Source organism: Pangasianodon hypophthalmus, chromosome 6, assembly GCF_027358585.1.
Source record: "Pangasianodon hypophthalmus isolate fPanHyp1 chromosome 6, fPanHyp1.pri, whole genome shotgun sequence".
Taxonomy (NCBI): domain Eukaryota; kingdom Metazoa; phylum Chordata; class Actinopteri; order Siluriformes; family Pangasiidae; genus Pangasianodon; species Pangasianodon hypophthalmus.
In genome coordinates, this window is record NC_069715.1 from 7,073,930 (window position 1) to 7,136,098 (window position 62,169).

At 40.3% G+C, this 62,169-nt stretch overlaps 1 protein-coding gene across 3 annotated transcripts; it reads right to left on the bottom strand.

The window, feature by feature from the left end:
• Nucleotides 1-3,386: 3,386 nt before the first annotated feature.
• ets1 (v-ets avian erythroblastosis virus E26 oncogene homolog 1) lies at nt 3,387-44,787 on the bottom strand. 3 transcript variants are annotated; one of them, XM_026927116.3, is made up of 10 exons: nt 44,637-44,787; nt 42,194-42,289; nt 38,689-38,839; nt 15,546-15,665; nt 14,402-14,605; nt 13,103-13,180; nt 12,635-12,877; nt 10,612-10,872; nt 7,307-7,425; nt 3,387-6,007 (listed from the first exon to the last, which is right to left on the bottom strand). In XM_026927116.3, the coding sequence occupies exons 2-10, from the start codon at nt 42,260-42,262 to the stop codon at nt 5,792-5,794; spliced, it is 1,461 nt and encodes a 486-aa protein (XP_026782917.1). In that variant the 5' UTR covers nt 42,263-42,289; nt 44,637-44,787; the 3' UTR covers nt 3,387-5,791. The 3 variants fall into 3 exon arrangements, with proteins under 3 accessions (XP_026782917.1, XP_026782919.1, XP_026782921.1); XM_026927118.3 differs by having other exon boundaries at nt 44,632-44,763; XM_026927120.3 differs by lacking the exons at nt 38,689-38,839; nt 42,194-42,289; nt 44,637-44,787 and adding an exon at nt 26,282-26,764.
• Between the last annotated feature and the right edge of the window lie 17,382 nt (nt 44,788-62,169).

The following is a 62,169-nucleotide window of genomic DNA, read 5'->3' on the forward strand; positions in this document are numbered from 1 at the left end:
TATATATATATATATATATATATATATATATATATATATATATATATATATATATATATAATTCTAACAACATCAACATTTTTGTTTTTATTTATTATGCTATTTAATTTATACATAGCATTTCGTTAGACGAAGCCTCATTTGCATTAAAAATGTAACGTTAACTCAACACTGGAGCCCCTGCCCCCCCTAACACCCCAATGCCCCTGAAACCCCCAACCCCAAACCCCACCCACCCCAATTTCTGATCTCATGGTCTCTTGTCTTGAGCAGATTGCGTAGCGTCGCCAGCCAGCTGCAGTGTTTCAAAGAGAGAGGAGCTAGTGGAGAGAGGAGTGAGAACGATAGCCCATGTGTGTTTTTATTTAGACATGAGGAATTTATTGGAGCCTGGGGTTACAAATAAGTGAATGGCTTCAGTGTGCCTGTTTTAGTGCTGACGTCACCAGGGCCCTCCAAAGGGGACGTGGTCATTAATGAGGGACACAAACGAGCAAAGTGTCTCCCTCTGGACTTGCCCCCGATTAAACCACAGGGACAGATGAAGTGCCTGGAATCTTGGACCAGTGTTCTCGATTCCCATTACGGAAAAGTCATAGCACTGCACAGATGCATGAGTTCCCTGCCACAGTATGCTCTTAGAAAAAAGAGAGTTTTAAGAGGTTTTTTTTGTATAGTTAGAGTTCTTGCTGATAGAGAAACACTCGGTTGTCAGGTTCTTTGCAGAACCTTTAAGGGTTTCCTCAGAAGGACAAACTCACTAACTGTTACATGTCCTAGATTTAATCATTTTGTAGAGTGTACATCTGACCAGACCTCACTAATGAAGGTTTTAATGGTTAGCTGGTGAGAAACCACAAGTCCGAGGTGTTAAAAATAAATCTTTGAAAAAATTTTGGAACTGAAATGCAAAGCCCTGTTTCCGAAAGCATCATTAAATAATGTTACAGAGTGTTCTATGTGATGCTCATATTTAATGGTTATATTTGTCCTGTGATGCTTTACAAAATCTCTGCTCTTGTCATAGATTATTGTGATATTATTGTCATTATTTCACTGTTGAATTCTCGAATATGATTAGTCACAAGGTGTTGATTAATTTTCTATAACAACAGCTAACTTTAGTTCTGGGTGTAATTCAAATCACAGGATTATATTAATGAGCTTATTGTAATAAGTTATCTTTTCTCTAGTAAGAACTCATTCACAGGGACTTGTATGGCTCCAGATAAATGGATTTTTTTTCATTGCTATTTAAGAAATCAAAATTATATCATCTTTTAAATACTAGGCTATGTATGATTTGTAATAAGCTTTCAACCATTGGAAAGTCTTTAGGACAGAAGACTTTATGGCATTTTGGTAACATGACCGTTTTTTTTTAAATCTCAAATTAAACTAACACTTCAGGAAGGGCTGTTATTGGAAAATAATCAACTTTGTGGTTGTAACAGTAACTCAGCATAGTATCTGGCCCTATCACACCACCCCGTAATTGATTATTTGTCACTAGCAAGAATCAACTATCATCTATCTGAAACTCACTCTTGCAAATCAGCCCAATTCATATTGAAACTTATGAAGGTTACATTAGCATTTGTGCCATCTCATACCACTTCATTTACATGATTTGTATTAATTGTTCTAGCACATTTTATTCGGTTGTTTTTCAAGTAAAAATGAATATATATATACCAAATAAAAAAAAAAAAAACTTATTAATAAAAACTGCACATTTTATATATATATATATATATATATATATATATATATATATATATATATATATATATATTCATTTTTACTTGAAAAATAACCAAATAATGTGCAGTATGTATATATATATATATATATATATATATATATATATATATATATATATATATATATATATATGTGTGTGTGTATGTATGTATGTAACTGTTAAAATATAACTGAGTATCTTGTTCAAACCACTTGCTTTACTTTTTCCACTCATTCATTCAAAAAGAAAAATTTATGCTTCTAACACTTGAAGTGACTCTAAAACAGCTGTCTCAATTACAGTCCCTTATGCGTATTGCATGTTATTATCCCTAGTGCTTCCAGTCATTAAGCACACACTTATGCTGATTTATATTAATGAAGAGTGATGTACTATTGTTATAATCTGACAAAAGTGCAATGAGCTCTGACTTTCTAGCGCATGCTAAATGATAGTGAGCTCAGAGATTCGGTCTGCTGTATGATTCTGCCAATGTGATGCTTGCTGAAGCTCAGCTCAAGCAGAGTGACAGAAAATTTTCCATAGCCAGAAACACTGTGTTTGCTTCAGTTCATAATTTATATACACAACCTGATATAGCTGTTAGGCTGCGGGTGACGGCTGACACATTTCAAGTACGGTTTATAATAAACTCAACCACAAATCTTCCACAAAATCTGCAGAGCTACTGCATGCGTAAGCAAATCCTACCTGTGTGTGTGTGTGTCTTCAGGGGTGTGAACATATTAAAACACACAAACATGGTTATGTGATTTTTCATGTACATTTTATAACATAAGAATCTGAAGTACAATAAGAAATAGAAGCTACCATTTATAAAACTCTCCGGCAGAACTTAATGATGGGCCAGCATCAGCCTTTTCTCTATATAACTGTATATGCAGACAGGTCTTTAAATTTCATATCAACTTCTTTTTCTGTATAAAAAAAAAAAAAGAGAGAGAAAGAAAAAAAATCGCTACATTTGGTCCTGCTCTACCTCAATTTTTTTTCCATGAAAGCACCAGCTGTCTGCATCTCTTATTTCAAAGTTTATAAAATATAAATTATTGAAAAATATTCAAATGTTTATGAACGAAATACATTAAAAATTTTCATTTAACAAAAAATACAGAAACACTATAAATTGTACAAAAAAGAACAACTGAATTAAAAAAAAACGTTTTCCTCATTAATGGTTTTGTGATTTCCCTCATCACAACCTTTATGCACATGTGAATTAAAATAGTTGCTTTTGATACATGTGTCCAACATTTTTGTTCTTAGAAAGAATATACTCAACATTTAAGACAATATCTAATCTCCATTCATTAAGCAGAAAAAGACAGTAACATAATACCATGTGACATTTTCTGACATTATGAAACATGAGTTAAGGAAACAAGTAAGAATACTACATTGACGTGTAACCTCTTAATCTAAAACCACGTATATGAACCATATCTCCATCTCCTTTCCATTATAGATCCAGGAACACTCACTCATCTCATCTCATCAACTCACTATGCGTCTTTTAATTTAGCTGTGTAACTTAATCAGTTTTTTTTTTCTTTTTTTTGCTGCCCAATTTAATCCATAGTAAAAGAATCAGCATAACAATTAATTTGAGATAGATTTAAAAAAAAAAATGACTGGAATGTGGGTTTGGTCCTTCAGCAGCGTGGATGAGCATCAAATCCTTCGGCTCCGAGACCTCACACGCATTTCTGTGTTATTACTGCTTTAACAGTGGCTTATTTGTTCGTTCGGGGTCTTGTATTAAAGCGTTTTGAAACACAATCTGTACAAACAGACAATTCTAAAATGAAACCCATCAAGGCGGCAAGCATACCACTGTAAACAATAACATTGTGTATATGAGACGTCTTAACTTCGGCGTTTTTTTTCCCAACGAAGCCCGCCTGTTCTGTGGAACACAAACCACGACTGAAAAGGCAACAGGTACCAGAGTCACACTGCTAGCAACAATGCTGATTAGGTGCTCATTCTAATACGGTGTTGTTTCTACACGCGGAGACTTGTATTTCCAACTCTCCATATAAAAAGATGATAAGTAAAACATGATATGGTGACATTTTTCCTAAGGAGAAGTTTATTTAGCATTAATGGAAGGAGTCTCCAGTGTTAGCGCTTTGTAACAGTCAGGTTTTCCACCAGGGGAAGTCTTAAATTCAGAGATCTTTGTGCTTAGTGGGTTCTTTGTACAATAAGAAACTTCTTTTTTGTCTTGTGGAAAATTGAGAGAGAGGCTGGTGAGGGAATGATTCTAGCTGCTATAACATAAATGAAAACAGTAATATATGTAACTAGAAATGGATAAAAAATAAGTGTCGCTCTTTAATTAATAAAAAGATTGTAATTGTTGGTGAATCACTGCATGTTATAAGAGGAATAGAACACTTCAGGACATGAGATTATTGGAAAAATAATGCATTGCATCAGGCTACTTTACAACACCCCAGTATCTATTTTTTTTTTTTTTTTTGTAACAGCATGCTCTGTTGTGTTTTATTAGTTATTTATATTAGTAATAGAAATCAATTCAGTATCTATGTGTAATATATTTTTGTTGTATTTCAGTTGTGTTATTGGTCAGCCCTTGTTCTGTGCTAATGCTATTCAGATCTGAAGCCACTACAACTGCAGTAGCATCATTGACCATTTTCTTTAACATAACGCATACATGTCGATCTTAAAACAGTCTGAAACTGTTACACCCCTACTTTCGTACGCCTATCCAACATTATCCATTACTATCCCATGCTCAAATCACTCACACTACCTTCACTTCAGTGATCAATAACTCCTGCGTCAGGCTTATGGCTAAGATCTCTATTACATTCAGCTTTTTGTCCTCAGGCACACAAACTAAAACAAGTTACACACGGACATAAATTTGGTCCCAGCTCATCAGGAAGCCTGTTTCCTGCTATCAATCAACTCACAAAAGAGGACTAGATCAGTTAAATGACATTTCTATTGTGCTCCACTTACATATCCTTCACTCTGTCTCATTACAGACAGCAAGATTACAGACGTGTTTACATCACATGTGCTCTCAAGAGACGGCGCAGACAAAACAAGACGTGAAGGCGAGTGACAGGAGTGGTAACATAGACATAAAACTAAGGCAAGAGATGCTTGAAGTCCTTTGTCTGAACGTTAGAGATTAGAAAAAGGAGATCTGAGACGGGCCGTGCTTAACAGCTGCCTAAGTTGTGCTCGCTTAGAAGCGAAACACTCCTGCCCATAAGTCGAGGGCGGGTGTGTTCACAGCTTGCCGCCCTCGAGCAGAAAAACGGCTACTTTCGGTCGTGTCTGTCACCCGTTCTCGGTTTGAGTGAGAGGCTTTTCTTTTAACTGAACTGCATGAGTAAAATAGCAGTCTCTGGTCTCGCCTGCTGAGTTTTCAGTTATGCGACTTATGTGAAGAGTCTTTGACTCTAAACACATGGGGAAGAAAAAAAAACATTTTGGCATTATCAATCCTTCATTTACAAATTAAAAAAGTAATACTGGCACAACATATCAGAGAAAAAAATAATAATAAAAAATAAAATACTTTAATCATTTTTGTATGGTCCAGAGGACTCTGAGACAGCAACAGTAACTTAATAGTAAATATTTATGTATTTCTGTAAAGTTCCATTTTTCTGTAACTTTGGCAACATATTTTCGGAACTTTCCATCCATACAATGTCCACTTTAGGAACGAGTCCTTCGTTCTTTCCTAGTCCCACCCTCTACTGCAGTCTGTTTTTTAGGTGCTGCTGGGTCAAAATGGCGGCTCTGCTGGAAACTCACTGTTTTCTCTTCAGAGCTGAATTATGATACACGCTACAGACTATGAACTTTGGTAAGGTTTGGAATGGGTCCTTTTGCGATAGCTGCAGTCATGAGCTCAAAACAAGACTGGAACCATGACTAGGTATGAAGACGGGACTTGGTTGGACCCAAAATAAACACCCACTGTTGTGAGGATAAGGGAGGAAAGTCTCTCGGCCCCAGTACTCCGGGACTGGTGTTTCACTCGTCCGTGTCGGGTTTGACATCCAGCATGGCGTGCAGCTCCTCAGGTGTGTATCCCAGAAGGCTCTTTAAGTCACACACGAAACGGTAGACATAGCGCTTGCCTGATGTCTTGTGGATGATGTTCTTGTCGTAGTAGTAGCGCAGACCACGGCTCAGCTTTTCGTAATTCATCTTGGGCTTGTTCTTCCTCTTGCCCCACCTCCGTGCCACCTTCATGGGAGAAAACCGGTTTCAATAAACACACACTTTATGCATGTTTTATTTCAGAATTATGAATGTTTGTGAATTAGTTACCTGCAATAACAGATAAAGGTTCTTAAAACACAATATATTTGTATCAGGGATGCAAGAAATCATAAGAAGATGAACTGTAGATTGATTTGCCAATTAATTATATCTTTGTGCATATCAGTGAGGTTTCCACCCTCCCACCCCATATTCAGCATTTTCCACCCTCTTTATTTGCCACCCCGCTTGCCACCCCATGGAAAACACAAGTCTGACTTAATGTACATTGCATTTGCTTTGCTGATTGATGGAATAAAGACTGAAATGAAACCAAAAAAAAATTGAGCAATCAATGTATTATTGATAAAATTTCATTTTTTCACAATAACCACTGGACATAATTAATAAAATAGTGACTTGGTTTATTTGTGTATATATACTTAGGGTTCCTTAGATAGTTCTAGCTTTCTAAAGTAATTCTACTTTAAACCTTTTGTAATAAAGGAACCCTCTGTTACAGGATTATGTATCGAACCTATGTAAGGGTTCAACTAAAGAGACAAGCTCAGGAACTTGAAATAGAAGCCTGAATATGTGCGTATATGTATATAAGTGGGGTGGTATGGGAAACCCCTTCACATGATGAAATTTTCTATTATAGATAGATCTGAAAACTACAGGATTTCCTTAACTGAAATATGTTTATTAAAAGCATTTCAAAATCTGGCCACCCCCAAAAGTGAAAAAACATCACAGACATTTTGAGGCATATGTCAATTTTGCTACAGTACGGAGCTATCCAGCAACTTGATCAAAACCTGACATTCTCACTAAAGTGTGAGGAATTCACTTTTAGCTGGCAAAGTTTTAGCCATCTTTAGGCAGACTGACTGTTTTTATTGCTGCATTTGTTACACTCGCTCCTTAGCGACACCCACAGTGACATTTGACAGCTTTTACTAGACCACCAATTGTACTAAATACTAATGTGTCGACTTGGTGCATGTTCACAATTTAAATGTGCAAATTATCTACAAATGAGTAATTTCCATCCTTCCACTGCTGTAAACCCAGTGAGATGTTGCTTATAGATTTTCTGAATTCTTCTAGTCCAATCCTAAACTACACATACAGTCTTGCCCACCACTATGCCTAATCCATGTCTGGATCTCTAAGCAAACAAAAGCTGCATTGTGACTATGGATGGACGTCTTGTTTTGCAGTTTGACCCTGTGTCTATCTCCCAGGAGGACAGTGCTGAGCGCCCTTGTGACCTCTCACCTCGTCGGGGTCGGAGAGTTTGAACTCCCAGCCGTCTCCTGTCCAGCTGATGAACGACTGGCAGGACTTGTCTGTAAGGAGCTCCAGCAAAAACTGCCACAGCTGAATGGGTCCACTACCTACAGACATGCACGGAAACAATGCAAAAATACACATCAGTACTTTAAATTTAAAGAAATATACTTTACGTGTGTGCATCTTTCCTAGCATAGAGCATGCTGTCATTTGAACTTGGTATCCCAAAAACCATAAAAATGTGCCAAGTATCACTTCAAACATCCTCTAGCATTTATCATTATTCACTGATGGTTTTGGGGCAACTTGTGACAAAGCGTCTGTGTTGTGGTGATGCAAACATCTCTAAGTTAATTTTCCAGACTGGTGTGCAGACTGGAAAATTGCTAAACAGGCTCAGAGACACACAAAGCCCCCAGTTCTTGACTCCTAAAAACTGTAAATTCCAGTCGCATGACATCACCGTGGACTCTGCCCTTAAGCTAAAAATATGAGAAATACTGTACACGTATACAAGCGGGCATGTTACTGTGTGACTACAGCGATTGTGTGTTAGAACATGGCTATGTGAGCGTGTGGGTGTGAGAATAAACATCAGCAGGCGACGGCCCACTGCAATCAAGAACTGATGTTTCCGACTTTCTATGTTAAAAAGCAACGTTACTTCGCACAGACCAATAATCAAATTGTGCATGTTAAACCATTACATAAAAGCATCACAGCTAGACGAAGCTAGCACTAATCAGTAAGATGAGACCTTTTCTCTGGTTGTGCTGAGGCTTTTTTTTTTTTTTGGAGCTTTGTAGGCCAACAAGACCTGTAGACCTGTTTGTGTACTCGGCTCACCTTCAGCTCACTTTCAACTTGCAGCTTTTGTGTTAAAGCTGAACCGATACGTTACATCACATCTGCTTCAAAGCCAAGAATCATCAGCGACACAGGAAGAGAGAGGAAAGATTATGAGAGGTAGTGGCTCTTTAAAGAAAGCTGTCTGATGAAATTGTGTTCATATTCGGCTAAAAATACGTCTACTGTTTCTACATTCAAATACAGTATAGACAGTCAGAATTGATCGGCTTTATACAGGCTTTTAAAGGAAGGGACTTTCAGACTTTTTTATAATTTAATCTACTTGTATCCCTATCTATTTTTCTCACCTGCCTGCTTTCTAAAGCGTTCTTCACTACAGATGTACTACTATTCGTGCAGCTCTACCACCAGAAGCCTCTTAACTAAAGTACAAGTCTATAAGCTACAAGGTGCTAAACACGTAAAAGATTCAGACTGTGTGATGGGCATCGGTGTTAAGATTTTAAACTGAACACAGAAAAATAGGTTTGTGGCTTTTGCTCTTCAAAGTCATCATGTACCAATGTTTGTGATTTGGAATGTGAAATGTGAAAACCTCAAAGCTGTTTTTCTTCACCTTATCAGCCCCCTACATCATCTATCTCTCTCGTATACAGTCAAACATTACTATAATTACATAAGGACATGAGCTTCTGAAGGCTAATGACGCAGGGATTAGGTTGCATATGAGTCTGAACCTAAAACTGGCATTAATGCCAAGAGAATTCATTTTTTCTTTGATTTTTTTTTCTCTGCATTTCCAAGTGTTACACAAGCAGCAGAGAAATTATAATGATGTGCTTTTTTATCTGTAAATCCTGAGTAAGATTTACAATGTTTACCTTTGGAAATCAATTCAGTATCTGTGTGTAATGTATTTTAATTTTTTTTACCTTTAGAAAATAAGGTTTTAATAAAAAAAGACTCATATAAAGTGCTTTACTGTGTGTGTGTGTGTGTGTGTGTGTGTTTGTGTGTGCGCGTGTTGTGTCGTAGGTTTAAAAACCGTGTCTTTGTGTGCATTTGTGGCTCAGGTTCAGAAAGCCTCCTAGAGATAAAATGATAAACACACTCTGGTTACACTCAGGTTAAGTGCACGGGGCTGCTAGCGTTTTTGTGCTGCGCCTTCTGTTGCCAAGACGACCCGTGAAAAGGGTTGAGATGCGGGCCGTAGATAAGTATGCGCACATGAAAAAAAAAAAAAAACAGAGGACGGAGAGGTGCAAAAGACGCCTTTCATTGTTTAAGTTGCTTTTGGCTGCAAATTGGTGGAGAAAATGGTGCGCGTGCACACACACACATAAACACACACACACACAGGTTGAGAGAAAAAGGCAGTGGCAGCAGCTCTGAGAAATAGATTCAGAGCTTGCAAGCATTTCAGAGAGATGCTGTTGTGGTTAAGAAACTGGTGCAAGGTGACGTTCTTTGAATCCAAAGCTCATCGTGTCTTACTAAGTGCAGTGTTTTTTTAGGACGCAGTATGTTTACCACCGCATTCCTTGTTTTCTTGCAAATATTGAAAGTACTTGTAAACACGATTAAGGGAGGAATAAACACCTGGGGATGTGCTGTTATAGGAAAATAATTACCACAGAGGATCATTAAAACCCCGAAGTTTATTATTTTCCAATAACACGTCCTGAGATGTTTTATTTCTCTTATACCACAGCAGTTTGCCAACAATTACAATTCGTATTTATTATTTATTAATTTATTAATAACTTTTTACTTTTTAACTGTTTAAAGTTACATTTAATGTTGAATGTCCATAAAACAAGTTAGTTCCTCTGATCACTATCATTACATCATTAGAAAACTTACCTATAGCTTAACCTGTGACACATTGACACATTTCCTCTGATACTGGAGACTCCTTCCGTAAATGTTAAAAAAAAACGTCTCCTTACAGAAAGCTACAGTAATTCTACATTTTTCTTTGTTAAATAAATAACAGTTTTTAGCGTTGGCTGTAGAAGTCGCTGTGAATGAGTTGTTACTATAGAAACAATGACGTGTTACAGTGAGCACATTGATATAAACCTTGTAGCCAGAGCTACTGTCAGAATTACTGTTCTAGAAAATGAATCCACACCTTCTGACCAATCAGATTTGAGAACTCAGCAGCGTTGAGTTTTAACTGATCTGTCACACATTTTCAGTGGCTACTTCAGCAGCACTTCCTAATGCCTTTGGTCATTCATTTCTGACTAATTTGTTGAATTGCTGTGAATCACAAGTATCACTGACCCATTTAAAACCAAACAGTTAAACTTTAACCTACTTGCCAATGACACCTTGAGCCACTTTTCTACTCGTCTTTTATGACTAATGCGTCTGATTCCTGTGATTCACGGAGTGACTAAACCCATCCCTTTGTTTTCGTGACTGACTAACACCTGAATCAGTGAGAGTTTAAGTCTGAGGAGAGAAATACTGACCCGTGTAACCCGCAAGGGCAGCAGCTGGGATGACGGGCTTGTCCTTGCTGAGCTCAGAGCGCTCACGGACGTAGTCTTTAAACGTGCCTTTGGGCTTGTGGCCATGCAGGGCTGTGGGATAGTCCTCTGAGTCAAAGCTGTCATAGGAGGGGACGCGTTGCAGACTGTTGAATGACGACTGACTGCTCCATGACTGCGTCAGACGATCACAGCTCTCGAAGCTCTCAGTGCTCTCGAACGAGTCCTGGCCTCCCAGTTTACCTGAGAAAGTGACACAGAGAAAAAATATTTGAAGGTTACACTTAAATCCAAAGCTACAAACTAAAATCTTGCCCTCAAAGCCAAAAGTTTAACAGTCATGCCAAAACATTTTGGCCTTTTCTCAGCAACTGCAATTCAGCACAGCTTTACAAGGTGCGATGTTTGGGAACTAATCTAGTCCAGAAGGTTTGATGTGGGAAAACAGAAAAGAGACTGGCAGTCACTGGACCATAAGACAAAAAAATACCCAGAACCATTCGTGTGCAGTTTTCCATTTTACAACTACCATTCGCTCTTTTTTTCTAATTACAAGAAAACAAGAACCAAGTTTCTATCTATTTTAAGCCAAGGCACAGATAAAAGATTAGTGCTTATTGAACGGCACTTAATGAATGAAAGCTAATGCAAGTTTTTAAAAAAAGCCAATCCTGAAATCCTCAGCTGCATAATGGAAGCCACATGTGGGTTTTGGTGGTGTCACAAATACTTTCCCACGTCGGGGGGAAAAAAAATGCTCGTCAAATTTGCGATTTACAGTGTGCAAGGCTTGGTCATGACCGAAGGGGAAATAAATGCACAAGTGTCTCATCGTGTTAAGATGTCGCATGAAGATCTCCGGCTAGAAATCTGGGCTTTGGAGAACCAAAGTGACATGGGCTGTTGGTCCTTCTCCAATCAAGGAGTGTTAGAGCGAGAAGAAGTGTGAGGAGCACGTGTGTAAGTGAGAACACACTTCAACAGTTTCGTGAGAAAAGCGCTTTTGACTCTTGACACCTTTGGTACCTTACGAGAAGATGAGGCGCCTTGGAAGAAAAAAAAAAAAACAACGCTGTCCCCGTTACCATAGCTCACTCCGTAAATTATTACAGAAAAAGCGTAACTCTGGAGAACTGTCTGCTCTATCTGCGGCTTTGCACATCACTCTTTGATGCAAGCAACTTTGTTTTTCTTCTTTTTTCCCTCCCTTGCCTTTGTTCGCCACGGTCTTCAGTGTTCAGGCGAGATGTGCATAACCACAAATAAAACCGCAATAATTCCCTTGATTCTCTAGCCACCCAGCCACACGTGGCAGAGCAAGGCATGCACGCAAACGAAAAATCATAGCTGAAACCAATGCTATGCAGACCACATGTAAGCGACCTAATGAAACGAGGACATTACATTGTTACATGTGATAAGATCTGTCTCTTATGAAGGTTCTCATGAAAATTAATGATAAATGATAACGCATGATCTGGGTAAAACTTTTTGAATCCAATACCAAGAACAGTTTGTTTCCTTATTTTTATATATGTATTCGTTCTCTTATGAAACTGAAACATCATTAATTCATCTTCAGGAACTGCCGTAATCTAGCGGATCCGGAGAGTGATCCCGGGAAAACTGGGCACAATGTGGGAATACTCTCTGTATGGAACTCCGGTACATGCACATTCACAACTAGGGGCAATCTGGCATAGCCAATTCACCTACCTGCATGTTTTTGGGAGGAAACCATAGAACCCTGAGGAAACCCACAGAAAAACAGGGAGAACATGCACAGACAGTAAGACGAGCTCAGGATCGAACTCAGGAATATGAAGATGTGAGGCAGAAATGCTACCCACTGCACCACTGTGGCCATAAATGTAACTAAACATTGTAAAATATAGCAACTTCCTTCCTTGACACACATCCAACCACCACCTGACACAGATTCACCACTCATCCACCCACACACCCACACACCCACACACACACACCACCCTCTCTGCCCCCTCACCTCTGCTGATCCGACCCACGCACATGTTGTCAGGTGACACTTCCTGTTTGACGGGGAAGTAGTCGCCCTGAAGTGGGTTGAGTGGCGTGTCACGCAGAATAACGTTGGTGTATTCGCTCTCGAATTTAAGTGACAGCAGGTCTTCCGAGCTGATCGGATGAAGGGTCTGGTAGGACTCTGTGATGAAGCCCGGCTCCGAGTACTCCGAAGGCGGAACACACTGAGCGTGTTCAATGCCGTAACCTGGGAAGACAAGTTAAATGAAGGGTTAAAAATTAGGTGTCGAACGTGGATATGGGCATCTGTGTGGGTGTCTGTGTGTATGCATGTGTGAGGCCTTTTATGAAATTACTGTCTGTCTTCAAGCACTCATGCTACAGACTCAGACAAATCAATGCACGTCTCATGTTACCGGCTTTGCTGTGGCTGTGAAACTGAAGGTCTGAAGTGTGGCTGACAGGTACTCACTGACAAAGTAGTCTGAGGTATAGCGAGATTCCTGGAAACCTGAGCTTATGCCGTTGACAGGGAAATGCTTTGGATCCTCTGTGTGGGAGAAGGCCAAAAAAAAAAAAATCTGCATCAGTGTATGAGATCAAATTAGCATAATAGTGGATACGATAATGAGATTTCTTCAGTTTTAAAATAGACTTCACTCTTCTCTCTGATGGGATCGCTGCTTCCTCCCTGTAACCTGACTAACTAAAGATTTTCCATACACGTCAAGCAATCAATAACTGACTATAAAGAGAAAAACATGTGGCACACGCAGTAAGGCCTCCTGCTGTAATGAGGCAAGAAAGACTCTACGTTGTGTGTGAGAAAGGGCTGCAGAGAATAATTATTCTGAAGGAAAGGGTGGGAAGGATTTAACACAACGTGTACAATGTGTTATTAATATACCGCTGATTTGGAAATCATTTTAAGCATTTCCTTAAAGCTTCAGATCGCACGCATGATCCAAGACACCTACGCAGGCAAGTGCAGGAGGTATTATATCATGTTCATAAATGGCTATATATGTAAGAAGTGGGTTGCACTTTATGAGAAAAATCACATACATTTCACATGTACTCATATGTTTTCATGTGAATATATGAGCAATATGTGATCCCATGTGCAGCTTTATCACAATGTTATGCCCTGAAACTATGACAACTCCAGCAAACACATGATAATAACAATAATAATGTGAAAAAAATTAACGTAAAACTAAATGAATCATTTGAGAAAATTAGACACGAAAAAGAAAACCACAGGCCCTACATTGAAAACTATGAGAATAAATGAATCATGTGCAACAATCACATGTTGTAAAATAAAAATGCATGCACTAGATGTGAAAATTGTATTCTGTAAGTTTGTGTATTTGTATTTCTGTAAGTGTTACAAAGTCTTTAACTTGGTATTAGAAAGTCTTTAACTTGGTATTAGAAAGTCTTTAACTTGGTTAGACTTTGAGGCTTGAATGCTAATATAAAACCGGCTTCATGAATCAAACATGATTGACAGCTTTCTCCTTCTCCTGATCAGTTGGGTGTTCATGGTCCACATCTTTATTTTTGTCCATTTACCGCACCACAGAGACCAGAGATTTTCCCCTGAGCATATGCAGGTATTTTATTAAAGCTGCTACAATATGAGAGGGACTTCAAACATTACAAAAAGTGTTTTGAGTTTTATATATAAACCTTGACCGCACCTTTAGACCGCACATTAGAGGCCACTCAGTGTAACAAATCTACTATCTGAAATCTCCAGGCTTACCTTTTTGCAGCATCATCTCTAAGTGCTCCCACAGGATGTCCCCTACAAAGTCGGGCGCCAGGTCTAGAAAGCGATCCTTGCCCAGTGCGCAAAGACTGGCACCGTTCATGCAGAACTTGAGGAAGTCTACGTTCTTCAGGCTGAACTCGTTCACTGTCCACAGAAGCCATTCTCTCACATGTCCTTCTGTCCACAGCCGGGGGTCTGCAGAGTGAGAGGGAGAGAAAGCGTCACACTCAGCCTCCATTACTGCTCCAAACGAGTGACAAACCTAATTAACTGATTCAATTGTCTATGAACTGAAATTTCATCTCAACTTCTTAGAAGGAATAGGAAGATAAATTTGGGTAATAAAAAAATATTACAGAATGATGAATATGAAGAAAAAAGATGGAATTGGAGATAATAATAATAATAATAATAATAATAATAATAATTTCCTAAATAAATCCCAAATATTTAGGTTTCATCTGTTTTTTACCCAACAGTATGTCATCAGGAAGTATATATACACCATGTTTTAGCCACAGTGGCTGTGCTTGGAACTCAAAACTCGGTAATTACAGCCTACGGGTGAACCATTTCACACACACATGATATGGCACGCATATATAACATGGCTATTTTCAATTCCAGACCCAACGCAGACTGAACCTCCTGCGACACAGCAGACGAAGCCACCCTGCGGTCTGAGTTAGTTTGGAAAATGTAATTCATAACAGCATGGCCGTGCCAACTGCCTATCTTGCAAGATCTCCTTATAGATGATCTGCTTTGGGCAGTGCAAAACAACACAGCACACGTTTGTTTTTTTCCACTCCTTTTTTTTCCTCTGCTTCTTGTTCTTTCTTATAAAATACACATTCAGTAATTTTAGTCTTTATTACAGAGCTAGCGAAGTCACAAATAAATGCTGATATCATGCTCTAGTCTAATACCTAACATATAAAGCAAGAAGAACTAGAACTAGACAACAGGGCACGCCTTGTTGATTAAAGTAGGTTAACGGCCGTCTCTTATCAAGTGGTTCAGACTTAGAAGACAAGATAAAGAATTGCTGAAATGACAGATATGCACACGTGATAGATATCTGTAAGAAAACCAAAGTCACAGAGTCATAGCTCACTGTGGAACGTCCCTTTACCTTTAGGGATGCCGAGTCTCTGCTGCTCCTTGGTGAAACCGCTGAAGGTGGCTTTCACAGCCTGCGACATCATCTCTTTGCTCCCTGGAGTCAGCAGGGGAACATCCCCACATTCCAGATCTGTCCCAGACAAGCAGAGAAGGAAAGACACGTCATCATCAGACAGCGTTCATACTATTTCAAATCACTATACACACACACACACACACACTATGCACATTAGGCTGTACTCTGCTTGTTAGGCTGTTGGCCACATGGATTGTCTTGACACCAAGCCATGGAGAAACATGCAAATAAGGAATGTAACCAAGATATGAATAGAAAGCTTCAGAGGGAATCTAGCTGAGACTAGTCGAAGTGTGAATCTGGCCTCGAAACCTGCAGGACGCAACAAAACGGAACGCACAAGTGAGAGGTTTTAATTTTAATGCGGGTGCAAAAGTGAGCCATCAGATATGACAAAGCAATTACACCATTTACTACCTCTGGGGGTTTTCACAGTGTTTTCCAGTGCTTCTGGGGACATAGTGATAGGGGTCATATTTATTTTAACAAACAAAAACGCCTTCAGTTCAGGCCACGCCCACTTCTGGTGTAAATCTGAGCACGAATACAGATACATACAGCACTACGTAAATACAGATACAGATAGCACTGCTTTATGCCACCAATGCAAATATACATGATCACTGTCTTAATTTTACAGCCTATGATCCCTGCAATATACAGTTCAAAGGGTAAGATGTGTTTCAATCAGATAAAGCATCAAATCAGTTGCATTCATGCAGTAAGCTAGAGTGACATGATGAGCACGAAAATGGTGAACCTGTGATCTAGCCGCAATTTATCAAACCTTCATAGAACATGAATAGTATACAATAAAAGCATGACACCCGCTCACACGTTGCAGATTTCTACATTATCCTGTATTGCGAATGCAACGATTGCGACTAACGTGATTAACAAATGCTACGTACACTGCTTGGCTCTAAAGCCATCGTGTGCCCGCTTCCCTGCTGACCTTTCAAATCCTATGGCCGAAAGAAACACCCTAAAGCCCCAAGGACACAGCAGGTCAGGCTCTGATCCCTATTGATGACCCAGTGTCCTCTTTTTAGCCCTAGTCTCATGCCTTGTGCTCTGCAGTGCAGATAGACTTCTGTCACCAGGACTCAGTGGGCAGGGGTCAGAGGACGCAGTGCTAGGGCAATGATGTCAGGAAAGAACAGTCGTGACAGTGTTAGGTGGACGCCCAGCGGGACACAGAGGGTCTATTTATGAGTTAAACAGTACCCGATGACTCCTACTAATCCAATTAAAACCGGTCACTGTGACGGACGACGGGACATGATGAGGAAAGCCCCTGAAGGGTCAAAAATGCAACTACTTAAACCTAAAACAAGTTGAAAAATGATGTAGGTGATAGCAATCAAAGCTTCATTGATGTCATGTGACTTTATTTGGCAAGAGCTACAATAAATATGGGGATGGGATATAATGATGGTTTTATTAAACAGTGTCCATACATTAAAAGGAGATTAGAACTTATACTTTTGACACATATGTTTTTCTCATTTGAGTAATATTTGATGTGAAGGTGTATTTCCACAAACGAACTAAAGTACATCTGTAACATCATCTTAATCATATCATGTTATCATGTAAAACTAAATGAATCTTTGGGGGAAAAAAAACTTCACTGAAAAAAAATCTGAAACATTGGACACATGAAAAATAATTCACGTAACATAAAGTGAATTGTTTAAAAACCATGTGTGAATAATTTACGTATGATTATTCACACGTGAATTATGTGAATCACTCACATGTGAATCATATGAATCATTCAAGTGACGTTGTGTGACTCGGAAGTGTAGAACTGAACTTTTTTCTACACACAGATATTTTGTTTCTGGGATCAAGAATTCTGAACCTCATGTTCTCTCTCTCTCTCTCTCTCTCTCTCTCTCTTTCTATTTGTCTGTCTATCTCTCTCTCTCTATCTTCCACAATCTTCCAGATCCATAATGCGACATAGTAGAGCCAGGAATGTGCAACAGCTGTCCCTTCTTTCTCTATCTCTCTCTCTCTCTCTCTCTCTCTCTCACACACACACACACACACACACACACTCCTCCTCTCCACTCTGCAGTGACCTTCTCTACGCATTTCTGACAGCGTTACATTAAACACAGCATCTAAATGGAACAGAGCGGTGTGGCGCTCTGGTGTGATTCGATCAGAATGAAGCCCGGCTCTCTCCTCTCTCCATTTTCAGCTCTTAATTGTGCATTAGTGAAAACCATTCTGCCGACCCTGATTCAGAACATTCACAGACACGCTGGAAAAGTAAAAAGAACACATTTTACATTTCACATTAGCTAAAACCTGCCACACAAAGCCTGTTTGTGAAATGCAAATGTTTAATGAGTGTTGTTTTTGTAAAGATAAATGTTTCATTTGGACAGAGGTTCAATGAGGACCAGTGGAGGCCTGTTCATTAGCATAGAACCCTGTAATGCCTTGCAAAATAGAGCAGAGAGCTGGCGCTTTGCACTGTGTATGTGAACAGATAACAAATCCACTTCTTTGTCTCAAGGCTGGAAATAACGCTTGGTGAAGTCTCACTTTGGGCGTTTTTTTGTATTATCTCAAAGTATGAAGCAAGCATGGCAGCATGATTTCCTGTTCTCATGAAAACAGTCAAACAGAGTTTTACTGTTTACGGAGGAATTTCTCCACATTGGAGGGTGTTTTCAAAAAGCAGACAAGACAAGAAGACTTCAGCCATTCCAGTTCTGTTGCACTTTTCTCTCTTTTCTCTCATGTTCACCTTTGTCTTGCTTTCTGTTTTTTCTTACTTTCCTCACCCACGCAGTCTAACGTGCATCTCATGGAGGGGCCCCTTCTCATCTAAACCAGCCTCAAGCAAAGTTATCACTCTCAGACACACTATAAAATGTCTTTTGCTCATCTCTTACTATTAACAATAAAAAATCCGCAAATATTTAAATGGTGGCTCCATACCGCACGCTATATCACAGACCTAATGAGTAATGTTTTCTTTTTAGACTCATAGATCTACAGATCTGCTGAAACTATTAATTATTCACTCAGCTGGCCAGCATATTGAGTCCGTCATACTGATTGGGAAGACAATAGCATGGCCCATATATCATCCTAATTGACACATCAAACAGACAAATCTTCGAGCTTTGATGTCAACTGATGGAGCGCCATATGATTGAAGAACGTCATCATGTGGCATTGCATCAGTTGAAATCTGTGAACAAAGTGATGTATCAGTGCACATATGGAAGCTATATGTGATGCACATCGCCAAAAAGGAACTTGTGACTGCACAGCACATAATCCGCTCACCATCAGTCTTAGCAATGTGTCCTGTATTTAAGAGCTTCATAGTGACAGTGCAGGTGTGCACGAACAATGTGTGTGTCTCTGTGGATCCTGAATTCATGGCCACGTGGACCAAATTAGCAGGCTTTCCCGGCTTCGTGCCAGAGGTGGGGGCTGTGAAATTGAGATTATAGTCACGGTGGTCTCTGGGAGTGGGGTGTGGTGAGGAGGGGTCTGCGTGATTCACTTCTCTGTAACGTGAGTCCATCACAAGACAGTGCATGAATGGGGCTCCTCAGAGGGATGATATCAGCTGTATGGCGCTCCAGGCCCCTCCCTTTGCTCTGAGAGCATTCATTCATAAAGATTGTCATGCTATTGATTCAGGGTTCCACTGACACGCACAAAGTGGGCAATCCTGAAGACTAGAATTGTTACTGTGAAGAAGTCTTATAAATAGGCCCAGGCCTGTGATTTAACTGTGTGTGTGTTTGTTTGTGTGTGTGTGTGTGTGTGTGTGTGTGTGAGAGAGAGAGAGAGAGAGAGAGAGAGAGAGAGTGTGTGTGTGTGTCCATCTGATGGTGCGTGAGAGAACATGAGTGGGCGTGCAATAAAAAGTCACACTGTCTCATGTGGGCTTTTCAAAACTCGGGACGATTAAGTGCCTGAATGCTTGCTGGGTCTGATTTATTTCTGTCTATATGTCAAATTAGCATATTGTGCCTCTTCCTGTCTTTTTTTGCATGATTGCGTAGGTGGATTGTGCTCTGCATATGAAAAGCTCCAGGTCCTATGACCTTGTTTGCACCAGGAGAGGTCAGATGACCAGAGAAGGAACAAAACGTTCATGTGCATAAAGCATCGATGCTAGCATAGACCGTGAAAAATGCTAGCAGGAAATGTGCGCTGCCTTTTAGTCTCTGCAGGGGTCTGAGTGCAGGCTTAAAAGCTGCCCCTCCCTCGGCTGCCGTCCGGACGTGACGGTGCTATCAGACCCGTTTCGTTACAGATCTTTATCTTTCACTTTCTCTGGGAGTGCGTTAGGAGAAGGCTATAAAACCTGGCCTAGGATGAAGAAGGGTCGTTCACCCAGCTGGACTGGTGAAGAAGGGTGGGGGGGTGGAGGCAGAAAGCAGCAGCAGGTCGCTCGCTCAGAGAGCCGCTTGTTCTACCTACTATTTGGATTTCCATCTGAATGGAAGAGAAGCCTGGACCAGGAATAGCAGCAGATCCCAGAGCCAGTGCCAGCGCTGGCCAGGATCTCAAGCAGGGGGCTCTCCCGGCCCGGAACACTGCCGCTATTCTTAGAAGCTAGACACACCAAAAACATGCATTCTTCATGAATCAAGAGCATCGAAGGGTATGAGGGTGAAACGTTCCCTCTCTATTCCTGTTCGCTCTACTTTTGCTTTCACTGCCACTCATTACCATTCTCTGCTAGCTCTGATATTACTGTGTGATAAATGAGTTGTCGGTAATGAAAATCTCAAGATATGCCCTATATGCAGATTTTTCATGGTGTTACAAGCTTCAATGACTTTTATCAGCAAAATTTGCACTGCATGCGTGATAACCGCCAAGCCCCAGTGTTATAGTAAGGTGTGCCCGATAATATGCCTTGCAGAAACAAGGCTGCACTGCATACTTTGCAGTTGCATGAACATACACCACAAAAATCGTCGTCCACACTTCCAGCAGTTGACATGCTCGGCTCAGGAGACCTGCACTGTTTAGACCTTGGAAACAAACACACACAGAGTATTACAAACAGTTTATTGGCAATGTCTTCGCTCCCAGGCTCAAGTACAAACGTCCATTAAGTGCATCTATTGCCGTAAGATGCCACAGAAATGCATAGCTGAGCAGTAAACATATAAAAGCCCGAGCTCTGATTTTGCCCGAGCAGCTTTCGTGGCAGTCGAGCCGTTGAAATGGGAAAAAAAGCTGCGTGTGTAATTAGCAATGGGGTGGCTAATGGTTTCTGCGTGCTATGAGGCCAGCCGAGGTCCAGCAGACGCATATGCACTAAATGAATTCCCTGCAGACCACAGTGTTTTCATGTAGCATGCCAGGCATTCTTGCCTTGTTTTACTATCGCTAATGTGGAGGGCTTTGCATTCGTGTCTCTGTATGCATGTTCTTAATTTGCCACTTTCAAATTGAAATACCATGTTGTGAGTTGGAGCTAAGAACATTTAATTTAGCAAATAATTTTGTTAAGTACCACAGTGTTAGTTATTGAATGTCATGCCTTGCCAAGGGTAAAAAAAACTAGTTTGCATGAAAATGAAATCCTATGTGACACAATTTGCTTCCTGGAGATGACATCTGTTTCGGTGGGTTTCTTTTGGTATCATCAAAGTGTGACTCAACAACAAAGAAATTTAGGCAACAACCTGAACATCATGTGGACGCCCAATAATAAAAAAATGAACAAACAAAGTGTGCATTTATTTAATGAATATTTTTCCCTGGTTCAATGTGTTCTCTGATTTAAGCAAATAATATAACACACTTTAAAAAAATGCAGATTTCAAAACAGACTCTAATTTCTAAAAGAGTAGGCTGCAAATGGGTACCACTACTCTGATGTTTTATGAGAAAAGGCTGAGTTTCTGCCTCGCACAGAGCTAAGTGAATGTGTCAAAGACTAGATCTCATTACGGAGCACGTCTGGGAGCTAATCCAGATGCCTATGCGATTGCTGCTAGCTGTACTCGGTCCTGAAACCCCTTCTTTCTCTGTCAGAGATGCCGTGAAGAGGGTGAGATAAAGGAAGCCCAGCTGCAATGGTGAGAACATGTGTCTCCTGTCACACAGGAAACGTCACACAGTCCGAACAAGCCCAGAGAATCACAAGTGTTCTCACTATAGCCAGGATAGAACACCTGGACCGAAAGTCCAATCACAGACGCTGGTTTTCATCACAGATCTCAGATTTGAGACAGTACCATCATGGTTTGGTCAAGAGGGCTGAAAGTTCACCCTATTTCCCACTGACCCTACACACTTCTGATCTCCAAACCTGACCCAACCTTACATTCCATATCTTTTCTTTATGATTGATCAAGGAAGAGGCAACAGAGCCGAAGCCAGAGGCTGGCGTGTTAAGAAAGGCACCACCCGGGCTGGCTTATTCACCTCCAGAGCCGCCTGCCACCCAGGAGAAAAGTCTGGAACTCACCAGTGGGTCTCTGAAAGTTCCACAAGCTCTAGCGACTATGCGTAGAGGGGGTGGGGGTGAAGGTTGCCCCCTGAGACTCTGACTCAGTAATTAGCCTGTTACAGGCGGCTGGGATGAGACGATGTAGCAGCAGACAGGCACCACATCAGGAGCCGGGGAGACGCGGCAAAAATAAAGGAGCATGTGGGCCACAGAGGGAGAAAAAAAAAAGATGAATGGGGAGGCAAGACAGATCAGGAGTAGAAATGAGATGTTGTAAAAAGTTGAGAAAAAAAAAACTTCTGGCTTGTTTGTTCTTCCCCGCTCGGGGACACGCTGTTTCTTTTGTTTTTGTTTTGGTCTTGTGTGGAGCTGTGTAGCCTGAGTTGGCTGTTTGGAAGACTATAAATGGGTCACGTCTGCTACAACCCAACTGAAGGGCACCTTTCTAACCCATGCCTGATCCAAAATGCAGTGACGCAAGCTAAGACGTCTTAAAACAGTCATTGATGGTAACGTCTTTCGGTCTGGACTGCTCTCACACATGCTTACTATTTAGCACACAGTTGTTCCTGAAGGTAAATGCTCCCCATCCTGCTTTGATGACTACACGTTAAAGGGAACAATAAATATGTGTGGTCACAACACAGGCCCTCTGAAAGGAGAGGCATTTAACCAGTGCACATTCTGCCAAGAGGGAGTCATTTCACCAGCATGCACAGCTACGAAGTTTCATCAAATGCGCTCAGACAGCGGGGAAACAAAACGATCTGACTATTGACAGTGCTCTTGTTCCCTAAATATAAAGTGCACTATAGCAGAAATTCTGCTTTATAACCACAAAAGATGTAAGTGCAATAAATTTGCTTATAGGAATCCTATGTGAGCAAGCTTGGATACCCTGAGCTCTGGCATGCTTCACACCTCTCATTAAAACACACACTTTCATTCTGGCTCGTAAAACATTCAGAGGCCTGCTAAAAATGAGCCAAGGCCTAGTTATTTGTTTTGCTTTACCAGCAACCCACATCATATGAGGACCGATCACCAAGCCTCATGTTTGTACAGCTGCCAGGCTGCTTGGCATGCCCAGTGTCTGACAGAGCAAGCCCGCGGCAGGAGAAACACCTCAGGCTGGATCTTTTACAATACGCGGCTACAAGCTACTAGTCCTGGAATCAAACAGACACCTGTGTTATAATGGATGCAGAGCATAGACTGTTAGCTAGGACTGTGTGGTCCTGTGGCTGCACAATGTAACTGAAGAACACAGATATCACATCTCTATGAAGTTTGTATGTAAGCACGGTTTGAGATGATGAAGCAGAGCCTTAATCAGATAAAAGAGGGCAGCGGGCAGCCCACCCAACCCTTACACATTCCTGTCACTCACTGAACCCTGGTTTCCAGCTAAGCAAAAGAGAGAGAGAGAAGAAAGAGAAAGAGAAAAAGAAAGCAAGCAGCACTCTCATCAAGAGCTACTTCTTTCTGCAGCCTGAAAACGAGTGGGTGGGATGTGACCTCTGGCTTTCTCTCATGTTGTTGCTGACCCACTTGGCTGTGCTAAGTACTCTTTGGTCAGAGATGAAAGCAGCAACCCTGTCGTCAAACGCTTTGACACTACGAGTTATGAGCGCGCATCTCAGCTCTTTCTGTACACTCGGACTTTTGATATTGTTTTGTTTGCCGAGCTGTCATGCTGGTGGGAGCGATAGCTATTTTAAACAAGCCTGGCTTGAAATGGCTCAAGGCACCATTTCCAGATCAGTGCTAGGCAAGCATATGGTTCATGTTTAGGTCTGGTTGACAGTGGCTTCATCTTATATAAGTCGCATTTGTAGCCTTTGTGAGGGCTAGTCTTCCCAAAAAAAGGTCTGTAAGGCCCTGCATTGTTTTTAGCTAACAAGATGTGAATGTGCAAACACAATCATATTAAAGCAAGTCTATTTGAGAAGCTAAATGTGCTTGTAGAGGTCATCACACTTATTTGGAGCCTCCATTGTCTGTTCTTCCTCCATTTGTCTTGAGTAAATCAGATCATCCAAGATGAACTCTATACCACTTCTGTGTTACTCTTTACCTTGACACTTTATCTCAATTTCTATAAAAAGAAATGAATGATTTTGTGAGGTTAAAAACTATTTAAAAACGCACAAAACTGGTGCATTTTTTCATCTAAGACTTGTTTTAGATGAGCGTTGGATGTTATTCTAGTGCAAAGAATGAACACACTCAGGGAAGTTCACCACTAACCCCGCACTTCACCATTGTAACTTTTCTTATAAGCAAATTGTGAAAATTCTTGTAAATGTGATTACTGATTAGTGAATACTGATTCTGTCAGGAATGTCACTGAGCGGCAGAAGAGCCCTTTCACTACATTCTCTTGACCTCTTTTCTGTGTGTATGGACTCCATGTGAGCTTGTCTCCACTACTATACACGCATACTCATTTTCTTTTTCCCCAAAGACTAACAGGTACAAAATGTGAAGGAACACACCAGATTACAGTAAGCGCTATGCTGAATTTTCAATCTTTGGCAAACAGGATTGCTAACACAGGACTCTCCGCAATGACCAAGCAAGAGGGAGCCTGTGTTGTGAAATGGTTTTGCAAGATACCACCACAGCGTTTTGGCAATTAGAGTGCAACTATCAGCATTTTTTAGTAGTGTTTTTCCATGTGCCTGATAAAGTTTCTGTATATTGAAGTATTGCCTGTGCATGTACACGCAAGGCAGTGAGTTCATGCCTGTTTGTGTGTGTTGATGTTGTAGTGATTCATATCACACACATACACGCACACACACATACACACACACACCCCAGACTGCAGTCACTTTTGACACTTATGGTGTGAATAACATTTTTCTGTGATGTACATACAGCTGCTGCGGTGTGTATGATCTACAGAGTAAGCAGCATGCACAGATGTTATAATAACAGTCAGCTTTTTCGCTCAGGAAAACCAGCGGCCACTGAACTCGCTCTGCTCCGCTGACCGAGCACAAACGGGGTCAGGTTAGAAAAGTGCATTGGACGGGTGTACAGCAGGGCTATATTCGGTCAGGCGCTCACTCCCTCTCTCTAAGCATTAACTAGCCTGCACAATCATCACCTCAGTCCAAGTTTCAGGAGTGTCTTGTCAGGAGTGTGAGGGGGAGGATTATAATGCTGACTGCTCAAGCCGCACCTCATGTGCCCTCCCTGACTCCCTCTCCCTCTCTCCATCATGGTCAAGCATGCGGCCCTGCTCCTGCGCCTCGCCCTTTGGCTGGCATGAACGGGTAATGAAACAGCATCATGACATGTAAATCATTCAGCGCTGGCATGAGGAATGACAGACGTTTCCTCTCAGACATGCAGGATGACCGAGTGCAAGAACGTAGCCATAATGTCTGCCTTTATGAAAACTGATCTCATGATGGCAATATAAATGACATATTGCATCTTCTCAAATACAGAATTTGCAGAATATGACTCAATAAAGTTGCATGCACTTTAAATGCAGTAGCATTTTGGATCTAATCATAAACATCAGCTTGCTTTAAAGTTAATAAAAGCAGGCCACCTGATCTGATTTTCTCCGCTGCAACTTTCCATTGTGGTCATGTATGCGGCCATGCGCCTCGCCCTTTGGCTGGCCTGAGACACTGGCATGACACAAACTGGCAGCATCATGACAAGTAGCTTGGTCAGCACTGGTCAATGCATGAGCAAGAAGGAAAGTTTCCTCCCAGACACACTGGATGAGAGTAATATGAAAGATATGCAGCTTTGGGAAAGTGCATCCTTGTACTCAGAATCAGCTTTTGTTAAATATGTCCCTCGAGGGGGGAAAAAATCTGCACTTATTATGTTCTTGCAACATAAGGCATGCAACTTCATTTAAACACTTCCATTTGAGCAGCTATTATATTCGCATTGTTATGGCAATCAGAGGACGCAGAAAGCTTTCTCGAGCTCGCCCACACACTGCACGCAGCTCCTCCGCACTGAAAGCTAATAAATAATTGATAGGCGCATCTGGCGCGCGCTGTGCTGTGCTGTGCTGAGCATCGCCTGCGCTTGAGCGCGAGGGCTTTGCGTGTTAGAAACTGTCGCGAGCTCGAGCACCAGTTTAAGCGCGCGGTACAGCCTGGTTTGATGAGCCAAGGAAAAAAAAGTTTACTCCTAACAGAAAACAACTGAATAACAGAAGAAAACGTTGACTCACCGTCTGCTTTTTCGGATTTTATTATAGTTAACGTTGGCGTCATATCCACGGCAGCCGTCATGGTCTCGCATTCAGCGCGTGCGCTCACAGCTCGCGTGTAAGTCCCGTTATGTTTCTGCTTACTGAGGTAAAAACGCGTTCCCGCTGTTTGTTTGTTTTCTTTTTTTTATTCTATATCTCTTATCCCACCAGTGTCCTATATCTCGAGAGCGAACTTCTCTTTCTCTCTCCCTTCCTCACTCACCCACTCACTCACTCACTCTCTCTTTCTCTCTCTCTCTCTCTCTCTATCCTTTCTCTCCCTCTCCTTTCCTCTCCTTCTCTCTTTCTGCCGTTCTCTGGGCGTCACTGTGTGAATGGGCGGCGTCGAGTCTGATTCACTCTTCACTTACTTCACACTATTCATTCCTTCTCTGATACCTCTCAACGACAATATCATTACACTTTCTTTCTCCTCAGAAACACATTCTAGTGTTTCTACTGGCGTGTTTGTTTGTTTGTTTGTTTGTTTATTTCTCCCCCCACCCAGCCATGGCTTCCGAATAGTACTGGGAACTTCTCAACATTCCTTCAGAAGCAGATGCTGGCAGATTTCACAAGAAACAGAAGTCACAACTTGTACAAACCCACCGTGAATGACGTTGAGCAATCCCTCAAGACAAAAAAACAAAACAAAAAAAAATCTTATGCAATGCATTGCTCAATTTGTGATATCATTCTACACGGCAATGAAATGTTATTAGTTGTTCTAGTGTACTGTATATCCCTGGTGAATAATCACTAAAGCACAGGATGAGTTGGTCACTCGTGGTAGACCATCTTTGCCAGCAGGTACGTGTGGGTTGAAAGGAAGTTTCTGGATTACCACTGTTAATCAGATATCTTAGAATATAACACAACCTTAAGGCAATTAGAAAATCCCAAACATTTGCTGCCCAGCTTAGTCAAGTAAGCCAGAAAATAACTTACCAGCTGGCAGAGATGGTCTACCAGTTTGACCAGCTTGGCCTCTGTTTTTTGGCAGCTGGAACCCAGTCAGACCAAGCTAGATTTTTCAGCAAGGCATTCTTAGAGAAAGATGTTTAAATATAGTACACGGAGGGATTCTTTGGTTTTATCCTTGGAGGAATCTGTAAATGTTACATATAGAACCCTATGACAAAGGGTTTCCCTTTCAGGACCCCATTATAAAGCTACCCTACTGAAAAATCCAGGTTGGTCTGAGCAGCTAACACAGAGAATGAGCTGGTCAAGCTGGTAGAAAAGAACCAGTCTCTAAATTACAGTTATTAATGCAACATCATAGGTGCCCCGCTTTCTCAGTCGGTAGAGCATGGGACTTTTAATCTCCGTGGGTTTGAGCACCACATTGGGCGCCAACCCCAGCCACTGGGGGTGCACAGGCTAGTGCACTCTTAGTACTAGTCCCAAGCCTGGATAAATGGGGAGGGTTTTGATCAGGAAGGGCATCCGGCATAAAAACTGTGCCAAGTCAATATGCAGACAATAGAAGGTGATCCACTGTGGCGATCCCTAACGGGAGCAGCCGAAAGAGCAACACCAACAACAGTGCAACATCATAGGGTGAAAGTTGTTTTAAAGAAAATAACACAACCTTAGAAAATTAGGCAATTAGAAAATCTCAAACATTTAATGATCAGTTTAGCCAAGTAACCCGGTAAAAATAAGCTGGAAAATAACTTATCAGCTGTCACTGATGGTCCACCATCTAGTCCAGGTCAGATTGTGTTTTGACAGCTGGTAGCTGGTTAGTCTAAGCTGAAACCTTGAAGTCAACATGCCTCCTCCTGGAGACTACCAATGTCTATTATGCCATGATCCAAATGATAAATGTCTTCTAATGAGATTATTTAGTGGCACCAGTCAGACCAAACTGGGGTTCAGAGTAAACTCGGTGGTAAGGTAGATTTCCAGGAGAAAGGTTCTAGTGTTGTAGTGGTAGCCAGTAACAAACTACCCTGACCCACAAAGGGCATTGTTTACCTTGTGCTTCTTCCTCATCTTCTGGCCTTGTATTACAATCTATAGAAAAAAACATGTAAAGCATGCTAGGTCTTGACTTTGCATCTCTTTCTGAACTGAATGTACAGCAGATTGGAGGGCAGAAGTCTGTCTGAAATAAATTAGTAATAATGTTCAACGAGCCAGCTCTCAGTGAGTGTGTGTGAACGTGCTGATGGGAGCGAGTGCCCTTGTAATGCTGGCCAAATCCTATAAACACCTCTGAGTATTTCCTGCCCACCTTGAATGGATCAATAAAAACCCAAATGTGGCATTTTACTGAGGATCCTCTCACCGCATCCACATCCCTGTACACAGTGCTGCACATGACCGACTCTTAACTCTTACTGTGTGCCTCCTGTTTTACTCAGATTTCCCCAGTGTGGATGTTGAGTGGACAGTGACTGTAGTGGCTAAGTACAATCACTGACTCAGCTGGGCATTTAAGCATGTATTTAACCTTATTTGTTGCCTTATTTGTCCAAATTATCTACAGTGGAATATTTCAGGGAGCCTTAGCTTAATTATTATAAATACTATAATCAACTGAATGATGGATATGACTATATCAAGCAAGCTGAAGCACAAGTGTTCATGGATTTTTTTTTTTTTTTGTAAGATGGAAAATGAGAGAGAGAGAGAGCCAGTGTCTGTGCTTGCATTAAGTTAATTAGCTGCCATGGCAACAGATTGCCATTACAATTGTCATGTGCTGATCGGCTCGTTTCGCCGAGTGGAACCCGATGGCCTTGACAACTGTGAGAGGGCTTGTCAAAAGCATTCATCCATTTCAGAACAAATGTTCTCAAAAATGAACCAGGACAAAGCAGCCTTTTCTTTCATTTTAATCAAAGGCCTTTTTTCAGAAAAGGAAGTGTGTCAAGATATAGCACTTGGTCTGTCTGGGCTTGCGTATTCAGAATAACCCTGTTAGCCCAGTCAATACTGGCTGGTCTCTTTGAGCAGCGGGTTTGGCCATGCCACCTGCCTCCAAATGGATTTGAGAGAGCTGGGAGCCGGAGTTATTGATCAGCTATAGATTTTTAAACAGGGATACCTCGCACACTAACCATTAGCCTGTCTGGATAGTGTTTCACCTGACAGATATGAGTGATGGTGCAAATTTTTGGATCTTCTTGAAGACTTCTATGTTCAACGCCTCACAAGAGCCTTGCAAAACTAAGAGCTTGTAGAGGCTAATAAAAGTAGGAGGTGATCTCTCACTCCCCCTACGCTGTTCAGACACTCCCACTCCCACATTCATTCGTTCCCTCCTTCCCTCTCTCACTAGCCCTCTTTGTTTTAGCCTTAATGAGTGCCTTGTATAGTCCTTAAAAGGACAGGCTAGGCTTCTCAATGCCCAGGGGCAGCCATTAAGACTAATGGGGTTGCTGACTAATATCATAGAGAGGGCTTGCTGAGTGGCATTTTTCTCTTTATAGGAAAATCCAGAGATGGGGGTAGGCAGGGTGTCTACTCAAAGTCTGTCATTTCTTCATGTTGCTTTGATGCTATAATGGGAGAGCTTACTGAGCAATTGCACAATAATTCTGTGAAAGCCTGTTAGAGTCTATAGCCGTGGCCATGGGGTTAACTGAGTTAGAGCTAAAGAGAGAGGGTCACTTATGCTCAAATGTGGTGTCACCTACACGCTAATATTCACAAAGGCCTACCTTAGAAAGGTCTGAATGAGAAAAGTGGTAAAAAAGTTGTAAATTGGCATAAGATGAAAAAATCCCCAGAAAGAAGAGCAAAAAAAGAGAAACTTTACTGGTAATTTTTGTCATCAGTCATCATCAGCATAACTATCATCACCATCATTACACAGTCATATTTATGATTATTTTGGCCTTTTGAGAATCCCAGCCACTGAAGGATCTGGGAAATCCCAAAATTGTTGTGTAAGAGAGCTCCTGATCTCACTCACACCCTCACCACATGCATGCGGGAATGCTGAGTTTGATTCACGAAATCCAAAATTCATCCTTCCTCATAAGCTGGACTGCTACTATAAGTCCTGAGCTTGTTGACTCCCCAAAACAAAGCTGTTGCTTCGATACGGCCATGGAAAAAGAGCTTGATGTTACGGAAAGCATGTGCTCTGCCTCCGAGCAGCCTTTAGTTGTGTGGGAATTAGTTGAACAGAGGGGAAGTGCCACGCGCTAGCCCCTTTAGCACATGCTAATCAGAGTGAGAGCCCTGTAACTTGCAGCAATCTGGGCTAAATTCAGAAGCAGCGAAAAAAGCATGGTTCAGACATGTATAACTATGAGGCTTTGATGTCTACCGTTCTCATGCTAAGAGTGCTGTTGTCATGGTTTCTGAGCAATGAAATTCAAGAGTTAAATGTCGCTGTGTGGCACAGGACCAAGTGAGGAGGTCAGTATATGTGAACATATTAGAGATTAAAGATTCCAAAATTTTTGTATCAAATAAACAGAACTTTGCCTTTTTTCAAAATAAAGTCATAGTTAGATTCAAGATCAAGACCTTTGATTACAAGGCAAAAATGGGTTACACATGCCACTGATTACATGTGAGAAAAATATTGCAAAAAAGTGTTTAAAAATAAAAAGTTGCTTTGGAAAGTTGCTTTGACCATACTGAGGGACAAGGCCTTCTTGTTAAATTATTATGGTGTAGATCAGGGGTTCTCGATCTTATTGCAGCCCTTTGAATGTAAAATAAATTTCACTCGTCCACTCTGTACAGATTTGTTTCTTGAACATTATATAAATGGCTACAATAATATTTTGTCTATCTATTAAACCCGAAGAGTTTTCTATTCCTGAACCTTCCATCAACAGAACTGATGAGTTCTAATCTGACATTATTTATAGTCCTAATTGGTTTTTGAATTATTGAGGTTTGGATTGAACCCATTCAATTCAAAGGACCAGTCTAACAGGCTACTGTAAAAACTCAGTAATAAATACAACTTTGATAATGATGGGTTGTGATTTCCACCACTGTAACAAAATTTAACAATTGCGGTCCCCTTGGCTTTGCAAACTCCTGGGGTTCCCAGGATCCCACTTTGAGAGCCACTGATTTAGATTATGAAATGAACAACTTCCTATAAGAACCATATTAGTGTAACTGGCTTGATTTCAACCCATTCAGTTAAACTGAGCAGTCAGTTAGGATTATAACTATCATAACTAAAAAAATAACAATAGTTATAGCAATAGCTGATTGTCACTGTTAGTGATAGTATACGTCATGTACCCCTGGCTCTAGTCATTCTTCTAGCCTGAAACCACGTTTTCCATTTTAAAGAAACCACTGGCCACAGCGTTCCTGCTCACATCGGACACGGCAGAAGAGCCTGAGGCTGGTGGAGAGCTTTTAAGGGGCATATGTGGAGGGAGGCAGGGGTAATTCTCAAACAGATCCCCCCTCTTGCTGGGTTCATCACAGAGGAACAGGCTGTCTGAAGAAAGGCCCAGCTCTTTCAGAACAATTAGCACTGCTAAAAAGCACATCTCACTCCTCCATTAGCTCAGCCATGTGTCTGCCCATTCACCCCATTGTGGAACTAATTAAATTACACCCCTCCTGCTTCTCCTCCTCCTCTTCCCCTCCTCCTTTTCTCCCTCTCCTCTCCAGCTACGTCGAGCATCAGCTATGTCTCTGTCTTCCTTTCCTATTCTTACCTTACCTACTCAGTCCTACCTCACACACTTTTTCTCTCTCACACAGACAAAAACACACAGCTCGGCCAATTGCTTTCTTTAATTGTGCTCACCCTGTCCTTGGTACTGCTGCTCTTCAGGCCATTGATCTGTCAGGTCAGAAGGCCAGGATCATTATGAATATTTCATAGAATGCAGGAATGTGTACACGCACACGCACACACACACACACTGAACTGACATGCGACACCCCCATGAGATCTGAATATCTGAGATGATCTTGTTTCTGTCTTCCTCACTGTGCTGTACCAACATGTGAGTCATTCCTGTGATTACGTCTATTTCTGTGGCAAATGAGTTTCACCTTGCATGTATTTACTGAAGTGTGACATGGCTCTCCATTACTGAACACACTGCAAGATTTTACGTGAGGAAATAGATTGGAAGGGGAAGTCAAGAATTTCATCATTAGATGTTTGGCCACACTGCAAAAATGATATCTTATCAGGTGAAAACATCCTGGCAGAAATTATGAATTTGCAAAAAAACAAACTATATATATATATATATATATATATATATATATATATATATATATATATATATATAGTTATTTGTACACATAGGTCAAATTTGAACACATCAAGTGACATTATGTCCCAACTTTAGACACAAATGAAGATCAACTTCAGGCAAGAGCTACAGCCAAACAGATGAGAAAAAGAGTGACAAAGTGGAAGAATGACAGATTTAAGGAGTACTATATAACCATATAAGAGTAAAAAAGGATTCAGGAAAGATGAAGTTGTAGCAGCATCTTATCTTACAAGCAACTAACCTTTTCCTTTCAACCACAGCTTACACTTGAGGTAGCTAGCTAAAAAAAACAGTATACAGTGCTTTATGAAAAAGATGTGCTGCTTAGAATGAGCACAGTTACACTGCAGCATTAACAATGTACAGACACTGCTGCCTGGAGGTAAAAAACAAGCTCTTGTCGAGGGCAAGATGTTGTGCTCTTGCACTTAACCTTCAGTAAATGACATGACAGTCATGATGATGTGTATTGATTTGGCATTGAGACCTGACAGTTGAATCCGAATGGCGCAGCACAAGTCACATTATGAAATGGCCGTTTGCAAGTAGCTTGTAATATCATTGTTGTACCAGAGATTGCAAATTTCCACAGTCGTACATCTACATGTTATCAATATTTGTCACTATTAGATGAGAGTGTTAGTCTATTTCTTGGTATTTTGCTAATTTCTAGTTTAAACCCATCTCAGTATATTGGCAGATATTGTAGGTTTGCTTCTTTCTACAAATAAATGCTTGAAATAAGCAAAACTGTCTGCAAAAAAACCCTAGAAATTAGTAAAATGTCTATAAACCCGCTTATATGTCTTCCATAATAATTACATAATGAGAAATATTAGATTCATTTTTCCAAATTCAAGGTGCAGTTCATTTTGTCCACTTCCACGTGTTTATGTTACTTAATGAGCTACAGTAATTCTGTATCCGACAAATAATAGGGCAGTCAATGTTTTCATATTTAAGCATAAAATATTGAAAAAAAGAAAAAGTTGCATAAAGTTATGTTCTCCATGTGCTCCATTTTGTAAAATGTCTTCACAATAATAACAAAAATCAAATATTCCAAACAACAATACTACTCTCAATACTATTACTACTACTACTACTATTATTATTAATAATAATAACAATAATAATAATAATAATATTAATAATAATGAAACTGGATGAATATTGATTGCATTAATTGCTCAGTTACTTCGACTGTCCTTCTATCTTCTGTTTTGTTTACCTATTTGTTCTCATTGCTCTCTCTCTCTTTCTCTCTATCTCTCTCTCCCTGTCTCTCTCTGTCTCGTGTTTTTTTGGTTTATAGTGGAGGGAAGTGTGCGCAGAGCTGATTAGCATCACTGTTTCCTCCTTTCCCATAACCCCCAGACCCCCGCCGGCCGCCTGTTTACTTTAAGCCAAAAAAAAAGGGCCTTCACTCATGAGGACGTGCCCCTCATCAGAGAAACCTACGTCCCCCTCCTCCAAACACACGCACCCACGCATGCACTTACAGAAACACACAAGCACACTCACACACTCTTCCGTATCAGCCACGTAACATGCAATTTGTCTTCTTCTGTTCTGTCCAGCTGTCAAATCACATCTCATGAAACCCAGGCGACTGGTCCCAGGGTGCCCAAACACAGCTGCTAGCTTGGGCCGAGTGGATGTTAGTGCTTCCAAAAGTATACGCAAGCTGCTGGTGTGTGTAGCTGGGATGATGTTTTCACACTGAGCTCTTGCAGCAAAAGTTAACCCAACATGTGTCACTTTAATTGATGAAAGTGTGAAAGTGTTTATAATAGCCCTGCGCTCATTAACAGTGAGATTTACGCAGACACAGGAACACACATACAGTTTGTAGGATTCACAGATTCCCAAAGTTTACAAGTTACAGACACACATGTACAACATTTATTTGAACATCTAAGGTATGTGTGTGTTTGAGAGAAAGAGAGAGAAAGAGAGAGAGAGAGAGAGAGATGCAGATGCAAGAGTAGCTAAAATCCTAAATCAAGTGAAAGAACACTTACTGAAAAAAGACTCCAGCTGTGATGATGATGATGATGATGATGTTCTCCATAATCAGAGTTGGTTTACGCACATGCTTAAAGTGATTTTCTGTGTGGCTCATTCAGATTGAAGTCCACACCTCTGAGGTTGTCAAAATAATCCTAGTGTAATTATCACATTAATCACTGCAATACTGAATTGAAATTCTAAACTGAGGTCATAAAACTGTTTGCTATTTTATGTTTTATCACACTATTAAATGCCAGTATTTTTGTTAATTTGGTGCACTCTTGTTTGCAAAGAAAACATGCCTACAGTTTGAAGGATAAGCTGACCATGCACACTTATAGCTCACTTTGAGTTCATTCATAACACGATCCATAAAAATTCTGTCCCCAAGATGCCTCTCCTCCGATCTTCCCCAAGAGCGGACTTTACATTGCTTAAAGTGTCATATTTTTGTATTTAATATTGGCTTCATAATGACATTCCATATTTTTCTAAGTATATGTACAGTCCAAAATCTACTTTTCAGCATGATATATTGTAGTTACATCAAACTGTCAGACAGCGGCGTTGGACTTAATACTGCTCCTTATACGAGCTGAGCTTAGGTCCAAGGTCAGAATCGCACATATCTGAGACACGCCTCTCTTTTCCCATTCCACACCGCATAACTTCGGAATAGTGTTTGAGTCCGTAGTTACGTCTGAGGTCTGAATACTGATGTGCGCAACACCACAATATACGTAGGTGCATAAGTCACGATAACATGAGTGAAGATGGCGCACATCTGTAAGTGTGTGAGCCTGTGCAGTGCTATCTCTGAGAGAGTATTTGAGCATGTGTTTAGCGTGTAAGAGGAATGGACAGGAGGTTTGGTGTAAACATGACTGTGGCATGGAGCATGTCAGGAAGTAATGTGTGTGACAATGTGTTTCCAGCCAAGCACATCCTTTACATCTGGTGTGGACAAAAAAAAAGAAAGGACACACATAAAGACACTCTATAGCTATGTACTGTACTCTAGATGAAACATACTCACACTATAACCTCTTATACACCTTGATATAACACATGCGCACTGTAGAAATGAGATGAACTGACAAAAATATGACACAATGCAGACCAAAGTGGAGCGTTTCATGTTTCCCATATAGCTCACACGTGTCACAGGGGAGCAGTTTATAGTCCATGATCTGGTTTAACTGCACGCACCTGCAGCACCAGCAGGCAGCCATCAGCTCACAGCATGCACTCATACACACCAAGGGTGTGTGTTTTTCACGACACACCTGGAAACCCAAGGGAAGCTGGCCGACCGCGTTTCCAATAGCGTTATAGTGATTTCGGACTGGACCGCCCACTCTAATTATCCACTTTTTGCAAGCGGAAAAATATTTGGCCTTCTCATTTCTCTCAGAAATATGGCACTGATTAATTACAGAAATATGAACGTCTTCTACATGTGAACATGTTCAAAGGAAGCAATGATCTAAGCTGGACTTGTTCAAAGGCCCAGTTGAAGGAGGTCAAGAGAAGCAAGTAGCAGGTGGAGAACCTGTTTCCTGATAAGAAAAAAGGACCTTAGAAAATATTCTACTGGAAAGAAAATTAAAAATATACAGTGGGGTCCAAAGGTCTGAGACCATATTGAAAACTGGGATTTTGTTTAGTGTACAACTGAAACTTTTCGAATATTGAAAAACTCCAGTGGATTTAATCTAAAATGGATCATCAGGTTTTATACAAACCTGTAGAGTCCATGCCACCTTGAGTGCAGGCTGTCATTCAAGCAAAAGGGAAAACACACGAAATACTAATTCTGAAATCCATGTAAATATTTCTGACATCTTTTCAATGAAGATGTTGTTGAAAATGTGATTTGTACTGGACAACTTGTGTACTACATTAGAAAAGAAAGCAAACTAGAAGTACTAGTGCTCTCAGACTTTTAGACCCCAGCGTAAATAAAAATGATCCTGAACTGAATATGCAGCGGGGAAACCAGTAACTGCTACGGATTCATTAACTATTAAGCCCTTTGAAAGTGCATTTCGGCATCAAATTCCTTAAGCCTTATTAAGTTTGAATTATTAGCACAGCGGTTATAATTTAACTCTGGGTTAGCAGTGGTTATTGAGGTCTCTGGGAGTCAGTGAGTGCAACTGGTCCTGCTCGTGGTTGCTCTATAACAGCCAAGGTCAGACTGTTACAGTTTGACTAACAGCTCCTGCAGTGAGCCAACGGTTTCTGGTTTTGGTGGTCTGGCTGAAAGCACGTGAACCTGTTTTGAGATTACTTGTCTTACATAGTGTCTTACATCCATTCATTTTTTGGTTTTGGCTTTACTAAGCAGCACTGCATCAGACTCAACTGAACATCTAGCATGTAAAAGTGAAGCCAGATATGGCAGTTATGTGTAGCTGTTCTCCACATTTTGAAGATATTAATGACAATTTGGTACTATCTGAAATAACACCTGGAGTGTGACACAGTTGGGCAATATGTAGCATTGCCACCTCACAGCTCAAGAATCCCTGGTTTGATCCAGAGCTCAGGTTACTGTTTGTGTGGGGTTTCCCATGTTCTCCCAGCATCCCTATGGGTTTCCTCTAGGTTCTCTGGTTTCCTCTAAGCTCCTAAGAATTCCAATAGGTGGATTGGTTATGCTAAATTGTCCCTAGGTGTGAATTTCTGTGCATGTTGCCCTACGATGGACTGGCATTCCATCCAGGGTGTATTCCTGTCTGACAACCAGCATTTCCAGGATAGGGTCTGGATCCAGACCAGGATAAAGCGGTTACTGAAGATGACTGATGAGTTGAATTGGAGAACATAATTGTCTTTTACATTGACAAGGTGCTGGTGCCACTTTACCAAGAGCCACAATGGAAAAACAGGGAATGGTTTTAGATTAGTATCTAATAGCAGCACTGAACGACCAATTTCTCAAAAAGTACAGACTGGACTTTCAGAACAACAACCCAAATTTTCCAGCAACTACGATTATAGTTAGCATGTTAACTAGCGTTGAATGGAAATAATATAATTAAGATAAGACATCTTGTATGTTCAGGTTTGTTGGAAAATGGTGGATGTGGATTGGTGTGTTGTGCAATTTGACATTTTATTATACTAAACTCTTTAGGGAACACTGGGTTCTCTCACGCACTGCATTGGAGAAAAAGTTTTTTTTCTAAATGATACTGTCAGTGATCATACACTGGAAGTATTGCAGGCTTTAAGTGAGTGTGTGAGAGTGTGTGTGTCGCCAGCAAACATCAGCAAATCCCATCATCCCCTCACAGTCCCCCAGAGGCCCAAGGCTTGGGAAAAGGACGGCCGCTGTTGCACCCTAGTGCCCTTGCATCCCGCCCGGGAGGTGACGGAGGAGAGCTGATGCCCGAAAATGCAACCCCCAAGCACACACATGCACACTCACACACACAAACACACACATACACATGCTAACATGGCATGAATCATTGTCCCTGTCGTATTTCAATGTGAAAAGCGAAGAGGGTGATGTCAAACAGAGGCAATGCACTGGGAGGAATGTTCCCGTTTTAAATAAACGACAGTCGAAAAAAGTCATAACCGAAAAAATGCTGGGCATGTGGACACCCTCCCCCTTCATCTTACTCCATACACTCTTTTTTAGAAACACATACACACACACACACACACAATTGTGGCAGAGAGAGCACTGTTCTCTGGGGGACGACACGGACATTGACCCCAAAGCGATGCCTTTTCCAGATGCTTTCTTGTCTTGTACTCAAGAGACATGCATGTGTGCGTGTGTGTCTGTGTGTGTGTGTGTGTGTGTGTGTGTGTGTGTGTGTGTGTACACTCATTTCATGCACTCATACAACAGCCTCTGTTTGCAATGAACAATCTGCTGCTCTATGCTTTATAATGACATGAATGACCTCATAGCGACCACTTCAGCTATGCAGCAGTTCAAAAGACACTGAAGAACTTTTTCACATTAAATGCTTAAAATGTTAAAGTTAGGAATGAATGTATGAAGATACAAAGAGAAAAATGTCTGTGAAGTAGTTAGCACTGATAAAAAAAGAAGAATGTTCATTAAGTTTTTTACAGCTACCAATCCAGACATGTGTCCATTCCCGAGGAGCTTACCATTGGGGCAGAACTCTGGGCCATTGGGTACTTCCTGCAGCGTGATGTCATGGGCATATGCAGCTCTGGCAGGGGGTGCGTGCTGGGGGTGGCACACCCCAGGGAGTTGACTCGGCGTTACCATAGACACCGCCATCCCACCAGTCTGTCTCTGTGAGAGTGCAGACAGACAAACGTTAAATATCACACACAAACTACTGCTGATGGCCAAGCTTTGGTTTAATCAACTACGATTTCTGCGTTCAACTCTCAGCAAATAATGTTGTGAAAATTCTGATGAAGTTTTACGGCCGACTGAGATGTAAAGACCTGAATGAGTCACTGTCTTTTTTGTCGCTATGGGAATCTCATTCACAAACATTCAGCACCGGCAACCAGTAAAAAACTCTTTAGTTTTGTCTTATGAAATCCCCTGTGTGGCCTGAAAAGAGCTTGAAATTCTGTTGAACTCGTGCGTTTGAGCAGCATATTCGTGTCTTTGATCTCAGTGGGGTACTGACGTCAGTCCAGCAAAAGGGGAAGTTAGAGACACTGTGTGTATGTGTGTGTGTGTGTGTGATAGAGAGAGAGAGGTTCAGCTCTCTGCTGACTCCACTGGTTATATAAAAATTCAGCACAGATAGTCAAGATTGTTAGAAGGCAGCAGATAGCAAATCTGAACACCGCTGTCTGGGAAATTCCCACCATGTAAAACTTTATCTGAGACCAAATGTACTTTCTCTGGCTAAAGCACATGCTAAAAATATGGACGTTGCACAAACATGTATTGTTTCGTTGGTGTTTGATTTGATATCGTAGAAGGATGTGAAAGCGGAAATTATGTGCAAATGAATTGGTTTTGCAAATCAGAGGTGCCAACATTTACGGTTTAACCGTAGCATTTACAAGTTTTAAGAGAGACCACATGAATAAAATTCACCTTGTGAAAAAGCAAATTGATTGTAAGGGAAAGGACGTAGGGCATGAAAGAAACAAATGAGCTTCTAGCAGTTATGTTTGCTTTGCAGGGACTTTATCTAGGTGAAATATACATCAGGGTTTTTGTGGTAAAAACTGTTAGGATTGCATTTTCCTATTAGCAATGTTGGTACCTCTGATTTGGGGAAAGCCAAGAGGCTGATTTGTATTGTTTATGTGATGTTAATTGTTTCTGTTTATTGTGGATTATTTTGAACAATGAAGAGAAATCAGTATGTATACAACATGTAGCAAATTGACACCATATTGAAAAATAAGCCTGTTCCATTCTATTCTTATGGACATATAGCACCATTACAACCATTCTTCTTGTTGTCCTTCTGGGGAAACCCTTAAAACATCTCTGTACTCGCTCTCTGCATTATACTAACCCTAATACAATGCTTCCATCACTCAGAAAGGCTTTAAGATACAACCCTTTCAAGAAGCTACAAGCCTGTAATTACCCAAAGTAGCCTTTTGTAAGTGTGCATGATGTTGAGGTGGCTGTCTAAAACTGTGAAGTAACTTGTGCATTCAACGACGCAAAAAGTCTTGTCATGATTACCCTGAGTAAATAAATGTTTTAAAAGCTTTCTGCTTCTCCTGCTTACTGAAATGTCTCAGATATCTACAGCTGGTGTACATTAGAGCTCTCTGCTTCTGTGTCTCCATAAGATCAGTGCAAATCTAAATCTCCTCTGCGAGATCTTTCGTGCCTCGTCCTCATCAGGGGAATGTGCTCTATAGGAGGAACTTCCAATAAAATGTAAGTGGAAGGTCTGTCTTAATTTAGGATCCATCATCATTCTCATTCCGTGTCAGTTCCTTCCATCAAAACTCTTGCAAGCTGTCTCAGTGACAGGATCCATGATAAGTGAACTAAGACCTGACTCCAGAGAGGAGTGAAGCTCAGACTGTCTGAACGACTGTCCATCTGATAAAGCCTGCTGCAAAAGCAGAGCCTCTGTTATCAACCTAAGCCCTGGTAGCAGCTTTACAAGGTTGTGGTACTGGCAGGATTGACAGCAGGAGGAGACTGTCTGAGACTCTGAAGCCATGCGGTGAGGAGACAAATGGATAGAGGGAGTTGTGGGTGGAAAGGAAGGGTGCATGAGGGGATTGTAAAGGGAAGTGAGGTCTAGAGGAGGATTTATTGGTTAGGGGAGGGCATGCTGGAGTCAGAAAGGGCATTGCTGCCTCTCCCCATGTTCTGTAAAGCATGGCGACAGGATGTTGATAAGTGAGTAGTGAAATCAGTTGTCTTGATGAACTGATAGTCAAAAGAGGAGGTAGTGTACTCAAAATTGTCAGCAGTCCAATCCTCTTGTCAAGCTATTTGCTTCCCTTGTTAGTTCACCCATGCAAATAATAGAACGCCGGCTTATTTGGGGCTTCCTTCCACATTTCTATGAATAAAATGGATCTCCTCATATAAAACTCCCTTTCAACAGAAATTTGTTATTGTTAGAAGCTCTAGGCCCTTATGCAGTCTTGTTATTCAGCCATTCTTTGGGATGGCAGCACTGCGAATCCGGTTCCCGAACTCTCAGTCTCTCTCTCTCTCTCTTTCTCAGAGTCTTTCGTCTCATAATGTGAGCACAGAGAGATCTGAAAACATCCCTTTTCTTCTTTAATCCATGTAAATTCATGAATCCGGCAGAGGGCACACTCAGCGTAGCCTCTGACCATGCCAAGAGACCTGCAAACTCTCATCTCAATTTCAAAAAGACACGCCGAGCGTCTGGGCACATTAGCCGAGTGCTTGGACTCTGTATGCCTGGACCGGGTCGGCTGCAGATTAGCATGTGACCCGTTTGGGCTCCATTCGAGCGCCTCCTCGAGTCGAGACCGTGCATACTGATGGCCAAATGTTCTTGCAGTATTTTGATCACGCAACTTCCATTCAGCTGTTCATGCTTCTCAGAGCGCAAGCGTGGGATCTGTGAACTGCCTTAACCCTGCTGACCCTGCGTGGCAGCAGACAGGCTTTTCTTTGCAAAATGAATGTGTTACTTTTTTCTTTTTCACCCCTCTTTGAATCTTTGCTGAGGCTTAAAGGCTTTTTTTCAGCAGTTGTTTTATTTATAGGACAGATAACGTGTCACCGGTGATTTTAAATTTATTGAATGCAACTGCCACGACTCTGACCTCTGCCATTCTGCCATTCCATACTCAGATAAAGTTGTAACACACAATCCCACACACAAAACAGAGGCCTGGATAAATTTGGGAGACGCAGAACAGTCAAATCAGTGACATTTCATTTCATTAGACAGACAATTGCATAAAGGTAGCGTGACTAGTTTTTAGAAACAGGATTTTGTATCCCTTTGTATTCATATGAATATAATTTAAAAAACTTGCAAATGGATTCACCTTTATTTCAACTTCTGTTCAATTTGGATTGCTTGTAATAAGATCTTAATCTAACCCTTCATCGGGATGATGAAACAAACTCAGAGGTGTGTGTTAACACACTGCCATGAATGTGCCTCATGCTACAGACTGCCCAGGCCAAACAGGGGTAATTTATGATGTGTCTCACCATCACACCCAGATGGTCAGTTGGATGATGAAGCTGGTAGGAAGAAACTGGATCCATATAGTAACTCATGGTGGTCTGTGGAGCCGCGCTGCAGGCCTGGAGTGGGGGAAGAGCACATATCCTTCTTAAAACAAGAGTAAAATTATTTGACATCTAAGATATACATCCTTGAAGCAACCAGTAATTATATTAAATACGGTTTCCTCAAATAAGCAAAGCTGTATAGGATTAGATTAAATATTAGTATACTGAAGAGGTTTCGGAAACAATATACTTATTTTCCTAGAATTTCCTATATTTTCCAAGTATTTGTTACTAAACTTGTTATGGATGGTTGTGCAATAAAGACTACATATGTCCTAACTGTAAGCAAGTACTGAAACAAACAAGTTCCTGTGCAAATGTAACACTTTCTTACAACACTAACAGTTTATTACAACACTAGTCTGTTGGACTGTTGGCCATGTCCATGTCCATCAATCAGTCCCTGTTTATCTGAGACGCAATTCTGCAGCAGATGACCCGCTAACCTGGACTTCTAATCACCTGTCACTCAAAAGCAGAACAGTTACAAAATAATGGCATACTAAAAGAGCTACACACAAATGCAAACTAAATGACGGTGTTGTTTCTGTATTGCTGCTTTTGTGTTTCATTTTTTGCATTCATAGTGTTTGTGTTGTGTTTGTTTTTTTTAATTATTATTATTAGTAGTATTATTATAATAACTGGAGATGGCACCGATCCAATACCCGGGACTGATATCAGGCCACAAACGGCGAAAAAGGTAGATCAGAAATCAGAGGGAAAAACAATGAATTTGATCCGATTCTGTAACAAATGGAAAAGACTAGAACTGGATTTGGAAAAGATTTTTTGGGAACTGTAAATGTTTACGTGTAAAGAGACTTGATTGTATTGTTTTATTCTTTGTTGTGTAAATGCTGTAAATCATGTGGAAATTGTGTTTTAGCTATGTATTTTTTCATGTATGTTGTGAAGTGCTTCAGAAAGAAAGAAAAAGCATTTAAAAGTATAGTACTGTTTATTGAAAAAAAAATGGATGAGGTATCGATATCAGCTGATACTCAAGGTTTCATCAGTATCAGAAAAGAAAAAGTGGTATTGTGCCATCGAACATAATAATAATAATAATAATAATAATAATAATAAAAAGAGGAAGAAGGTGGATAGGAGAGTCATGGCTTAAAGATTAAGCTGTCAGATATCAGAATCTGTTGCAATTTTGTATCAGTATTAACACAGCAGGACAGCAAAGTACAGTGTATCTGATAACACAATGCTGCATCATCATGCTCCTCAAATACACACGTTTTATAGAGACTGCTTTCAATCCAGATTGTACTAGACTGTTGTTTAATATATAACTATAATTTATGTGCTCCTTAATGATAATTAATTAATTGCTTGGAAATGTCTTGCACTTTAAATCCATTATATCATAGTTCACAGTTCTGAACCAGTAACCAGTGAACATCTCAGAAATCTTTAAAAGTTTAATAGCTGAGCATGCACACTTGAGCGCCTCGTGTATGTCCAGCCTTCTCTTTAGTTTTCCTTTCTTCCCTCCCTCTGCTCATCCCTTGCCATCGCTTTATCACTGTTTACTGGCAGAGGCATTAGCCGAGAGGGCTGGAACGCAGCTGTGAGGGTCCTGTTTGTGGAGGGAGGTTGGGATGCACACACACACACACACACACACACAATGATAGGCAGACCAGCAGCTGAGGAATCACCTAGAGCAGGAGAAATGTGTGTGTGTGTGTGTGTGTGTGTGTGTCAACATCTTGAACTGTTTAAGGATTCTACCTATGTAACGCTTAGACAAGTTTGGAGGTGACTTTAACACTTGGGTCATCTAGAGGTTGCCCTGGTATTCAGTCATCTCTGACTAAATGAATGATGTTCTTTCAGAAAGCAGATACTGAAATGTTTCTGTTGAGTGCAAAGAATCATCAACAAACTCACCAGCTGGTTTGTTAAGCATGCCTACAAATGCACAGATTACAGCAATCAGAAACACATGCATATTAAAGTAGGTCCATGTGGACTTTCAGGCTTTTCCTAAAGACAAGCAACTTGAGCAACTGCCAGCATTCAGGTGAAAATCTCCATCATAAATTTTGGGATTATTATTATTATTATTATTATTATTATTATTATTATTATTATGGAGAAATTAGCAAAATAAACTAATGCAAATTCAGCATGTTTGCATAAACAAGTGCATAATTCTGACAGTTTCCAAGCTCAGAAGCTTTCCCTGTGTCAGACACAAGTTCACCCGCAGCACTGCGGCTCGAGCAGCACTCACCCGCTGTCCATTAAGCACTCCCCGGTAAATGTCCGCTCTCACTCAGCTTAACAACATAAAAAGCACTATCAACTCCATAAAACAATAATAACAGATGTCTGACCTTACCGTGGTTGAGGTGCAATAACTCGTGGAAGTGATCGACTCAGCGCTTTCGTGCGTTGTACCTGGCGTTGAAGCGCGCGCCGCGTCTTTTGGGAACAGAAGGATAAAGAGCGCTCAGTGCGCGCGCGCTCCCGCCCTCGGCCAATTAGCGCGCGCCACTCACAGCTCACTTCAGCAGTTTCCCCCCCCCCCCGCAGCGCGCGCGCGCGTGCGCGTGCATGCACCGCGTGAGTGATGGGAGAAACCTAGAGATCCAGGAGAACCGTTTTCATTCACAACACTGGCGTATGTTTGGGTTTGGAAGTAGGTGAAGAAGGAGGAAGTGCGAGCATGCACATGGGTGAAAAAAAAAAAAAAAAACAGGATTCAGTGAAAAATCCTTGGCAGCCACTCTGAACAGTTCATTCATCTTAAGAAAAACAACGGGAGTGAATACTTTCTTGTTGCTCATTATGAAGCACTGTGTATACCTCTAGTTATTTTGCTTCAATTCGAGGATAAGTATCTGTAAGCAAATAGAAGTTAAATAGACGAACCTCATGATCTCGTGAAATCTTTGAAAGAATTTCAAGTAAGTGCAATGTGTATGGATTTCCTAAGATGAAACTGATCTGGAAAAATTCAAACAAGCAAGACAATTCGTTGACAAGTTGTCAAATAATGTAGTGCTATTATTTAACCACAGTATATCTTACAAATATACAAATTAAGTAGAGATGGCATGATACCACTTTTTCTTTTCTGACTATTTATATTATATGAATATATGATATGGCCAAAAGTATGTGGACACCTGACCGTGACCCCCACATGTGAGCCTTCCCCGAACTTTTGCCACAAACTCAGAGGCACATGATTGTCTAGCATTACAGTTGTAGCATTAGAATTTCTGCTCACTGGAAATAAGAAGCCCAAACCTGCTCCAGCATGACAATTCTCCTGTACACAAAGCAAGGAGTTTTACAGGTTGGAGTGGAAGAACTCGAGTGGCCTGCACAGAGCCCTGACTTCAACTCCACTGAACACCTTTGGGATGAATTGTGACTCCAGCTGCATGCCAAGGCTGCTCACCCAACATAAGTGCCTGATCTCACTAAAGCTCTTGCGGCTGAATGACCACAAATCCCCACAACCACGCTCCAAAAGCTAGTGGAAAGCCTTCGCAGAAGAGTGGATGCTGTTACAGCAGCAATGTAGGAACCAACTCCATATTAATGCCATGCCACTGGAACGAGATGTTCAACAAGTACATGTACATGTGGGTGTCATGGTCAGGTGTCTACATACTTCAGATCATATAATAAAATTCAATCCTAACAAATAAGTGCAGTTAAGTCTCTTTGTATGTAAACCTTTCCAGTTCCAAAAAAATATTTTCCAAATCCAGTTCTAATCCAGTCCACCATTTTTAGACAGATAGATAGATAGATAGATAGATAGGCTATCTGAAGTCTAGTGGGAATCATAAACAGGCAAATAGTAAATGGAGAATAAAGTTCATATTTACATTTTTTTTTTTTTGATCTAAACATAATTTTTTGGGATTCTCAATTCCTAGCCTTGATACCAACTGACACGGACCCAGCTTTCCAAAAGCAGTGTGAAGTTTAGATTTGTAGGTAGTGATTGTTAGAGACAATCTAAGACAATAGTTAAAGAAAGACGATCTTTCAACGTGGGGCAATGTTTTCGGGATTCTCCATTCTGCCCAAAAGTAGAGATAAAGTATGCGTAACTTCGTGTTCCAAAAAATTTAAATTAAAATCAACTTAACCAGTAGATATATTTAGATAGACACATAATCTTTACACCGAACCTCATCTGACTCACTCTTATGCGTAACAGCAAAATCATGATATTAGCCAACCACTACGTGACCAACAGCTTGTACAGGAACATCTCTGAATGAGCTATTCTGAGTTATTGCTTTAGCAGCAGCTGCTCGGAACTCATTGATCCAGTGGAAAGGCTTCAGGAAGGTGACCATATAAAGAGGAAGGGAAAAAGAGAGCCTGGCTGATGGGGGTCACAATCAGTGGATTTCCTCCAGGCCAGCGTGTCCAGTGGGTCACTGCAATGCTCTAGCGTGTGCATTGTTGAGCCGGAACGTGGGGAGAGAATAAGGTGTGGTCGGTTTGGACATAATGTCCGAGGGAGGAAGTGTGTTCTGCTGAAGTAAAGGGTCAGCGTTGTGTTTCTGAATGAAGATCAGTGAAAATCGGCGAGTGAGGGGGAAAGACAGAGTATTTCTCTAATGTCAGTCCAAAGTGCAGCTGCGCTGGTCTGAACTAATGACTAGCAACAGTGTAGCTGTGGATGTGGAATTCAGGAGCTTGTTCTTGAATGTAAGAGTGATTTCATGATTGGGCGTCATTTATACTAAAAAAAATACTCTAAAAAATGTAACTTTAAAGCATTTTTTAGCATTTTTCACCATTGAATATAAGTAAATGTGTTAACCCATCCCAGGCAAGGGTTTCGTTATTGAAAGTGGTTGTATTTTACATAAACTTACATGAGTGGAAAGTTATAGTTAAAGTTAGTGGAAAGATATTTTAGCATAGAAAACACAGTTAATTAGCCTCCATGTTATCACAAGGACTTTAACAACATTCTAATGATTTATTTAATTTTTTAAAATAATAATCGAGTAACATGTGACCTCCTTATTAAATATCACAATACTGAAAAATTAGTGAGAGAACTTAATTTTCTTGTTCCTGTGGTCTTCAGGAAATTCAGATGACACAACTTCCTGTTGACTTGTGGAATAGTCCAAATATTTCAGTATAGGTAAAATAATGTTTTTTAAATGATTAAGAGCTTTTATTTTTTTTATTCTAATATTATATTATATTATATTATATTATATTATATTATATTATATTATATTATATATGCATATAGGTTGCTGAGAAGGACACTTTGCCTATGTTTAAATATCATTTAAATATCATCTTTACTTTACATATATATTTGTAAGAGGAATATCAGTGGGAGAAAAAATGGAGTCATGGAATCACCAATAAAATCCTGGATTTTAAAAAAAAAAATTGGAGAAAGTCTGAGGTGAACATATATGAAAAAAGCCTGTTTTTAGCAGTCTGAAACCACTCTGAAATGAATAGACCCATGGGTCTATAAAATCAAGTAAAGAATTTTATGATGTACTCTAAATCTGCAAAAATGTACAGCATGTATTCAGTTTTCCAAATAATGTTTCTGTTTATCTTGGTTTGCATTTATCTCTGGCCTTTCCCACACCCTGTCTTCTGTGACAAGCCAGCTTTGCCACTGTGTGTTTATCAGGCCACCACTTGCCTCTCATCTGCAACACCTCGAGTCTGTGTGATTACTCCCCCAGGCCGACTCACTCAAACATTTGTTTGAATTACAAAGTGCACGGTCAAAGACTGGCCATGCGGCTCCTTGGAAGTAAATCTGGAGCTGCTTTCAAGTCTAAGGTGAGAGGCGTGAAGAGATGCCATGTCAACCTGCGCTGTCTTGATGGGACGGATTTCTCTGAAGCTGGGGTAAAGGGGGCACCTGGTGATGGGCAACACATCAGGGGCAAAAGGGGAGGAAGATGAGTTATTGCCCTGTGGAGTGGGGGGTTTGGAAGGGTACAAGCAGAGGCACGGTCCTCCGTTGAGTCAAATTGAATAAAGGGGAGGATAAATGAGATCCAGATCTTCCTTGGATGCCTACAATGCTGTTCCAATTAGCAGGCTGTCTGGTTCAAAGGCAAGACCTCGATACACTTCTGCTCAGTATGATCCATATCTCATTACCTCCCCTTATGACTTTCACCTTCATTATCACTCTGCTACCTTTTTATCTCTCATTCTCTCAGATTTAGATTTCAAGAACTTTGTCGGTGCATGACCACATCCGGTTAGTGTTTTGGCAGATGTTTCACTGAAAATACAAGTGAGCAAAAAAGACATCATAAAATTCATTTCTGCCATAATCCCTATTGATTATGTTTTTTTTCCCTTCATCCTCTACATTGTTTCTTTACTCTTTGTATTTTTTAAAATATTGTCACATGTATTTTCCCCTGTCTGTCTTTCTCCTTCTTATAAAAAATAAATAAATAAATAAACGAAAATTAAAAAAAAAAAAAACTTTATGTCTTCAGATGTGTGGTTAGCCATGGGTTAAAAGAATTACATTCACTTATTAAACCTCTTTACTAACTTTTTACTAATTCTGTTCTTCTTTGCATGTTCTCTTTTTTCTCTTACTCCTCACTTGTCTTTCTGCCTTTGCTCTGTGTTCATGCGTTACATTAAGCAGATAGCCGTCATCGCTCACGCAGTGTGACTGCTTTACTGCAGATGTCCACCCACCACTGTCATGGCACCTTCAGAGCGTGCAAGTGCAAAGCTCCGTGTAAAACCACATTTCTTCTGCACTTCTTCTCATCTCTTTTTTTTCCCTAACAGAATTAAACCCTAAGTATCATGTTTTCCAGACACAAATCAGACTTAGTTGTAGACTTCATGGTGAGAATACTCATTTAATTCAAGGCTGTGCTTAAAATAAAACTGCAGATTTTGCAGAGAGTCGCCAGAGATTTTGGCGAGCATCTGTTTGTTTAATACTCAATAAACCCATATTGCATCAAAGCGTGTATTGGCCGTCGATCACAATGTCCTCGTTTAATCTCTGCACATGCGGCTGGCGTTGCAGAAACATTTTAATCAGAGTCTCACTGGCCGCTTGAGTGCTACCAGACCTCACATCTTCCGTCTTCCTTTTTCTCCTCAGTCCTCCTTTCCAAAGATAACCCCTGACAGGTTATATTAATGAGCTTTTATTATTCTGCCGATTGCTGCAGCTTTTGTCAGCCTTTCGAAAAGGAAGCAGGGGGAGATAGCAAGAGAAAGAGAGAGACTTCTTTCCACTCCTTTCTTACAGGAGATCTCAGTTCCCTTTGATTCACTGCCCAACACTTTCTCCAGGAGAAACTGCCCCACAGATGTTCCTCCAGAGACTACAAAGAAGGAGGCCTTTATGAGGAGCGAGTCTATTTCGGGTCCGCTGCGTTTCCAAGCTGTGTGGCTTTGAAAGGTGCAGGGCCTTCTCATTTTTTTTTTCTACTGAAGTTCTGTTTTCATTCTTTCCTGATATTTTTAGATTAAAGCCTCCATTGTAAAGACAAAAGCAAGGATGTAATATTTCATGACAGTGTTGACTTGTGATCATCCAGCCCGATCTAGGCAAAATAAGACTCCTGGCATTAATGAAAATAGGGGAAAGTGAGGAAATTTGGTTTCACAGCGACTCTATAGCAATTACGGCCCGAATAGAGTCTCTGTTAGCAAAGAGACTTGGAAATTTCCCTGCATTTCACAGGTTCATGACTGAATATTGGCAGAACTCCCATGAACAGGGGATGAACTGAGACTTTGTTGCACCCTGAGAAGCTGCATTCTCAGGGAGAGGCTTTAGCCCTCAATATTATCTTTAATTAAGTGCCCAATCCCCTTTAAGAGCTGTGCAAACAGCTAATAAATAGGGCTGACTAAGGCACACAAACATTCTCCAAATCTGATGCTTCGAAGAGTGCACAGCCTTCTCCAGATGTTTTTTTTTTGTTTTTTGTTTCTGGATGATTCCATTGGGCTGGACCTAGAGAAAGGGACCCTCAGTCTAAGCGTGACATGAAGCCTGGACCTATGTGCAGGAACTCAGTCTGAGGACTATTGTCTTTCAACACTGACTTGGGGTTTGGAGGCAGGGAGTGGCGTACTACAACTGAGGTCTATCCCTGAGATATTTTGACCACCACCGGATGCTGGACTGATCCAATGAGGTACAAACACTGATCGACAGTAAGAGAAGGCCACAAGGATCAAGCCCTCATGGAGTGTTACAAAACGTGGCGAGGACACGTGTAAAGTGTTGCAGCTTGCAGGGAGGATATAGTCTGCATTTCGTTGCCTGCAGATCTAGCACATGTTTCTGGGTTTAACGTCACGCCAGACAGGTGTTTATGCTCAGAAGACATCTTTATGGTGAAATATCACAGTTAAGGGCTGCATTTTGTCTGAAAGGAAGAGTGAGGAGAGAAAGGTAAAAATGAAGAAGACTGAGAAAGGGAAGAAAAATTAAGACGCTCAGTTCAACATGGCCTTGATAAGATGTTGGGAAGAGTCCAATGCAAAATATATATCCAAGCACCAAGCACCTGGTTATACTCTTCATTAGTGGCTGAAGATACAACACACATGAACCAGCACAACTAAATACATTACACACAAACACGTTCATTTAGGCAAGGAGATTAAAGATGATGGGAATCCTTGCATTAGGACATAGAGCTGTAAAAATAGGCAACTGACTGATCATCACTTCCCATTTCCTCAAATCTGTAAAGAGTTGCCCTGGAATGCACTGTTACACTATTGCTGATGGTCATCACACATGCATGTTCAGCACATTTGAGAAAAGAAACAATTTGCACTACCAAGAGGTAGCAATATTGTGTACTTCTAGTACAAAGAAAAACAAAAAAGGTAGTAAATAGTGCAGAAGGTAGCGCTGTTACCTCAAAACTCTTGCTTGGCTTCCTCTGCGTTCTCCAGTTTCTTCCCACCTCCCAAAAACATGCCAGTAGGTGGATTGGTTATGCTAAATTGCTCCTAGGTGGGAATGTGTGGTGATGATTGGTGCATGGTGCCCTGTGATGACCTGGTGTCCCTTCCAGAGTGTACAGTATACCCAGTGTTCCTAATGACTCAGGATCCACCATGACCCAGACGAGAATAAAGTGGTTTCTGAACCAATACAAAAAATAAGCACAGAAAACCAAATGTGTATATCCCAAATGACATTCCTGTAGTATGTGTGTTGGAATAGTACGCTACCTACAAGTATTAGTGTCTACAGCGGTATTATTTTGACTACTTAACACGGTGTTACACTGGTTGACCTATAGCTAAATGAACTAGCTGTTTGAAGTTGTTTGAACAGTCTGCTCAGTGATTTCATAAATATAGCTGATATATATCAGATGAGTAGTTGAAAAAAACCCACAGACCTCTAGTGTCAGTCACTAGAGTGGGAATTAAAGGGATTAAGGTGGACAGACCACAGAACTATGGGAAAACACTGGCCTCTGATGCCCTGATGTCTCAGGGTCCTTGTATGGCTTGTGGGTTATTTTTATTTATATTTTTATTTATTTGTTTGTTTGTTTAGATAATAAAATATAGGATAGGAACTTATGGGGACATTTGCTGGTCCACATAAGACACTTTTTTTTTTTCATTTAACTATGTACAGAGATACATGGTTCAATGGGGAAAACCCATAACAATAATTGTGTGTGTGTGTGTGTGTGTGTGAGAGAGAGAGAGAGAGAGAGAATGAGCATGCGAGAGAGAGAGAGACCGAGAGAGAGCGAGAAAGAGACAGAGAGAGAGAATTATGATGAATATTCAAATGAGTGATTCCAGCTGCTGCATCTTTGCAGCTCACCGAGGAACTCTCACTGTCCTGTACTGAGAAACGTAAAAAAAACAAACTAGCAATATGTCACTTGAAGACTTCCAAGTGGCCTCTTCCATTTAGATTAGTTACACTAGCCACAGTGGCTTATTACTAATAAGGAAGTATGTGAGCTTGTCCATCAAACACACACTTTACTTCCATTACTAACATTATAAATATCACTTTCAGCTACTTCATTTTAAAACCCAATGAAACTGACTGATGTTGACCCTCATGGTTTATATGAATAAAACAGGACAATCAGGGCAAAGTTGGAGATCAATGGAGAGCAATGCACTGCTGATCATTCTGAAACACAGGTTCTTCCTCTTGAGTTCTTCCTTTTTACGATTCTATGAAACTACCAGAAAGGGGTTTCCCGACAGAAAGCATACAAAGAACCCCAAAACTAGTCTCTCGCTAGCAGGTAAAACTGTGCTGCAAAAGACAGGACAGACTAGAACTAGAAACGAGCTACCGATAAATACGAAGGAAAACACCTTGATAGCTCAGTTGATAGAGCATCAGACTTTTAACTTCTTCAACTTCAGCTAAGCTTATTGTTCAGTTGGGTGTTTAAAATGATACTATATAGTAGTTAATAAGAATTATTTACTAATTGCAGTGGTGCAAATAGAAAAAGGTATGGAGATATGAGACCCCTGTGAGTTTAAAGGGTTTATTCTAAGGGAATAAAGGGAAAAAAAAAAACAACAACATAAGGTGTCTCAGTAAGGTGTTGGGCAACAACCAGCCTCGATTCTACAAGTCTCTGAAACTGTACTGGAGGGATAAATGCCATTCATTCAAAAGATATTCTTCCAGCTGGTGTTGTGAAGATAGTGGTGGAGAGAGCTGCCTGAAATCCCACAGGTGTTTAACTGGGTTGAAATTTGGTGACTGTAAAGGCAAGAGCGTATGTCTTACATCATTTCCATTCACATCAAACCATTCAATGAGGCCTCATGTCCTGTCAATGGGGGCAGAGTCATCTTGAAAGAAACCACTGCCAGCAGGATAGAAATGTTTTTAGGATAAAGGTGATCAACAGAAGAAGAACACTTCTGTCTGTGGGGACACGTGGACCCACGTGGGCCAGCAACCATATATATATATATACCCCCAAAGCATAACATAGCCCCCAACTTTCCCTTTAATTTGTCAGTTCATTTGTATCAATCAGATATTAAATCCAAAATCCACTCAAAAAATGGTACTGTTCAAGATTTCTACATTTTTGTTTAAAATTTGTTTAAATTTTTTGTTACTTGCCGTACAAGCAATGCAAATATATCCTCTGAAGCCATGGTTCTCAAAGTGGGATCTGTGAAGCATAGGCAGGGGTCCATGCATTTTTTTTTTTTTTTGTTACAGTGATGGAAATCACCATCCACCATTATCATACTTACTGTATTTCTTTAGTTATTACCTTATTTGACTGGTCACTTTGCTTGACTGGGTTTAATCCCTAAACTTCAATAACTCAAATATAAGTAGGCATATAAAAAAGGTACGTTTAAATTTGAAGGCCAATTATAATAAAAATGTGTTCTGTGCATTAAGGATTCAGGAATAAAAAGCACATTTTATCAAACATTATTGAATTAAAAAAAAAACAGCCTAACATCTGAATAGTTGGATATTTATAATGGTCATAAAATAAATCTGTTCTGAGCCAGTGTGTGAAATTTTACTCATTCATTCATTCATTCATTCAGTCGTTTTCATTCAAAATTCATTCAATTTATTTTACTGTGAAATTGGTCCCTGGCTGTAAACTTTTTTTTTCTTTCTTTCTTTTTTCTGTGAGTGTAGCAACACAGAAGTTTATAAGAGAATATTTGCCTGGCAAAATAATAATAATAATAATAATAATAATAATAATAATAATAATAATAATAAAATACAAGCGTATTGCGTTTACAATATGCAAATCTCCGGGTTTGTAAACATGCTGCAAATAGTGGATTCTTCTTTAATCACAGTATGGTTAAAATGCTAAAATTCCAGGCCCTCATCCAGGTGTTTCAGCTAGCATTAATGTGTTAGCTTTAGCATTAACCAGTGCCAGATGTGTATTAAGCACAAGCTTCATTTATAGCAGATCAGAGGAGCCTAATCTGAGCGCCAGGTCTGGAGTCTTGTTTACGGAGCGGAGCTGTAATTAACATTGGGACGGCTGGTTCTTGGGAGAGGGAGACGGGAGTTGGGCGCAGGGGGCCCAGATTACAACCACATAAATAATCAGCCTCAATTCTCACTGCTGCTATCACTGCTACAGTCTGGAGCTGTGGAACTCCCACATCCTCTCTACAGAACAGATCAGGCACACACACCCACACACACACACACACACACACAGACACACACACTAACTGACCTGCTCCTACCCCACTGAGACAGAGGTATTTTTATTCTCAGAGCTGATGTTTTAAGGATATAGAGTCCATCCTGTGCTGTGATATTCAGTAAGGAAATAGCCTGAGCTCCCTTCCTTCTTCTTCTCTCTCCCATTTCTCTCCCATTTCTCTCTCTTTCTCTCTCTCTCTCTCTCTCTCTCTCTCTCATGATTAGGCAAAGTTTCCACTGCTCTTATCATTTGCCATCACAGTCACAGTACAGTTTGTTTCTCTTCATTTCATTTCAGCTTTCATCAATCTACTCTGTGCCGAGCCAAAACATTACGCAGCTGCTTTTTTTCAGTTTCTCTAACCTTTTTTTTCATGAACTGAAACTTACACTGTCTTCAGTTAAGCGTAAACTCTCTGTGATAGTAGTTAGATCAGCTACTGTTGCAAACTAGCTGACAAAGCCTGTGTTTAAGATATAGGCTACAGATAAAAAATGCACCAAAATATACAGGTGTGTGCGTGTCTGTGCATGCGTGTGTGTGTGTGTGTGCATGTGTGTGTCTGTGCGTGTGTGTGTGTGAGTGCGTGGGTGTGCATGATTGTGTGCACTTGTGTGCCTGCGTCTCACATTTACCTTATTTTACATTATTTCATTTACAGCAGTTGAATTTGATTTAGCAGCTGCTTTGGTAAAAATTAAACAAACAAACAAACAAACAAACAAACAAATAAATAAATATTGTCAAGGAGATTAATTAAATTTTATACAGTTATTCAGTCAGTTGTCTGAATAATAGTTTTTCATTTCTATATTTTCTATTTTTTATGCCATTTTAATATCTAATTGGAATTTTGCGCGATACTGCACAAATACCTCACAAACATGAAAACAGGCTCTGTGTGGGATTATGTAAAACATTGCAATTTCTTTCTTTCTTTCTTCGTTTGCTATTTAACTTCATTTTTATATTATTTATTCTTTGTATTTTAATTATATTATATCTATTTCTAATTTCATTGTACAAAGAAGCTGTGTATATTACAATAAAGTTCTTGAATCTTGAATAAGTGATTTACTTGTGAAAGAAAAATTCTATTAAAATGAAATTCATTAAAACGAATCTCCGCAGTATTGCTTTACATTTGAGAGATTCTGACATTAGCTCTAGATAAACTGGTCTGAAATCCTTCTTTTACAGGAATCATATTTCCTGTATCTCTATTTGTAGTGTAATTGAATGCAGTGAAATAAAAAGTGTTGGCTGACATGAAGAGTGAATTTTGCTTTGAGAGCAGCTCTGGTAGAAAATGTGTTCTGAAGCTCAACTGTGCCCTCTATCAGCAACCTTCCACAACTACACAAGTCAAATACACACTGAAGAATAATCACACAGGCTTCTTAAAAGTTTTTAGAAACTGATATCAAAGAAGCAGGGCAGTGTATGAAAAGTCTAGCAGAGCTAAGACCTCCCTCTGTCTTAGGGGAAAAAAATAAATAAATAAGTGTAAAGCTCAGTTTTTGCCATCAACATATGGCTTAAAGTAAATTATTATTATTATTATTATTATTATTATTATTATTATTAATAATAATATTATTATTTTACATTTGTGGAACCAAGAACAACCAATGGTCATAACTAAAAATACACAGAATAATATAAAGTAAAGGCTGGGGCTGATTTCCTTCTAGCCCAGACTGTAGATTCATGGAACTCATAAGTCACTCATTAGTGTTAATCATTTTTCATCAATTACACATGGTGAAATGCCCCTAAATTTGGTGTTCACTGAGTAATTTATTTACGCCTACTTAAAGAATTAATGCCCCGTCAGCAGTGATTGAGAAGGTACACACACCTTATATACTTATATACTGTATAAATACAGTAGCAGGTGTAATAACCATGAAAGAGGTGGATTACTTTCTTGATCACTGATTTCTCATGATGGCTTTGGACTAGAAGCAAGCAGACAAAGCAAACAATCAAAAAGCTAGCTGTTAAGCATAGCTTTTTTGTTTGCTGTCCTTGCTGATTGAAAAAGACATTGATTTTTGATGATAACAGACTGGAAACAATTGGAAACATGAATGGTGTTTCTGTTTTTCAATGAGTGCATGTGCATGCATAATAGATTTATGCCTATGATGAAATCCCATGCTATAATGCTCAACCCTCGTGGTTATGTAAGACTAACACCATGCTGCTGATAGGAGGTCTTTCAGCCTTTAGTACCTCATGTCCTTTTAATTAATTTGAAATTACAAAATAACCAGGAAGCCACTATGAAAAGCAAATACGGATGTAATTATCTTAATGGCCCAAAACAATGAACAGAGCAGTTGGAACAGTACTAAACTCACGAGCATGTGGTTCACAGGCAGCAATGCAAAGAAATCCATCTGCAAACTTTATTATAATGTTCTTCTTGTGTTTGTTATATAACACTGGCTGTGGTTCTGATGCTTTACAGCATGGGGAAGAATGTTGTGGGGTATTTGCCAGGGTGTTCACAGCAGTGCCCCTGCAGACACACACACACACACACACACACACACACACACACACACTAAACCAACTCCGTCTTCCTTCTTTGAAGTTCTATAACACTGCAAAACTTTTTTGAAAGGCCGTCTCTTGTTGTGTGTTGACTTCCTTTTTCTTTTTTCTCATGGTACGATTTGAGGAAAGAATAAGACAATACCCCAGCTCCGACATCTGATGAACTGTATGTTTGTTCGGGCATGGCCACGTCTGTTTCCGGTTTCACACATTTGTTTGTGCTCTAGGGAGAGGGGGCCAAAGAGGTTAAAGGAAAAATTCACCCTGAATGTCTTGCATGTTAATCTTAAGAATTAACGTGTTGTCATCAGTGGCATCCAAGATTTATTTTGAATGAAATTCTGAGTTGAGTTGTTCTTGAGTTTTAGGTCTATTTTCCCTCTCCTACGTTATCCCTAATGCTGTTTGACTACCTGCTGATAGTGGCACCAGTGGGATTTAGCCCTTGCTTCATCTCTACCTTAAAAGACCAATGCAGCAGCGCTTTAGTCCTTTTTCTGTCCAGCTCTCTCACCTCCTCATCTATACACTCTGCTCAAACAGATCAGCTTCCAAAGCTTCAACTTTAATACTAACACCACCATCAACACCACTGTGCTTTTCATCTTGTCAATCACTAACTAGCTGAGCCGAGTCTCTGCAGTAACTTTCGTATAGCTGCATTTCACCACATTACACTAATTGCACATTGGATGTCTCATTAATAGGACATAGGACATGACGTTGCTGGAAAATTGTGTGAGAAAAGAAGGTCTTGCTCTTTTGCTTTTAGAAGCTAACAGTGAAATCTGACTATCTCTTATGTTTGAGATTGCTGAAAAGCTTGTTTCTTCTATTAGACATCATGGGAATTGCACTAGCACAGCAAACAGCTGCAAACTTCTTACATGAATGATAAAAGTACTGCAGCATCCAACAAATTTGCACCGGAATCACAAATATTTGAATATAAACACATTTCATGTGTGTCAGGGAGGAGGTTTCCGTTATCACTAAGACATCTATGGAAACACATAACCCAAATAAGAACATGTGTATCAGCAGTGTCAGCAAAAATGACTAATTAGCTATAGTAGCTCTTTAACAGCAACATCCCCTTGATCCCCTATGAACTTACACAAACCTTCGGTCAAAGGAGTTTTACAGGGTCATACAGACATGCACGTGTTAAGAATTGGACACAGAGGCAGATTCAGATGCTAAATCTGCCACTAAGCTGGACCACAGAGCCCTCTGGTGGTGAAGAACGGTCACAGCAGCCGTCCCAGACAAGGGATCAATAGTGCTGCTTTATTAGATCCAGATTTGACCGTCGGAGGCCACAGATGAATGAGTTTTGTAGTCTGGTGAGCGGCCGGCGTTGAGTTCAGACTGTCAGACATGTCTGGTGGGGGTTTGAGGGGAAAGAGAGTAAAGGAGGGGTAGGCCTCAAGGCAAATGCCAGAGAAAAAGAGTGTGGTACGGTAAAACCCGAGAGTCCCCAAGCCGCTTTTACAGAAACAACACTCTCTCTCATGGAGTGGGCGGCAAGTGAAATGAAAGGTGACAGAGTATTCATTTCAGATGCATTTTTTTCCTCTTGAAGCTCTCACTAAAAGCCTGGTGAATGATGAGCGCTTACCAGATTTACTGAAGGGAGGTAATTTTCAATTTTCTCCATGTGCAGTTCAGAATTTTCTGCTGAGGGATCATTTTTTTTCTTCCTTCTGATACTAATAGATTCCAAGACGGATGGTTCTGTGTTTCACTAAGAGCTTGTGTGTGAGAAGAAAGAGATTCTCTAACAGAGGCGACGAAGGTGATATAGGATTAGGTGTTTTAAAAAATACAATATAAGAGATTGTAATTGAGAAAGAGAGAAATTTTCTTATATCTGGTCCACAACACTGTTTACTAACTGAGTTTATGGTCCAAGTGTGACATTTATTCCATAGGAATAGGAGGTAAGACTATTTAGCTAGGGATTAAAAGGCTGAGTGGTCAAATCCTAGGACTGCTGACTAAGATGTAAGTTTTAATTTCTCTTCTTCTTTCCAGACTGAGCAGTGGGAGAACTGGAGCTGCAGGGTGTGTTCTGTATACCAAACATAATTATATAGTGAGCATAATTTAAGTTTTAACTACATTCTAAGCTAAAGGGTGGTCCATTGAGCACTGCACACCTCAGCATCAGAGCTATAATATTAAGCCTAACGGGGCATCTGACATCATATTAAGTCATCTACAGCCTGCAGCTGTGATGAGCATCTCATCAGGTGGTTGTAAAGCCGTCTGTTAATTTATGTGGATGCTAAGCTCGTAAAATGGCCACGGCGGTTTAATTTTAATACTTCCCCCTGCAATTTATTAGGACACACATGAGCAGACTGGATCCTTTTTCCAGGCTCTTCTGACAATTCATAATACGAGTCATGAATCAGGAGAACTTGTGCTTAGCTGTGAAATGGCATGTCAAGTTTTAGGAAAGAGTTAAAGGAAAAGAGAGAGAAAACTCGATGACATAGGCAAACAGCAATTCTAAGTCATTATTAATGCAATGCTAGTTTTGCACTTTGGTGGTCAGTGTTATAAATGAATGCATTGGTCTCATAGAGGTGACATGATTGCTGGGCCTGAACTCAACCATGCTGGATTTTTACGCTGTTGCATGTGGGCCTTGACAGGGCTAGCGTGAAAAAGCGATCCCGCCCTGCCTTCCCTGGTGCCGCCGTCTCATTTCCTCATCCCCCCTGGAGAGATGAGAATGATCTAGAGAGCAAGCTATCTCCATCTCCTCTTCATCTCTCCTGCTGTCTCGCTAGTTCCAGTTAAATAAATAAGACATTAAATTGGATGGTCCATGCCTTCATTACCACAGAGGATCGATGTAATCAGAGATGTCTGTATGTTACGGCACATTCCTAAAAATATTTTAGGGGCATGTCCCTTGAGGTGGTAGTGGGACTTTGAAACAGGCTATAATGTTAATGCCAGCATAATTGTATATGCTCTGAGGATAGAAGAGTGCTAGTGAGTGCTAGTAATATGCCAGGTCTTTATCTTTCAGAGGTGTAAATCCCTCTTTAAAAAACTTTATGCCACTTTATACCTTTATATATGAATTTTCAAATCTTATTGGTCAGAAGATGTTGACTAATTTTCTATAACATCAGCTCTGACAATAACTCCAGCTTTACAGATTTATATTAATGGACTTGCTCTAGTACGTTGCCATTTTTACAGTAACAACTCATCCATTGGGACTTGTACAGCAGATGCCCCAGATCATCTAAGAGCAATAATAAAAAATAAAAAAGGAAAACGTATAATTATTAAAAAGTTGAAGCCTTCTGTAAGATTTTTACAGGTATGGAAGGAGTCTCCTATGTCAGTGCTTTGTAACATTCAGTAAGTTTTCTGTCTTCAGGACAGACCTCGTTGCACTTTCTAGTTTGACTCTAACATGACAAGCTGAGATTTTTGTCTTATAAACTTATTAAAAGAGGCTGGTGAGGGAACAATTATTTACAGCTGCTATAACGAAAGTGATAAGAAGAACAAATCAGCTCAAGTGCCATTTAATTAGTTAAACAAAAATGACTATTTATATGATGTTATGTAATATATAATAACATGAACTATTAATTATTAATAGTAAAATTGTTACTCTGCTTTTGCGTTGAGCTGCATCACACCACAGCACGCCCTATCAGGTTTTATTCCTTACTTAATGGAACACATATGTATGCAGTCCTAGGGTGAAACAGCTTTGACACTAATAAGGCATTGGAACTGGACAGCTATGAAAGCGAAATATGGTAGCCTTGTTATTTAGCATGCTAATTATCCTGCAGATCCTGTTTGTTTTGCCGTTTTCCTCTAGCAGACTTCTGCATGGAAATGTTTGATCAAAGGTTTGATGTGAAACCAGCAATTAAAATTTGGTTCTGTTGAATTTTATTTATAAAGTGCTTTCAACAATAGACATTGTCACTAAGCAGCTTTACAGAAATACTGCTCTCGATCTACAGTAGATCCCTAATGAGCAAGCCAGAGGCGACAGTGGCAAGAAAAACTTCCTGAGACGGAATAAGAAAGAGAATTTGAGAGGAACTAGACTCCAAAGGGAACCCATCCTCTTTTGGGTAACACTGAATAGTTCAAGTTATAATAACTGCAGCATAAAGTAACAAGAATAAACAAATTCATGTGTGTATGTCCCAGTGGAGAGATCCAGTAACCTACCTACCTCTAGTTATCAGATATGTTTCCGGTCACACTAAGATGGCAATTTCCTGCTATTGTTCGAAAGAATTTACTTGATCTTGGTGGGAAATGCGGGTACAAACTACTCAACACAGTATTAAAAAAATGCTCATATACAGTACTAAAATGTTTTTTGCTGTATGTTTCTGAAATTGTGCATGAGTTCATTGAATTTCCATTGCATTATTCGATGATTGTGTTTTTATGGTCAATTATTTGTCTATGACTCCATTGTCAGCACTGAAACAGCCTCATTAAAGCAATGCATACTGAAGCCAATGCAAAAAAAAAAGAAAGAAAAAACATAATTCCTGGCTTATTACTGAAATGTCGCACATGTGATTAATGAAACATCTACATGTCACTAATTATTTCCATGATTTTTTTTTTTATATTAGGTCAATTATGAAATAGAGAGTACACTTTCTGCTCATTGGTCTTTATTATAGATGAGAAATATAATAACAGCTTGGAGTCTCATAGAAGAGGTGAAGATGTGCTACTAGATGTGCAAAGTCCTGATCTGCAACAACAATACACTACTTTTACACTGGAAGAAAAAAATGTGTTTAATTCTCCTTATTGAAAGAGAAATAAATTCTCCTTATTGAAAGAGAAATAATGATTGTTGTGTGCAAGTTAATTAGAGTCTTAATTAGAGCTTAGGGAGAAAATTAGAGCATTCAGACAAATGTACATTGGAAAGGCAATGCAATACAGGGAACTACCGCTTCTACACTTCTACCACTAATCACACAACTAGTGAACAGGACGCACTTTGTTTTATCTTAGAAGTCCAGCAAACATTACATCATTCCAACACTATGCTGTTCAGAGGCTAATCTTTAAAAAAATAAAATAAAAAAAAATGTGTTA

Bases quoted from the DNA above. Each gene is read 5' to 3' on its own strand.
- ets1 (XM_026927116.3), bottom strand. From the start codon at position 42,262: ATGAGTTACTATATGGATCCAGTTTCTTCCTACCAGCTTCATCATCCA. The intron at 15,666-38,688 runs GTAAGCTCCTCG...TGTCTGGGACAG, and splicing joins CCCAGAGTTCTGCCCCAATG to ATCTGGAATGTGGGGATGTT. The intron at 12,878-13,102 runs GTGAGTACCTGT...TTGTCTTCCCAG, and splicing joins TACCTCAGACTACTTTGTCA to GTTACGGCATTGAACACGCT.